This window comes from Caretta caretta, chromosome 4 (assembly GCF_965140235.1).
Source record: "Caretta caretta isolate rCarCar2 chromosome 4, rCarCar1.hap1, whole genome shotgun sequence".
NCBI classification, from domain to species: Eukaryota; Metazoa; Chordata; order Testudines; family Cheloniidae; genus Caretta; species Caretta caretta.
Window position 1 is genome coordinate 93,619,368 of NC_134209.1, and position 72,089 is coordinate 93,691,456.

Consider the following 72,089-nt stretch of genomic DNA (forward strand, 5'->3'; position numbering starts at 1 on the left):
TTTCTAACTTTTATCTCAGTGATTAGAGCACTCACCTGAGATGAGAAACACCCAAGGTCAATTCTTCCCTTGGGTAAGGGGGAATAGGTCTCTCTGCCTCCTGTATGAAGTCTAGTCTCGCTTATGGAGCAAAAACTTCTTTGCTGTGAGACAAAGTTCAGGGTCTATTAAATCTGTGTATTACCTGCATTACTATATGGATCACAAGCCTGGATCCTTTTACAGGTAGACATTTCATGTGTGCTGTCAGCGCCAAATCCAAAGTAGTTTGAATTTGTGCAAAATGTCATAATTTTGCAGAGATCTGGCCTTCCCTCAATAACTCATTATATTCAAAAGCAGTATTGCATGCTCTTTGGCCATGTCACCAAGATGGACAAATCACCCCAGGACACTGGGATCTCAAACTGTCCATCAACATGGGAAGGAGTGCACACCCTGCCCCTACTTGGCGCCACTCACAGAGATGTGTGGATTTGTAGGATTGAGTCAGATCTGGAGCTTCACTACCTGATGCTTGGCCTGATGCCATCCACCCTGACTGACACAATAATCTTCAGTAAACTATATGTGTTTGATGATGATGATGGTTTGATGATGTAGAGGGAGAGAAATGATTTGAATGGGGTTCTTTCACTGCTGAAGAGAGGGCTTTAATGATTGAGCCAAGGGATAATCTGATGAAGGGCTCCCTGAAGCTATTCCACTTTGTATAAATATTTACAGAATCAGTGAGAACGAGTGAAAATAACTCCATAGTCCAGTGGTTGAGGCATCCACCCATGAGATGCAAGACCCAGGTGTCAAGCTGTCTGGAGTAATTCACGAGCATCAGTGACAACCTCAGTGCAGACTATCAAGAAGCAGGGCATGAACCCCAAATTGGTTGTGAATTCTATACTTAGATTTCACCAACCAAGTAACAAGCGTGAACTCCTCAAGAATGATAGCAGCCTAACTATGGAGTCACAGACAGTTCCCCTGAGGTACTCTGGTCTATCTTGCCACCCAGGCAAATTTGCCTTTCTGGTAAATGGCCCCTTACACCAAAAATCACAATAATAGTCAGGTTAATCCCAGTTCCAAAGGACCAGTCAATTACATGAGCTGAATTGCATCTTAGACCTCACACCAAAAACAATGCTTGAAGCCAATCCTATAATATATAATATAGTTGTACCACAGCTCCTCCTGTAACCCTATGTGCCTTAACATGCTCTGCTGGTGTAGATCCCATTCTGGACACTTCAAGACAGCATACAAGCATGCACTGAGTGTCTCTCTGTTAAGCAGCCCTGATACAGCAATTCTGACTCCAGCAGTCTACTTGTTAAACCACAGCCAGACTCTGGTATCCACCAGCCTTGGTTACTCCTAGCCAAGTGCCGCAAACACACCCCCAGTTCCGAATTTCCCCAAACCCATCTTCCCTGAAGTGGAGCACTCAGAGAAATAATGTCCCTTATATTCCCAAAGAATTGTCTTTGTTTTCAAAGTAAGGTAGACCTCCTGGAGAGTCAGTCTCCTATGTTTCGGTGGGATGCAGGAGCCAAGTTAATTATCGGTCTTGCTCAAGTTCTGGCTCAAGAAAACCCAACTGATTTACCTCAGTAGCTTTGCTTATGAGTAATATGTAAACTGAGGTAAACCCATTTTCCTTTGTCTAGGACAGACATGTTTATCTCCTTTACCCAGGTTAGGCTGTCTATGTCTTTAACAAGTTCTGGTAACATTATACAGAGGCAGTTCATAACTTCACATATGAGGTTAACACATGCATTTTACAGTGCTATTGATGACCAGTGTATTATTAGTGTTCAAATGGTAATTTACATAGCATATTTTATATAAACATCAGTAGTTGCAGTAGTGTGTAAATACAGGGGTGCTTAATGTCACAAGCCCCACATCAGAAATTCTTATAGCTCAGTGGATAGGGAATGTTTCTGAGAGCTGGGGAATACTCCTGTTGAAATCCTCTCTCCCCAGCAAGCATATGGGGGAATTGAACCTGGATCTCCTGCATCCCAGGTGAGTGCTCTAACCAGTGGCTAAAAGTTATAAGGTGGGCATCACCTGTTCCTCCTCCCTCCCTGTTCTGTGTGGAGTTAGGTGCCTGCCTAACTCACTCTCACAAGAAACGACTTACGTACCTAAGCTGCCTCAGAATCCTTGCAGCCTTGATTTAGGTGCCTATCTCCTTGAGAGAAACAGGGCTTAGGACACACCTCTTTCATCAGCATCTTCCATTGTCTAGCTTAGGCTGTACCCTGCCTACTGGCTGGCTTTTGTGGATCACGTTATAAATCACTTGTCTCTTCCCTTTCATTTTATGAGGAGCCTCGGTGCCTAACTTAAGCTTTAAGGATCACTGTGCTGTTTCAGTGATTTTTCAGGGTACCTAAAAGTTCAGCATTTCAATGCCTTTGTGGATCCAGGCCTAGTGCATTGACATGAAATGTTGCATAGGTATTTCATAGCAAACTACTTGGGAAAGTCAAAGAACAGTGGCACCACCTTACATGAGATACCTGTTAAAGAAATAGACTTATTTAAAGAATACCTATTTTCCTTCCAAGAAGGCATCCTTTTAACCAGCTGCAGTGGAGTTCCCCTGTTCTGAAACAGTAGCACAGGAATGGGTTGTAGTTAATACCTCAAAGCCAGGATTTGTGCCTGTGTAAAATAACCTGCTACCATTTAATTTATCATTTGAATTACATGAAAACAGGTAACTGTCATTTACTTCATGGCCAGGAATCCAGTTTTTACAGCCCATCGTGTTAGATTCTACTTTTGATATTAAGCAACAAATAGCACTTATGACTTTTAAGATGGGGAAAATTGCTTTGTCCTTCATCTAAAGCCTGCTTTTGAGGCAGCCTAAGGTATTTTGCCTTGTAAATTGCCCCCACTCCCGCTCTCCATTTTTCTGTACGTATGGGGATGGGGGAAGGAGGGTCCGGACAGAACAAACATTTTCTTCTCTAAGTATCTTTGCTAGATGCAAATCCTAACGTGGTTCAGAATTAAGTAAATGTGATCTAAATAAGTGCTGTACTGCAGAATACTTCAAAGACAACCTGGTAAAAGGGGGGAAAAGTTATTGCAATGAGTAGAAGAGGTTCCCTAGCTGTACGTAATAATAGCATATGTAATAATAAGTCCTAATACCAGCAAAGGTCACTTTTTCAGTGATGATGACCCCTTTGGTATCTGGATAAGGGAAATGGCTAACCTCTTCATTTGGTAGCTGGTGTTTTTTTTCTGCATTAACCACTGGATCTATGTGTATAGATAATATGTCACCATTCTTTTCCTGGAACAGCTGAATGTGCAAGTTCTTCTGGGGCTCCTGGAGAAGCACACATGCTGAAACATCCTCACCTAGGACACAAAGTGCATGGCCTCTGCAATGCAGCTAGCGAAGGCAGCCTTTGCCTAGATTGCTGTTATGAAGAGAAAGAAGTTGAAAGCTGTACTACAAATGGATGCAGGAAGGGAACAAATGCTCTGCTGTAGCTCCCCAGCCTACCTAAAGACATGAAAATCTTATCATTTGGAAAATCCCTTTAAAGCATCTTTAGAGGAAGTACTCAACTGGTCATGCTACTGGTTTGTTATTGCAAGTGAAGTTGCAGGTCATAGGAAGAGTCATAGGAAGTTGACTTAAAAAAATCAACAATTATTTAATCATAATTAGCAGTAATGAGGGGGAGGAGGGACAACACAGAGGGCATAGGATGCTATATATAATATTTTTGTTATGTTTGTGTGAGTTTATCCTGTTGGCAGTAACTCTACACCTAAAAAATGATTCAGAAACAGAGACTCAAGCAATGAGTAACTTTTACTGGTAATGTGCACAGTTTCTATAGGAAACTACATCACAGCTAGTGACCAGCATTTCTCAGGTACCTAACTATCTATACATTCAATTAAACAAATTATAAAATCACCATCTAGTGACTTCCTGGATTAATGTAGTTTGGAGCCACTTTGCCCATGCTTCAGTTCAAGAGTGTGAAGCTAAATATCTGGAGTATGAGCAGGAGGACGAGGGTCCAGGGACAAATGGCTTCTTATCCTACCCATTCATTCCCTTTGAAGCTGATTGGCTCATGTCAAAGGACAGGATACTGGGCTAGATGGATATTTGGTCTGACCTAGTATGGCTGTTCTTATATTCGGTGTGCTCTTTCCCTATCCAAACCTCAGGTCAGAGACCTGGCACCAGTGCAGTTAATCACTGCAGATGGACAAAGCTACATGACAACTCCATTTGGGTCAAGCTTACATGTGACTACGAATAAAATGTTACAGTGATTGCAGTGACGGGTAACAAAAAACGCATAGCAAATTAGTCAACGCACTTGGTAAGTATATGAAATATTGTTGCACATGGCAGAGGATGCTGGTCAGCAGTTCCCCACTCCCCCCTGTTTCTTGAAGAGAAGTCTGGAAGGCAGCAAGTCAATTAACACAATGAGGCAGACAAGACTATGAGACTAAGTCCTTGGCTAATTGGAATAAGCACAAACACATCAACACAATTAATTTGTGCGAATGTGAAAAGAGAAAATGTAGAGTTTTATAAGCAGCTTATAAATCTGGCTAGTGTTTTTGTCTCTCACGCAGTCAGTAAGGAACCAATGTATTTTTAAATCTTGCATATTTATACTTAGCCAGGTATAAAAATCTCCTCATTAAATTCCTTATGCCTGCTTATCTCTCTTAAGTGCTTCCATCCTGTCACTGAGAGAATCAAAGCCACATAGTACAACAAGTACCGCTCCTGTTAAACAAAGTTATCCAGTCAGGGAACAGAAACGATGTCATCTGAATTGGATGACCAGTCACACAGCTCTTCTTTATGAGAGCCAGGCACTCCGTTCTCTCATTTATTTAGTCTTTCATCTTTTTTATTTCTTCCTTCACTTCTCTTTTTTGAATGTTTCCAAACTCTTCTTTTTCTTGCTCAAAATTTCTTCTTCTTCATGTATCTCCAACTCGCTTGTTGTTTCACTTTTTTGTATTTAAAGTATATGAGCCTGATTCTCATTTATACTAAGTCATATTTACACTACTCTGGCCTTGAAGAGTATGTCTACATTGTGTTTTAAAACACGTGCAGTGAGTGTCAGAGCCCAGGCAGTGGTGTTGGAACAGGGGAGGGGCAGGGGGTCATGGTCCACCCATTTTTTGAAAGTTGACAGGTGTGGTCCATCCATTTTTTGCATGGTGGATCCTGCCCCCTTCTCTTTCTCCTCCCCGCCCCCCATGTTCCCACCCCCTGAGCTCCCTACCCAAGGCAGATAGAGGAGGAGGGTCCATGTCGGCTCCTCACAGCTGGGCAGATCTTACCCCAAGCCAGGTCCAGCTGAGGGGTGGGCCTTGGAGCTGCAGACAGCTGTGGGGACCTGCAGCAGACTCTCCACCTGCCTGAAGTGCGGGGAGCCCGAGCAACCCCAGCCCATGTCCCCGCCCCTGGGATCCCTACCTAGGGCAGGTGGAGGGTTTGTGCCATGGCTCCCCAGAGCTGCTCGCACTGCTCTTACCATGGCCAGGCTACAGAACTGTGGCCCTGCCCCCTAGCTGGAGCTGGGTCAATGTAAGGGGCGCAAGAGCAGCTGTGGAGAGCCTGGATCCCTCCACCTGCACTGGGTGGGGACATGAGCAGGGGGCTGCTTTTGTGTCCCTCCCTCCCTCCCCACCTCCCCGGCAGGCAGGAAGGAAGGGCTGGGTTCTCCAACCAATGTTCCCTCTAATTTTTGACAGGCCGTGTGCACAAAAAATTTCTTCTGTACAAATTTTTGTGCTTCTGTGCAAATTTTTGTGCACGTGGTGTTTTGCCGTGTGCACAGTGTTTAGGATCTGTGTGCACACGCACACATGCACAGCTTACAGGGAACAGTGTCCCCAACCCTACTCCACTTCTGGCTTGGCTGGGGCTGGGCCTTCAGGGGAGGTGGGGATGTGGTCTCAGGGGAAGAGGAGGGTTGGAGCCCTGTTCCCTCCCCCCTTAGAGGAAGGCTCTGCTGCCCTTGAGTCCAAGTCTACAGACTCAGACTCAGGGGGCTTGTGCTGTGGTGCTGAAAACAGTGGTGTAGACATTCAGGCTCTGACTGGAGATAGGTCTCTGAAGCTTGGGGATAGAGGTGAGTTTCAGAACCCGAGCAGCAGCCCAAGATACAACACCTACACATCTGCAACATCTGCTGTTTTTAGCACTGTAGCATGAAGCCCATGACTCCAAGTCTGTAGATATAGGCTCTGACACTCACAGCCATGAGTTTTAAAACACAGTGTTACTGTAATTTACATCTACTTTATAGCACCTTTATAGTGCCTGAAAGCAACAAAGGGGACTTGATGTAAATAAGAATCAGGGTCTGTTTTTTCCTCTTTTCTTCTTCTGTATTCCTCCCTTCTAAACTTCATTTTGTTTTCTGCTGCCACTTGTAGAGGCAGACGTGACAATGGCATCTCTCAGGGGTCTGGGATGTACTATACATGATCTAGATGTTTTTGAAGAACTTGCCAGCAACATATAAGCAATTAGAGGCCACTTGATTTCCTGGCAGTACTGAGGGTTCCTGCTGCCTGGTTTAGTGCTGGCAGATGCAAATAAGGCTTTGAGAGGATCACTGCAACTCACTCAGACTGATGTAGCCCTTTCATTCCCCCACAATACATTCAAATCCACATGATAATCTGGCTCACAAGATATCAGTAGTCAGCCAAAGCCTGTCCCCTGCTTTCTTCCTTTATGGTAGAAATCACATATTATTCACAGGAGAGAGACAGAGACAGAGACAGAGAGAAGGAAATCCAAAGTACTATTCTCTGAGTACAAATTGTAGGAAAGTTTTGTTAACATTCTGTCAGAGTTTTAATTATTTGAGCTTGCACCTTAAGAAAGCGAGCAGTTTCACAGCTTAATTAAGCAATCCTATTATATGGCACATATAAGGCAGCAGACAATTAACATTTTCACCATAAATAAACAATTAAGTAACATTTTGATTTTTAGTTATACTTTTAGTCATTCACATTGCACTGAAACTTCTATCTGCAAGGGGTTTGCTCTTTAAAATGTGTCCCATCTCACTACAAGATGCCCAGTTGCTTCTCTTACTGTATGTGCAATATGGAAATAGGAAAATATTAAACATTTTTAATTCAGTGATGTCATAAAAGACAACGAACCAAAGCAAAGGCATACTTAATTTTAATCTTGCCACAATCACTTTGAAAGCACAACCAGAATCATCTCTCATTTTATTCTCCAGTTAAATTGGTGCAACTGAGAAAAGAATTTAGTCCACAGATTTGCAGGTAAGCTTGTTCCATCATCTTGTCATTACCTATTGTTTAGCTAACACTCTGAAACTGTGAAGTGCTATATAATTGAGAAGTGTTATTAATATTTCTGTTAAGTCCTTTTGATACAGCAAATGCTTTCATCTGATTAACTATTTATTTGAATGGAAGTTTGTGATCTAGCAGTAGGAGCAGGGAAATAAGATTATGACACCTTTGTTCATTTTTGTGGGTCTGATATTGACTCCTTTTGTGACCAGCTATTTAATTTCTCAGTTTACACATCCATAAAAATACATGCAATACCTATTGCATAGAGATAGATTAAAAATAAACAATCTATCATTTATATTTCAGTTACGCTGAGGTACCTTTCTCATGGGATTGGGGCCTCATTTTTCTATGCACTTTGTAAATCAGTCTCTGCCCTGAAAGATTGACCGTCTAAGGGCCTGGTGTTGCAATGAGGTGCAAGCAGGTAGATTCTCATGCCCAGGCAGAGAACCATCAAAGTCAGTGTGGTTGTGTATGGACACAAGGGTCCACCTGCACATGTCTCATTGCAGGATCAGGCTGTAAATGGAAACTAGGTAGAACAAGTATGTGTGATAAATAAAAGAATGAAGGGAGAGGAGGAGGACAGTGCTTTGAGATCTCAGGGTGTAAGGTGCTATAAATGTAAGTATTATTAGCCACATATTTGATGTTAAAAATACCTGCAATATAATTTGAAAGTACAGTTGTAAAATGATAACAATGACCATGTGCCTACTAATATGCACCAGCTCTTATTAAGGGTTAATAACTAAAGAAAGAGTAACCAAGGTGTACGTCTTATTTCTGTATGTGCAGAAGAGGGACCACATGATCTAACAGATCTTTTATAATCACAGAACCATAAAAATGGAAAAGAGAAAACTTTGCAGGGTCCCTTGTGACATAAACCCACAGGTCCTCATTTCTCCTCAAATATACATGCAAAGAAATCCACAGACCCCAATGACTCTGTGGGTCTTCTCTATTAAATGAAACTTGTATGTTGAGATTCACTATATTTTCAGACAGTAATGCAGATCCAATTATTTTTATTGTTTACATTACAGTAGCACCTAGAGGCCCCAGGAAAGATAACATTGTGCTGGGTATTGTGGGAGCTAAAGCTACTGTGACACTAATCTAGGGGAACAAATATCCATTCAGATGTAGGTCTAGCCGGGTTTGCTATGGCATATATAAAGGGAAAAGCCAAAAACCTCAGCAGCTGGTATATGCTACTCCCTTTAACTTCAGCCTGCAAACACTTCCAGTTTGATGTCAACAAAATATAGACATACTCTGCCAATAAAATTAAATTAGTGAAGCTCTTAGCCTGTTTGTCCCAAGGAGAAAAGCTCATTTTCTTTCCTCTCAAAGTTGTACCATATGTGAATAATCTGAGCAAAAAAGTGGCAAAAAAGCCCAGCGGGCAAATTATACCTTCTTTGAGAAGCCTCCTCTGTAAATCGTAGCAGTTGCAGTATTATGGTGCAGTAGTTTTTACTCTCTCTAAGCCATACACATCGTGGAAATGGTCTGTATATCTGGCATGAAATGTTAAGTTGTCTGAATTTCAATTCAAGTACATTTGAAAACTGTTTTGCAATTGTTAATAATATACATTTTAGGTTAGTAGTTTTCATTTGTTACTAAATACTGTGCCTCCTCCAAAGAAGGTAAACAATATGAATGTTGCCCATATGTTTTTGTATGATTTTTATTTTGAGGCATTTTCAGTTGATTTGCAGGGTCTGGCAACTGAATAGAGTAAATTTGGAGGCATCTGAAATGCCCTGTACATGACAAGTTTCAGGATTTCCTGAAATTTGCAGTCCACCTTCTGACACATTCTGTAAAATATATGCTGGTGGGAAAACAGATGGACACAGGGCTGGGCATGTAGTCAGGGCACCAGTTAGGCAGGTGTTTCACAACAGCTCATTTATGTGAGTAAGAGTTTTGTCTTGGAGATCAGAGAGGAGGAAGTTTACTATAAATGTCGATGATATTTGATCTGGTGGATAACAAGCAATTGGACCTTAGATACCAAAATGATTCATACACAAAATAAACACTGTAACAACATTCCCAGACTGGAAAGTTCAAAGATTGGTATGTCTGAAAATTCTCTTCTGTTCAACATATTTCAGAAACTGGACCAGTTTTGTCTCTGACTCAGCAAGTAAAACAGCTCCTATGCTGTCATTTATAATGTTGATTGTTAAGCTACAGTCAAACAAATACAGCATTCAGTTTCTCCAGTGACAGTATTTTATTCTGGCCCTGTTTTTTTTATTTTTCTTAGGAGGCAGAGGCTATGAAATTACAATATTCCATCTGGTTAAGCTATTTTGTGTCTTCCTTCCCCCTCACTTCATTATCAGTTAAGCACTAGTAGCCTCATTACTCTGAAATCTGGCATCAGTGGCACTGATATTACCATTGTCCAAAGTAACAGAGGGGAGGAATGCAGACACTTACTTCATGCTATTGAAATGTTATTTTCACTCAAAATATGCTGACCCTGTTTTACAAGGCCATCCTAATTACCTGCCGGCAGTTTCCCTATAGCTTCAAACACAAAATACTTTGATATAGAATATCAAGCTTCAGAAACTGAGTACTAAAATGTTAATTGTTTTGGAAACAGAAATAAGAATTCAATCGATTATTCAGGTATAATAAACTGCCCAGTAGCTAGCTTCAACTTTGCAAACTACTTACTGCCACAAATGACTTTGAAAGCCAGTTCAGAACTTAAGCATCTAGCTAGCTTGTAGATTTCTGCACTTAGTGACGGCAGGTCATGCATTCCTATAATGGTAACCCTTGTCTTCCCCCTTCCCCTGGCTGTTGTATGCTACACCAACCAGTTATATCTTATCCATAATTAGGACCTGATCCAAAGCCCACTGAAGTAAATTGAAACACTGGACTTTAATGAGCTTTGAGTAAGGCCTGTAGGATGTGACTCAGGAAGGTAATTAAGCACATGCATATTCCCATTGCAGTCAGTGGGACAACTCACATACTTAAAATTAGGGATGTGCTTGAATACCTATCTAAATTGGGGCCTTGGATTGTAAACATAAACAGTCTTTTTACACACTAAATCTTAATTACAGAAATGCAAATGACAATACATTGCAAAACAGTAAATCCATCATTTTCAAAATGGATTTCCAGTCATACAGGTATTATTTAAAAAAACAACAACTCATAAATCCAAACATAAATCCATAGACTATGATCTTACTTGGCTACCATTTCAAGATTATCTCAAGATCCTGGAACACCTTGGATTTACAGTTGTATAACTGAGAGCAGAATTGGCCCCAGATCTTTTCTCTTGAATCAAGGCACTCAGGATTTACAGTGGTGTGATTTGTAGCATAATTTGTTGTCTGAACAGCAGCCTGCAAGAAACAACCATAGACCGTGAAACAATAGCTTATGGCATATACATGAGAATCTTACTTTTTTCACACTGTCCCTGACGTATAGCTACACTCAAGAGGAAAAAAAAAAAGAACTTACTTATATTATTGGTAAACTATTTCTGTTGTATGAATTCTGACCCCTGAAACTTCTGAGGTCAGTCCTGCTCCCACTGAAGTCAGCTCTATATTTATGGCACTTCTACAGACTTGTACAAGCTTCTTTCGTAAGGAAGTAGCATTTATTTGTAGTGAACTAAAACTTCAGTGATTAGAGAATGTCTTGAACCTAGTAGCTTCATATACATGCAGCCACACTTACTTTAACTGAAATTCATAGTTGGGACTCAGGATGGGGAATCAAATCTAGTAAATTGCATTACAAACAGCACCAGATTTATTTCAAGAGGAACTGCGAGATACAAGTATGGGTGCCAATTTTTTCAGTCAAGCGGTTCCCCTCCCCAACCAAAATTTTATCACCACACAGCCCTTTTGCTCATGAATCCCCCACCTCCCACACTTATTCTTTCCATTTTGTCCCTATTTTGAAAAGAAAATACTAAATACACGTTGCCACTCATGTATCAGGAGTTCAAACAGTCACAGAAAACTGAATGTTCTTCCACTAAGGGTATGTCTACACTGAAAATAAAACCTCCCTGGGGCTTGGGCTAAGTGGCTGTTTAATTGCAGTGTAGACTTCTGGGCTTGGCCTGGAGCCCAACCTCTGGAACCCTCCCACCTTGAAGGGTCCTAGAATTCTATGCCTGAGTCCTGCAAGCCTGAGTCAGCTGGCTTGGGCCAGCCATGGGTGTCTGCAGTGTAGACATATCCTAACAGGCCTTGCTGCTTCCTGCATAAAGTCCATGTCTCGCTTATGAATGCAAAAACATCTTTGTGCTGAGACAAAGTTCAGGATCTATCAAACCTGTGTATTATCTGTATTGGTATACAGGTCAGAAACCTGGACTCTCTTACAAGCAGATTTGGAGTGGCCAGAGGTATTCCATATGTGCCGTCAGTGCCAAAATCCTAAGCATAAAGTGATTTAACTTTTTATGAAACATCACAAAGATCTGGCCTTCCTTCAGCCACTCATTGTATTCAAAAGCAGCTCTAGAGTTGAGGATTGGACTCTGGATTAGTTTGACCTGAGGAAGTTGCTCCACAGATGGATTCCTCCTATCTGCTACCCCCTGGGCTTGTGTGCCCTTTATCCCAGAGAAGTGCACCTGAATTGTCATATCATGAATGAAAAGGCAATTGCTGATGTAGCTAGCCCTGACGCAATGAGAACACTGAAGATCAGGCTCATGGCCATGAACTGGCAAGGGAAGTGCACTGGGATCCATTTGTTGGATCACACAGCCCAAGGCTTGTGGCTCATGATGTCCCAGCCCATTGAGGAGGCATTTTGGATCATTAGAGCTACTTGATTGTAAAGACTACATGAAGAGTTATCAGGACTGGGAGAGATCAAATTCCTTTGACAAAGGGTATGGCAGATGTTGTGCTCTTCATGGAAGAGCAGTGTCCTGGCTAGTACACTGAACTGTTTCCCCTTTCTGGCCTTATCTGGATTAAGTGTCTCTTCATCAAGGAGCTAATTTCCCTTGAGAAATGTGACATCTTTGCAATTCCACTGGTTACATTATTGAAAAATGAAATATTAATTGTTGCTAATGGAGCCCATGGTGTTTTTCCATCTCCCCACCTCATCTCATTTACATACTCAAGTGGAGATAAAACAGGAGACAGTGTTCCACAGGCATTCCTTTGGGGGAAAAGAGCAGTTGCCCATTATCACTCCATGGGTCCTTTTGGAGAGGAATGGTTGGAGACAGTATAATGCATTCTCAACTATTCCAGCCATGTCATGTAAGTGAGTTAGTAGGGCTTAGTGAATGTCTATTTAAAACTGCAGAACAGTTGAATAATATGAGAACTGAAATGTGGCTCCTTCTGTTGACATGATGGCAATCTTTTAGTGCTACAAAAGCTGCCTCTGTGCTGTATCCCAGTCTGGAGCCCAATTTTAAATCCATCCAGATTGTTGGCATATGTCATACACTGGAGCTAGGTTGAAGTCTGATGAAATGAGTTGTAGCTCACGAAAGCTTATGCTCAAATAAATTGGTTAGTCTCTAAGGTGCCACAAGTCCTCCTTTTCTTTTTACAAATACAGACTAACATGGCTGCTACTCTGAAACCTGGAGTTAGGTTGTCACTGCTTTTTCAATGCTTTTGCCTAGGAATTGGAGGTTGGGTAGTTGAACAGGTTTTCTTCATCCACTGCCCTTTTTTTAGGATCAGGTGGAATATTGCATTTTTTCCACATGGATAGGCAACATAAATGCTATTCTATGTCTGAGACATTTATGTTTATAAAAGGATCATTTGTGGGTAAGTAAAAAGAATGGTACAGTATTTAACTGCATGTAATCATCATTAAGCAGATGATGTAAAGTGTATTTAATTTATAAAATTAGAATAAATATCATTTTAATAAAATGTTGCCTCTGAGTAGTAATGCAATAAATTGATTGGTCATGAAATACTGATTCTTTGGTGACATATACGTTTACTGTATTACAGCACTGGCTTGCTTTATATTCCATTGGGCCATCTAAATCCCCCTTGTAGCTTTAATAAGACTTCAGTTTACATAAAGTTTCCACCAGGGAACTGGCTGTAATGAATAGAGAGATTCTGTTCTTCTCCCTTATATATATTTATATATATACAATTTTATATATTTTAATTTGAAATATTCCGACCACTAATGTAATGATCTAATAGCTAGATTTGATTTGCTTTGTTTTAAATATGGTTTTGGGTTCTTTTTTCTACATTGGAAAAGTTTATATCCTCATTTATGCATCTTAAATAAAGTCTTTAATATGCATGTCAGACAGCTAAATAAAGGCACTTTGGATTATTAAGACGAAGGCCAAGTAAAACGAAAGGGATTGTGGAAAAAAAAATGATGCATTAGTAGTATCTAATTGGTTTGTGTTGTTAATAAGACAATGCATTACATATGGTTTAGGAAGATATAAAACATGGTAATATTTACTAATTCATATGAGAACATTAATCCCTAAGGATGAAATTCACCCCAACACACATACTGAAGGATGAAAATCAACCCCATACATTAAAAGTGACACATTGTCTAGAAAATCTGTCTTGTAAATAAACAAATCAACTCTTTGTAGAAAACGAAGTCCTATCATTTCATGTCTTCAAGTAAATTTAACCTAGAAAACACCTAATGTCTAATGTTACCTACAGATGTTACATAGAAAACCAAATTAATCCTTGGTGTAATACTCACTGGATAAATTGAGCCCATGGTGTTTAAAGAAATATATCTTCCAACTGTGATGAACTACCCAATCCGTCAATAATTCTTTAAATTGTAGAAGGTTGTGACAGAATGGTCCACTCACCAGAGGGGAAGCACCACCTCCAGGCTACTCTGGGGATTAGCTCATGAGGTTGAAGCCCCTTCCCATGGTCTATCTAGTCTGCAGTCCCCTCTCTCACTCTAGGAACCACTGTCTCCTCTTTGTGTCTTGGCTCAATCACCAAATGGTTTCTTCTTCGGAGGTTGGAAAGCTTTTCCTCACAGGCAGTCCTAGACAATCTTCCCATTTACTGATGCATAGTGCAACTCCCTCAGTGGCTGGCAGGGAAACCCGGACCCACCCTCTACTCTGAGTTCCAGCTCAGGGACCCTCTAGCCATCATTTAAGATGTGTTCCCTTCTAGACCTTACTGTCTTTCCCTGAATCCTATCCTACTTTCCTGGCTTATCCCCAAAGGTGGATTATACTTTTGTGGGGCCCTGGACTAGAGCACGTGGGGGCCCCTCCCCACTCCTTCCGCTTGCAGTCCCCCCACCTTCCTGGTGCTCCTGCAAGGGAAATGGCGTCAGGCCATGGGGGCTTCTCCAGCTCCCTGGCAGGAGCAGTGGGAGGGCAGAACAGGGCAAGCCCCCGCACACCAACCCTACTCCCCAGCTGGAGCACTGGTAGGGCGGAGTGGGTCATGGTGCAGGAGCGCCCATTTTTTCAGGAACCCCCAATTGGTCAAGGCCCCTGAGCACAGCCCCTGTGTCCCAATGGCTAATCTGCCACTGCTTCTCCCCCTCTCTGGTTTGCCAGCCCAAACACACCTCTCTTCTCCCATGGAGTGACTAGAGACTTTCCCAGTAGCCTCTTCTGTTTCCAATTTCATGTCTTTATAGTCTCAGCCGAGCTCATTCCTCCTCAGTGGGCTTCCTCATTCAATCAAGAGATTGCTTAGCCACCTGATTCCCCTCCGCTCTGGCCTGTTGGGTTAATGAATCCCCTTCTTAGTCTGCATTTACCCTTTCAGGGCAAGTGTGGGGTGAACACCTTGTCACAGATGTACTGATAGCTGAAACAGGAAAAACATACTACTACATTATGACATTCTATACCTTGAAGGAGTGCCCTGTACCCCCACATATTCTTCATTTACATGTAACTGTAATATTACATATAAAGCATGCCATGTGAGGTATCATGGGAAAGGTTATGATCTGCTGTTAGCCATTGTTCCATCTAAATGTGTATCATTAAATTATATGAATTGTGTTGTATGGTTTTCACTAAAATATGCTCTGGGTCTGGGAAGCACCCAGATACTAGCTCTCCAAAGACTATCACAAGGGAAGAGGTAACCAATGCCTGGGTAGGTGCTGAACAGACACCACCAGTAATTGTCTGGCAGAAAAGTTACAATTCAATGACTCACTCTCAGGAGACACCTTCTGACTCAGCAATGCCCACCAGACATGCCTGGACTTGTGTTCTCCAATCACATGGACTAAGGGTATAAAACAGAGCACAATGGCCCCATTCTTGGCCTTTTCTCCTCTCCCCATCTATGCTGCAAGCAACAAGGACACTCAGAAGACCGAAGACTCAAATAGAGGAGATTGGCCCAAGTTTCAAGGGTTAAAGCTGTGTACTATGAACTGCAATATCCAGTGGGCTGAGAAAAACTGCTTAATCTAGATGTTGCCCAGTTTAATAGGGTTGAGAGTTTAGACTGGCTGCTAATACTTTATTTTCTTTTGGTAACCACTCTGACTTTTTGCCTATCTTTTGTAATCAATAAACTTATTTTACTGTTTTTCTTTACCAGTGAGTTTGCCTGAAGTGTTTGGTAAATCTGCTCAGGTTTACAAGGGTGGCATATATCCACTTTCCAGTGATGAAGTGGTGAACCAATTAGTAAACTTGCATTGCTGAATAAAGGGTCTTGAGCTGCAAAAGATGGTAGATTCCTGAGGTACAAGGCTGGGCTCTGGGGAGATTTGGCTGGTGTCTTTCTTAGTGTGATTAATGAGTGGCTCTGGGAGCATTCATGCAGTCTCGCTGTGTGTGGGGCTCCACATGCTGTTGTGCTGAGTGATAACAGCACCTGGAGAGGTTTGCTGCTTGTCAATAGCAAAGCATTGTGAGAGAGAGTGTTATGCTTATAAGAAGCACAGGGAATTTTTTTCAGAGGAAAAGGCAATATAACATGTTTATTAGAGATACAGTTAGCATATGCATTCAATCACACACACACACACACACACAGTGTCCCATCAGTTGATGTTATAGTTACCAGTTGAGAGTCCGGATCAATCTAGTGGTCAGCTAGGTTGATTACAGGTAGAGAGGAGCTGGGTTCTGTTGGTCGCAACATGATGCTCCGGGGAAGTTTTGGCAGAACGAACCCAAAGTTTTATGGCAAGGCACCCTGTTAATACAGTGATCTTTGTTCATTGGGACCAAGAGTTTTGCACTGTTATGCTGTAATCAATTGCCATTTGAAGAGTGCTTGTCTTCTTAGATTTTTTTGTTTGCTTGTTTTTCTTTTTCTTTTTGTTTTATAGGGAGTTACCCCATGCTGGTTTTGATTACAGCTATCTTGTCTCCATTGATGGGTGCCTGCCACATTTTTTAGAGTCATGAATTTGTCCTCCTCTGTCCCCAATATTGTCCTCAATAAGGGCGTATTTCAATCTCCTGGTGCCTTTATGTCCGTCCTTGATTCCTTCCTAGAATATTGGGTCTGGTGATGGCCTTCACATTTATTTTCTAACACACACGTTCCTCATTCACACACAAAACAGGATTGATTTACACAAAGCATTTGAACAGGAACATCAAATTGCAATGCAGGAGAAAACAATCACTGCATTATTTTACTTATTTCAAAAATGCTAAAACCTACAACAAAGTAGGTGCCCCTAAAGGTCTGTTACTGCCTTGAAGTCATCTTTAGACACAAGATTCTGGCTGATGCATTTTTACCAATGGCACACTAGGCAATATCTTTCTGCTTTCAGAAAGGGTGGCTGGCAGGATATGATCAAATCATACACCAATACATTTAATGCATGCTACATTATTATTTTTTTAAATTCTACAAAATACAAACATAAAATCCAACTACTACAACAGCCCAAGCTGGAGAGATAGGGGGGCACAGTGGTCCCACGATCCCAGGTTGCACCCTGGGGATCCTACCACATACATATTAGGAAAAAAGCCACATACAGTGAGGTATTTAAATAAAATCAGAAAATTTAGATTTATAGATAAGAAAAAGCAGTTCCTAGGTTTGATATAGGACAGCATATTCTGTATCATAAAAACGCACAGATGACTTTACAAACCTTCATATCCAACAACAAAAAACAAACCTAGAGAGAGCACTAGACTCCAGATAGGTTACATGCAGCAGGTTCACAAGCAATAACATCTGCTGGAGATACAAGCAGAAATCGAGATCTTAACACTTGTTCTGGGGCTTTACAAAAGATACTGGCCTCTGGAGAGGATCATCACTAACAGAACTTTTCATGAACACTAATCTCACATGACAGCTATGTCTCTTCGTATTCTGACATATTGCCTTAGATCCACACCTTCCCAAAACAAAATAAAAGTGATTATGATGTTTTGTCTAGCTCTAAGATTAAAAAAAAAATGCCTGCAAAAATAAACTTAACAAACATTCCAGACTGAAATGTAAGAGTCAGCCGTAGAGCTGTGCAGGAACCAGAATTTGTGCCCTGTGGAAAATTTCACATTTCCCCAAAAATGTTCCAAAAGGAAAGTATGATATGCAAAATTTTCCATGAGAAGGACATTTTCACAGAATTATGTTTCAGAAGAACTGAAAGGAATGCTTATAAAATGTCCGGTCGCAAGCGAATGAGGGAGCTGGTTGCCTGGAGAGCCGGGGAGCCCAACAATCTGACTGAGTGAGCCAGGGAGTGAGCCAGCCCAGGGAGCTAGCCAGCCAACCTGCCTGCCTGGTTTCCATCAAAAGTTACCTGAAGTGACACATTGCTGTGGAATGTTTCAATTCCGTCAAATCAGCATTTTCCAGTGAAAAACTGGTTTGTCAGAAATTTTTCCACAGACTCTTAACTACATAGAGCAAGAATTGTACATTTCTGATATTCTGATTAGCATCCAATGGAAACTAACATTACAAATAAACACCCTATACAGTATGTTGTCTGAAATGAACTAGAATGTACTCACAGTTGCAGGTATTCAAGTTAGCAGCAATATAAAGATTGGAATGCAGTATTCAGTTGAAGAAAAGAAGTAATTGACTGTATCTAAAGGGTATTATAAGAAGACAAGAAAAACTAATATTAGTGAAAGGTGAATCTCAAAAGGTTCAGATATCGTGTTCAATTTAGTTTAGATAAGTAGCACCGCCAAAATTGGATGCTTTGTCCAAGCTAAACTTTGTCCAAGCTAAACAAACTACTGGGGTCTACAAAAATGGGCTAGAAATCCCACAAGAACATAACAGTTTTTCTTTGGTTATGTCAGTATTCTGCTTCCAGCCCTGGCTATAACTAGCAAATGCAGAGATACACATAATGAAAAATAATGAGAGAAAACTCTTTGAACCTCATCAAGGATTTATATTTCAGATTCAGAAAAAAGCAATGAGTGAAAGCTAGGTGTGGCTCGTATTCCATCTGAATCGGTTTGCATGTCTGTAATAATAAATAATAATGTCTTAGATTCATATAGCATATTTCCTTCTGAAGAATCCTCAAGTTCTCCCACTGGCTTCTGTGGCCTGACTGGATAGCCATATGCAACTTTTACAAGCAGAAAAGTTTGAAGAATTCATCAGGGTGCTGAATCTCTCACAAAGAGATTGGAAAACACTTTATGAAAAAAGTTTAAGGAATAATCAGGTCTTGGAAATTCGAGGGCTTTTAAAATGTTTCTTCTATGCGCTTTTTGCACAAAAGAGCCGCGTTATATTTGGCTCTGTATCTGGAGCCCAGATTTACATTTAACAGCTTGTTTCTGTCCTGAATGGAGACATTAAGAGAAAAAATTAGCCGGATACATAATAGATGCAGTCAGCTTTCTCTTGTCATTCTCAGTCAGTCGTGTGTGTATGTATGTATAGGATGGCAAGACAAGCACTTCCAAATGAATATGGTTGTTCACATATGAATACACTAATTCATGCACAGCTGTTTGCATATGTCTGTGAAAAAAGCTCCTCCCCAAACTTTCTGTGAACAAAAATTTGTTGCACAAGTGTTCATGGCAAAGTCAACAGAAAGAGTGCAAATATGATGGCCATCATCTTGGCCAACATACTGGGGAGTTGAATTGTGAAAATTCATTAAATTTACATTTTCCCACTCTTCACTCAGATCTAGTTAACATTGATTATTGTTCACATGAGCTAGTTTATATGAACTGTCAGATTTGAATTTGGGAAGAAACTTCAAGGCATATTGCTGGGGGTGGGCGGGTTGTTTTTATTCTTTTTAAAAATATTTCCTGTGGTGCATTGAACAAAGACCATATCTTCAGATTAATTGGGTGTAATATACACTGTCAGTTTCCTTTGATTGCATGGAAGACTTGGTGGTCCTTGGTCTAAATTTGTTCCTTTACAAAAACAAAAAGTCTAATATAAACACGGAATTTTTTTTTACTAATCAGTATGGGTCAGATCCTCAGCTGACAGAAATAAGTGTAGCTTCATTGACTTCAGTGCAAATACATTAATATGTACTAGCTGAACCTCTATCCTATGAGTGTAACATACAAGCAAAGATGCAGCAATAAGGAAAGGTGATATATTTGCATTCATAAGACTCAAATGCCAGTTCTTTTATAGAGCTAAAATAGTTGCATATCAACTTTAAATGATGTGTCAGTACAGAAGAGTTCCCTCATACAAGTGACTGCTTTTCATTTAAGATGAACTCAACATGTTCTTAGATGTTTACAATGGTTACAATTAAAAATTAGAACTGTGCAGGAATTGGAAATTTCCGTTTCATGTGAAATTCCATTATTTTGACATTTGTTTTCATTCAAAATCGAAACAAAAACAAAGAACTTCAAAATTTTCCATAAAATAAAAGTTTGAAAACAAAAAATATAATTTCAAGTCAAAACACTGTTACAATAAAATTGAAATATTTTGTTCCAATTTTTGTTCGTTTTGACTTTATTGCACATTACATTAAACTCTGACATATAAAATAAAATACATTTCAAAACTAAAAGTGGTTTTCTAATGAAAAATCAGAATGGTCCATTCCAATAAGGTCGGAATGTTTTAACCTCATTGAAACACTTCATTTAGATTTTTTCCGCAATCTAATATTTCATTGAAATTGACACATTCACACAGAAAGTTTCAGTTTTCACAAAACTGTATTTTCTGATGGAAAAATGTGAAGTTGGAAAATTTTCAACCACCTCTATTAAAGTCAGCACTTACCAGCACTTGCCACTTGAATACTGTAGATGTTTTCCTTATGCATGTTTTATGAGAGAAAAGGCTCCTATTAATCTTTTGAGATATAATTTTTGCCCTGCAGAATCTTCAACTGCAGAGGAGAGAGAGATTGCATAAAGATATTACCGTTAATTATGGGATCAGGTTTGATATTAGCCCAGCCCTAATTCTTTACCTACAGAATTGAAAATGACCTCTTTTTTAAAAAACGGATCATGGACAAAAACGTACATTACTGCTTTAGTGTTTAGTAAAAGCAAATAATGTAATGATACTTAGCAGCTGAAATATTATACAAACTTGGAAAATGCTCAAAATTCTTGAAAATTAATTTTAGATTTTGTGACTTTTCAGTGTTAATCTGCCACTGTTTTATTTCAGATTAAAAGGGGGAAACCAGCAGTGTAAGATTAGATTATTATTTATCTGTTGTATTGTTCTAGCCAAGAAGCCATTACGAACATGTAGTAAAAATATCATTAAAAAACCCACCTCAGGGTCCTATCATCTCTTTCTGGAGGAGGAAAAAATATTACATTAAAAACTGCACAGAATCATATTATACAAATATCTCCTCCTAGATTATGGTTTGGGGTCATATGAGGGGTTATTGAACCACGGACTATGAAGCTGCCAAGATCTGTGAGGAAAATTGAAGATGTCTCGGCATCCATGAGGAGAGCCAGCTCCTCCATACGGCCCTGCCCCATTACAACTCATGCAGTGGCCTTGCTCTCCTTGTGGCCTGATATTAGCTCTGAATTCTGATGATTTATTATTTGTATTGTTGCAGTCCTTAGAGGCCCCAAACACAGATCAGGGCCTCACTGCACACAGAACTGTACATGCATATAACATAAATGATGATTCTTGTGCCCAAAAGCATATAATTCTAGGAGAAGCTGGTTGCGTTCCCATTATAAAAGATTCTTGTGATCTCTTTGTTGAGAAGCTCTGATGCCTCCATTGTTTGCACTAGCCCTTTGATATTCAGCAAGGGAAATCTCCTTAGGCTATAGCAGTGCCATTTCTTTGTCCCATGAAATTCCATTCAGATATGGCTGAGATAGAAACAGTTAAAAATAACCATTTCCCTTCTCTCACTTGTGTTTTACAGGAAGCTTTTGGCAGCTAGTAAAAGTTGCTGAACATTCCAAGACTGGGCTCACATCTGCACCCAAGCAGCAGCAGTCACACACTGCAGTCCAAACACCAGGGAGCTGCACCTGCTACCACAGCTGTGGAGAAGAGAGACAAACCAGATCAGGCTTCTCTTGACAAAACCCTGGACCCAGCACATAGTCCCAGTTGTTCATAGGGCCCATCCCCCTGGGGACACCACATGGGGCAGGCGGTCCTCCCAATTCAAGGAGTGTGAGGGAGAGAAAGAGACAGGTCATGCTGGGCTTCTCTCATAAACTCCAAATCCAGCAATCCATCTCCCCCTCTGGAACAACAGTAGTGCTGTTTGGAAAAAAATCCATCAAAATTATTTTGACAGAAAACTGGATTTTTGGCAAAAAAGAGTTCTCACTGAAAGTGTTTGCTTTCCTCAAATATTTTCAATTTTTTGTCAGAAAACCAGGAAGCCAAAGGTTCAAATCCTGCTCATTATACAGCTGTGTTGATACAGTCCTTAATTAAATGATCACATACACTTTTTTCCACAAAACTTCTGCTCTATTCAGTGAGCACGATGGATGGATAAGGGGGCAAAATTACGGTGGCAAAGGTAACCATAAATCTGGCATTTCCTAACTTTCAAGAGCTCGACTTTGTAACCTAATTTTTTTTTTGTGCTGAGGGATAATAGTGCCTCACAGTGCTCTTCAATCAATAGTGCTCTTCAATCTCCACCTCTGTTCTGGGTTAACAGGCCAGATTTGGCCATCATCTGTGCTGCTTGCATCCCTCTCTGCACCTCACAGCAAGAGGGCATGATATCATAGGCATTGACTCCATGGATGCTTCGGGGCTGAAGCACCCATGTTAAAAAAACTAATGGTTGCTCAGCACCCACCAGCCATCTGCCAATCAGCTGTTCGGCGGGTCCTGCCAATCAACTGTTTGGCAACGGGCAGGAGATGCGGGGAGGAGGGGGTGGAGCGGCGTTGGGAAGAAACAGGGAGAGGGTGATGCGTTGGGGGAAGGGGTTGAGTGGGGGTAAGGCTTTGGGACGGAGCAGGGGTGGAGCACCGACCTGGACAGAAGAAAGTCAGCACCTGTGCATTATATGATCATCTCTCTTTACTGAGCTGTATAACTCCATGTTTGTTTTCTCTCTGCCCCTGCCTCTGCCTTTTCAATTTCTTGTTGTGACTGCAGTTGCCTACAAATTTAGCATTTTCTTATAGTGTGATGATAAACCAGGTGTCATGCTCTCCCTTTGTGTTCCGGGGTCCGAATCACCTGCTTGCACCACTGCCCCATGAGCAGGCCTTTTCATAGTATAATCACCTTTCTTTGTGTCACCTGTGTCTTTGTCAACAAATCATGCCTAGGGCTTTTGCTGTGTTTGTAGCAAAATAGAGCAAAATATCTGGGGATGAAAAGGGAGAGTTCTAAACTATTGAACAAGGTTTAAAAATAAGCAGTGATGACAAAACTGATGAATGTACTCTAGATTGCTTTTCAGGGTCCTGCTAATATGCTGCACTTGAAAAATAATAAAATCTTGTTTTATATTTCAATCAAAAGGAGCATTGGAACTTCCTGAATATTTCTATTCTCAATTCTCATTAGGACAGGTCTGGATACATTTTAATATCTTGCCTCATATATTGTGAATGAATTAAGTTGCTGTGTGTAATTACCATATCTTACCAGCAAACACAAATCTAGGCTCTTAAAGAGTGGCTCCCACTGGAATTAAACACTATGTCGTGGTGCACCACCAGCTTGCAATGCTCTCAGTGTATGCTGGAAATGGTAGAAACTGAATTTAGCCTTTCTTAGTACGCTGTATTTACCCTTTGCATACTTTACAAATAAATGTGTGAGGAGTAAGCTCCCTGAACAGGATCCAAATCCTGTATTATGAATAGTTTTGCTTTCAATTCACCAGCATTATTAGGCCAAAAAAAAAAAAATCTGCCAAAAATTCCAAAACAGCTCATAAAATCAATGGTCATCTTTCCATTAACTTCAATGGCCTTTAAATGAAGCGCCTTGTGATCATAGACTAAGGGCTTGTTTACATTTTATAGCCCTCTAACTTGCTGGCTCAGGAGTGTGAAAAATCACCCCCCTGAGCACAGCAAGTCTGAGCGCTTTAAAGCGCTAGTGTGGAAAGTCTCCGAGTGCTGGGAGCCGTGCTCCCAGTGCTTGGCGCTAATCCCCTCGTGGAGGGGGATTGCCAGGAGCACTGGGAGAGCTGTCTCCCAGTGCTCGTGCTCGACCACACTCGCACTTCAAGGCGCTGGTGCAGGAGTGCTCCCTCGGCAGCACTTTGAAAGTTTCCGGTGTAGCCATGCCCTAAGATTTCCAGTGTCGCTCAATGGATTTAGATGCCATTAAAATATGGTTGATAAATGTAAGAGCATTGATGTATTATACTTAGACTTCTGTAATGCATTTGACTTGGTACCACATGGCATTTTGATTAAAAACTAGACCAATATAAAATTAATATTGCACACAAAATATATTAAAAGCTAGTTAACTGATAGTTCTCAAAACATAATTGTACATGGGCAATTATGCTAGAGCAGCTAAGTTTCTAGTGGGGTCCTGCATTCTTTGCTATATACTATTTAACATTTTTATCAATGCCCTGAAAGAAAACATGAAATCATCACTGATAGACTTTTCAGAGGACATACAAATTGGGGTGGTAAATAATGAAGACGACAGAGCACTACTAATACGCAGTGATCTGATCGGTTGGTAAGCTGGGCACAAACAAATATTATGCATTTTAATATGGCTAAATGTAAATGTATACATGTAGGAACAAAGAACGGAGGCCATACTTAAAAGAAGAGGAAACCTATTCTGGGAAGCAGTGACTGAAAAAGATTTGGTTGTCATGGTGGATAATTGGATGAACATGAGCTCCCAATGCAACACTGTGGCCAAAAGGACTAGGCTAGGGATCTGCAACCTTTGGCACGTGGCCCGCCAAGGTAAGCCCCTTGCTGGGCCGGGCCGGTTTGTTTACCTGTTTTGTCTGCAGGTTCGGCCGATCGCGGCTCCCACTGGCCACAGTTCGCTGCTCCAGGCCAGTGGAGCCTGCGAGAAGTGGCACAGGCCGAGGCACGTCTGGCCACCACTTCTCGCAGCCCCCATTGTCCTGGAGCGGCAAACCGCGGCCAGTGGGACCTGCGATCAGCCAAACCTGTGGACACTGCAGGTAAACAAACTGGCCCGGCCTGCTAGGGGGCTTACCCTGGTGGGTCACATGCCAAAGGTTGCCAATCCCTGGGCTAGGCAGTCCTTGGATGCATAAACGGGTGAATCTTAAAAGGAATAGAGAGGTTATTTAACCTCTGTAATTAGCACTGGTGTGACTGCTCCTGAAATATTGTGTCTAGTTCGAGTATCCACAATTCAAGAAGGATGTTGATAAATTGGAGCGGGTTCAGAGAAAAGCCATAAGACTAATTAAAGGATAAGAAAATATGCTTTATAGTGATAGATTGACTCCTTGACTCGATTTAGCCTCAGTCTATTTAGCTTAACAAAAATAAGGTTAAGGGGTGACTTGATTACAGTCTATAAGTACTTGCATGAGGAACAAATGTATAATAAAGAGCTCTTCAGTGTAATAAAGAAACATACGTCTGGAAGCTGAAGCTAGTCAAATTCAGACTGGATGTAAGGCATACATTTTTAATAGTGAAAATAATAAATCACTAAAACAATTTACCGAGCGTTATGGTGTATTCTCCATCACTGACCATTTTAAAATCAAGATTAGACTTTTTCTTCCAAAAGATCTGCTCTAGGAATTATTTTGGAAAAGTTCTATGGCCTGTTTTATACAGGAGGTTAGACCAGATGATCACAGTTGTCCCTTCTGGCCTCAGAATCAATGAATTTATGAAAATTAACAGTAATTGGGCTTTTAAAGCCTCTAGGACATTTTGGAAATCACAGCCACAGTCTATATAAATGAGTAACCTGTGTGTGAGACATAGATAATTATGTTATTTTATAGTTACCAATATAAGTTGTTCCAGTTTATGACAAAAAATATGCATATTGCTTTACAGAACAGTCTACATTACTTCACAAATTCTATTTTCTGTATTGCACAGTGTAATACAATTTAAAGAGAAAAATCTACACTAGAGATATTATTTACTGACTGTTAAACATTATCATAGAATTGACCAAAACCATTATACTCAATGGCTAAGAGGGTTTAGTGATTATTAAAATGAGTAATGTGACTAAACATTTGGGGTTAATTCATAGTGATAGTTATACTTCTAATCACAGAAGTAAGAAATGCATACTATTGCACAAATAATTCATTATAAATAATTTATCTGATGATTTTTTACCTTTTGCTTTTTGCAAATTTTCAATGAAGAGAATGTGATATTCTCAACTATATTTTTTTGTTTTAAATTCACAAAATTATTAGCAAATAATTCTTGGTCTGCACCATTCTTTGAATTATAAATTTCAAATATTAACAATGGAATGTACAATATCAATGCTGCGTTTTATTAACCCAACTTATATAATGTATGCAGTTTGATTTACAAGCTTTCATTTTATACAATATAAAATACTAAATTAGAATGTTAAAAGTAAAAAAATCACACTGTTTGATTAGTTACATACATCATGCAATCAGAGAGACAGGTCTTGATTCAGCAAGTTACTGAAATACATGCCTAACTTTAATCCCATTACTAGTTTCATTGACTTCAGTGGAGCTATTCACATGTAGAACTGGTTGGGAATTTTTCACATTTTTAATGGGAAAATACTGTACTGGTTTCAACAAAAAGTTTCTTGGAAAGTTTTCCATGCTTTAGGATGGAATGTTTAGAGACAGAGAGGCCAGAATAGCCAAAAGCCCAGTGATTAAGGCACAAGCAGGTTCAGTTCCTGATCCAAATCAAGAACAGCAGGGACTTGGAACCTATGTCTCCTACATCCCAGCTGAGAGACCTAGCCACTAAGTTACAGAATTAGTCTCTCTCCAGCCTATGGAATATTTATACAAAGAGGAATAGCTCTGTGTGAGTAAGTATTTGCAGGATTTGGGGCCATGCTAGAAAATTTGTACTCATTAACTTGAGTTTCATTCAATATTTTGTAGTTTTAGATACAAAACATACTTTGGGCAATCAGCAAAGGTCTCAGTTATACAGCTGTTCAGAACTGTGTAGCGTGTAACAGTAAATGCAGTATGTTCTTAGATTTAATATTAAAATGTAAGTGATATAGCGGTGATATGGATTACATTTAAACTAGTCATGAGATTTCACCTGATTTCCCAAGAAGTTTTGTGAATGGATTATTATAAGTGCAGAAGGTGATCTTTATTCTCATAAAATAAAGTTACCACTTTACCACCAGAAGTATATACAGAACAGTATTGTTGCCTGTAAGGCAACATAATACACACACACTGAATTTACACAAAGTAAAAGGAAAATATAACTTAAAAATGACATATTGGCAAAAATATATAAGCTACAAAATAGTCAGTTGGCACTGCCCAGCTGGCACACGGAGCTACATAACTATTTATTTGTCAGCTTAAAATTTGCCTCCTGTTCATCTAATGTCAGGAGGGTGTGTATATTCCAGAGGTCAATAGTGATATACTGAGCTTCCAAGAAGAAGAGTGGCAATTGCTTTCATTATTAGCACTTCTTCATTCTGGATGTCTCAGAGTGCGACTGGTTTCTGCTTTAAAGGCAGCTGCTTTCCTGCCCACTTCTCTGGACAAATGTTGCTAGGAAGGTTTCACAGATGCAAATATAAGGTAGGAAGGGAAGGAGCCAGTTCCCAGATGAAGAGCCTGGGATGAAGAGCCAGTGAAAGAACTGTCATAAGAAAAGGACAGTCGAAAAAAATGGAATATCTTCAGTAAACTAAGTCTAATTAAATTAGAGTCAATAAACAATACTGATGGGTATTTTGTAAAATGTTGCCACAAAACTTGTATGAATCACTTACACTGAAACATATTTCTATATGTACATACAATTAAATTAATTAAGCTAAACTCTGCTCTTAGTTACATATATGCAACTTTGTTAACTTTAATGGAGTAACAGTATAGAAGTCAATTGTGATGGTTCAGCTCTAAAAGGTTTGAAGATTCAGTGTAGATAAATATCCAGATCTTGTATAAATGTCTTTCGTCAAGAAATCCTTCTGGAAATATGACAAATATAGCCTTCCCCACAGGACTGTAGTTTTTCTATCTCTGCTCCTAAATGAAACCCAGCATTTGAAAAAAACACATTGAAAATTAAATTTAAAAAACAAACAAAAAAAACCCAACAACCATTTTTTGAACCTCAAGAAGATTAATTTTGGGTACTCTTTCTGGGTAATCATTTGGGTTAATACCAATTTACTCAAACCATTTTATCCATCTCTGCCAAATATTCTACTAGAACTGTACTCACAATGTTTTTTAGAAAGGGTTACTGAATTGTCTATTAAAAGATATCACAGATACTTTAATAAAGCAATGCTCATTTCCCATGTTGGAAAAGATACTCTGTGAGACTGTGGATAAACAAATAAATATTAATTGGACGAAAAAGAATGTAAGAATGACTTCATAGTCTGGTAGAGAGGGCACTCACCTTGGAGGTGGGAAACCCAGGATCCCGTCCCCCTGCTCCAATAAATCTTTAATTATTTATCCTCAGTGGAACAGCTTCAACAGGAGAGAGCAAGGATCATCCACAGCAGAATATTTTATAGTACAATGGTTTAGGGAACTCACCTGAGAGGTGGCAGATTCCTGTTCAAATTCCTTTCTTTCATCAGGCAGGTGGCGGGGGAGGGGGACTTGAATCATAGGTCTCCCACATGTCAGGTGAGTATTCTAATGATTGGATTAAAAGTTATGAGGGAAATCCTTCCCCTCCTCTTAGGCTCCTTGCAAGAGGCAATGCCTTAGGTGCCTAACTCCAGGAGAGGGTTCACAACTAAGAATCACAACCAGAGATGCACTCCCCTTAGAGACTGGTGGGGTTTAGGACATACCTCTGTCATCAACATCTCACCAAAGGCAGCTCCCCACCCAGTGTGCTGGGTTTTGTGACTAGCAGTCTAAAGCACATATTTCCCCCCAGGCATTGTAAAAATTGCTTAGGCACCTAACATAGGCTTTGTGAATTGCATGGTTGTTTCTATGATTTTCTAGGTGCCTAAAAGTTAGTCCTTTGTGAATGTAGCCCCTAGATACTACAAAGAAGAGTATAAGAACAGCTCAAAGCTACAGTCGCAGGAAAAGTCCTGCTTAGCCCTGGCCTGGAATATGCTCCTGTGGACAGAATCTTCAGGGAATTTGACTGCTACACTCTGTCTCTACCGAGCATGTGCAAACTGTGATTTTTCTCTTTACAAGGCTTATAGTATGGCTAAATGTAAGTGGATTTTTATGGAGACAGCAAAAGGCACATCCCTAACAGAAATGACAGCCCCCTGCAAAACTTCAAGATTTTGCTCTAAATTAGGGTGCTATAGCTTTCTAAAAAGGTAGCCAGAATATTTTTTTAACTTGGGACAAACAATGCATTTTCCCCTGGCCTGCCTCTTCAAAATGGCTTAACTGTTTTGGATGAAATATTGGAATAAAAAAAAAAATTAGCCTGAGGCAGACACCCAGCATGGCAAATTTCAGCCTCCATGGCTACATATTGGCTAAGTTATGAGTAACTGAAAACAGGGTCTTATAACGGGAAGTGTCAGGCAAATTTAGGGCTTGTCTACACTACCCGCCGGATTGGCGGGCAGTGATCAATCCAGCGGGGGTTGATTTATCATGTCTACTGTAGACGTGATAAATCGACCGCTGAGCACTCTCCCATCGACCCCGGTAATCCACCAGAACGAGGAGCACAAGCGGAGTTGACAGGAGAGTGTCAGCTGTCGACTTACCACAGTGAAGACACCGCGGTAAGTAGATCTAAGTATGTCAACTTCAGCTATTCACGTTAAAGGTTTCTAATACCTCTAATTACCTAAGGCTTGTTAAATATTCAGTTCATTATAACAAACACTTGCATTACTTTGTGCATATTTTTTTCTTGCATCACCACTTCTAATTTTTTTTGTTTATAATTTTGCTCTCTGTTTAATATTCTTGTGTCAGCAACACAAACATATTTTTGTCATGCTTGTACTTTGTTTCAGTTTCAAACCTCCTTTATGAATGTTACAGAAGTTTTTTTCATAGAGCTCACCTGGCATAATCAGCCCTCCCAGGACCCAATCAATTCCTACATCAGTTAGGTAATTTAACAGCAGGTTGAACACATTTGCCAATTAGGGCTGCAGACACTTTGTAAGGTCAACTTCCAAACCTTATTCAAATTCTTCCCTCAAGTTTGTTGAATAGAAAAATAAGAATGTATATGCAAATCTATGTGATGCTGTGTACATGACACTATTTTTCTTGCATTATTATAAAATGTTTGAAAGGGGAAACACCCTTATTCTATGAAAAAGGTAAAAAATTGGGGGTGGGTGGGTGGAGGGAAGGTTTCTGTATTAAACTCTGCAAGAGAAGAAGAGTTAACACCCTTGACAAGGGCTTCCCTGTCTATACGATACAACTGTAATCCAGCCAAAATTCTCTTGATGAAGGAACTGAATGGTGAGGAGAAAGGGTGTGAAAAGATCTTTTATGCAATCTTAATCCCTCCACCCATCATAGATTTGGCCAGGGGCTGATTTGGGCCTGACATAATTTATAGTAGTCTCAAGTTTGCTCTGATTTGTGCCTGGCTACTATGCCCCCAAAAGGGGCTGGTCCATGCACATGAGGATTGTCAACTGCACTTGTAGTACACTGGCCATGCCCTTCACACCAGGAGCTGCCAGGGTGCATGACATAATATCAGTTATGCTGTCACTGAAATATTTCCTTATGCAAGAGGTATCCTTTCCCCTAAATATTCAATATATATATTACTGCAATCAAACATTCCAATGCCTCTAAATAAGCATCAGAAACAATGAGAATTGCTTTTGCATGCATAAGATGTCTCAAGGCTTTTTATAAAGTAATGCTAGTGACTGTGTAAGGAAATATATGAAGGGGGGAAAAAGGGTCACAACATCTCTTCTAACAGCCACCAGGATTGGGAAGAAATAGCCTTAATTAAATATGTGATCTGAAGAATGAAGATGATACTGCCTCTTTGCAGGTTAGAGACATTAGCTGATATATTGATACAATAATGTACTCAAAACTTAGGCAATATAGACACTAAGATTATATGTGTCCCCATTGCTTTACAGCATACAGAAATGGGGGTCAGTCAATGGATATTCAGCCTAAACAGGGCAGCTGGAGTGTTTATAGAGCCCTCTCAGATTCACCACCACATTATTCTGTACCCTGGAATTCCTCTTGTCATACGCTGCCGCTCATCTCCATCCATAAAACAGGCTCTCTTCAGAATGAATGCCTGTTGCCTAGCAGAGAAATTGATGATGACTGCTTTGGGTAGTTCTGACCAGCAGGGTGCTTCTGCCGAATCCTGTGTCATCATTTTTCCTTGGCTACTCAGCAGCTGCTCCATTCATTCTGTGAGAAACCTTCTTTCCAGATGGCATTTGGGAGGTGAGATCAGGGTCTTCATCATGGGTAGTATTCTATTACAATTAAATGGAATAATTTTATGTGAAATGAGGTTGTTGGATGTGGGCTAGATCGTTCACAGACCCTTCAGGCGGACCTGTAAATATATGCATTTTTAGGAGAGGAAGGTTGGGAATAAAATGAGCTGCTGCCTTTGGCACAATGACAGAAAGTACGTATTAGTAGAGGAGACCCCTCCCACCCCATCTCCATCAATTCATAAAAAAGATACATTGTGCTCTCACGTTACATCAGCAGATGCATTTTGGTTTAACTGGGGTATTAATCAGTAGGGTAAAATATCTAGAAAGCACTTCTCTCTCTTCCTCAGATGCAAGTGCCCTGCCATCATTTACTGAAAGTGGCTCTTGTGCAACAAGCAGACTTTAAAGTTTTCATCAGTCCAAGCTTCTGTTCGTTTTTGGCCAGTATTGACGAGGAGGGCATATACCAGAAAGACCATGTCAGTAGTCTGAGGAATCTTCATATCCTCTAATGCTCACAGAGACCATGACAAAATGATGCCTGGGAAATTTGGTACAGACTATGAACAAAAGAGCTGCAAAGTTACTGCAAACAGTGTAATTGTGGTTGTATTTAGCATGAATCAGATGATTTGCCAGTGTTCTCCCTTGCTTTTCTAGATGTAGGTAGTTTAGATTGTGTTATATTATAATTTTACAGCTAAAATCAAATTCAACCCTGGTATAAACCAGTCACAATTCCAATAACTTCAGTGGATTTTGCTCCCAGACTCTAACCTCCCAGTGTGCTGTCAGGAACTGTGATGGGGATGACCAGGTTTAGTGGTCAGAGTCTTGTGTCCAGAGTCAGCGCTGGAATCAGGAGTCCAGAGCAGGACTGGAATGAGGCTAGGATGAGAGCAAAGCTGGAGCAAGAGCAGGCTAAGGGTTGGAGGGTCTGTTGCCACTATGAGACAGGAGAGAGTTCTAAGCCCTCGAGCAAGCATATAGATCTGCTGTTCCTCCTGTGCGGATTATATATCTGCCCTGAAAATAACCAGACTGATTCCTGGCTTATGGATTGGCTGGTGCCTAGCATATGAGTGACTCATCACCTGGCATGCTGTGGCTTACCTGCATGAGTTACAAGTATTTGCAATCTACTTTGGGTAATCATGGATTGATTTTAAGATATTTGTTTTAACATAGAAAGTCCTAAATGGCTCTAGACCTACCTGTTTCCCTCCCCCATGACACACTGCCATACCTGTGGTCCTGGATGTTCCTGAGCTGGAGCACTGTTAGTACAAGAAAAATGGTGTGTGTGGCCGGGTGCTCTCCATTAGGGCTCTGGGCCTTTGGAATTTGCTTTTCACCCCAGGGTCCATAAATGCTAGCGTTTATTTGCCTTCAGGGCTCTCTGCAGGGCCCTCATTTTCTCCATTGCTTGTGAGAATATGGTTGATAATGGTGAAGTATTGTGGTGAGAATAGTTTGGGGAGGTTGGTTAGTTTTTGTTTTATTTATGTTCCTGCTGGGTTATTTTGAATTCACCCTTTGACCTGGGATAGTTGGCAGGTTTGTTTATGATTAGTATATTTGTACTAACGACTCTCCAGGGCACCCAGAGCACTAGATGGGCACTCTTTTCTTGCAATCCAATAAAGGTGTTTGTTTGTTTTTTCGATTTGTGTATGTATGTGATGATATTACAGTGGCTACTGTGCTCAGCTCTGGAATCTCTTAGGTGTGTGGCTCAATCATTCTGAATATACCGCTTTCCTTTGGCACTCCTTTTTAAAGGCCAAATGCTGAGCTACTTAGGGCAGAACGGTGCCAAGCAAAGTACAGGTGTGGCAGAAGAGGAGCATCCCATCTGGCACCCCACTTAATTTATCACATCCCTGTATGGGGTGCCAGATGGGATGCCCCTTGAGCGGGTTGAGCGGGGGTGGGGTAGCTCCCTTTTATGGACACCCAGCAGCCAGTTAGCTACAAAATCCCTGTTAGTAGCTGTTCTCTACTTGCTTTACCTGTAAAAGGTTAAAAAAACCCATAGGTATAAGGAAGGGAGTGGGCACCTGACCATAAAAGCCAATGGGAGGGCTAGACCTATTTAAAATTGGGAAAAAACTTTCCCTTTGTCTGTCTGTTGTTGTTCTCTCCGGAGAGGAGAGACAGAGCAGCAGTGCTGTAAGAAGCTTGCGCCAGGTTTGAAAAATCATCAAATCATACCTAGAAACTACTTATTTGAAACCCCAGATATGTAAACAGATCATAAACCTAATCACATCTTCCTAGACATTTTATCTCTTATTTCTCTAAGGATTGTGGACCCCTCTGTGCTAACCCCAGGTGCTTTTATTTGCTTGTAACCTTTAAGCTGGACCTCAATAAAGTTATTTTAATGATTGATCCTTATAAGTGGTTCTTTTTAAAATCTAGCAACAGTCTGAGTTTTTAGATGTATTTTCTTTCTTTTTGTTTTTAATAAAATTTACCTTTTTTAAGAACAGGATTGGGTTTTTGTCTCCTAAGAGGTTTGTGCATATGTTATTTAATTAGCTGGTGGCAACAGCTGAATTCCTTTGTTTTCTTTCTCAGCTCTTCTCCGGGATTGTCGGGGAGGTAAAAGGGTTTGAGGGTACTCCACAGAGAGGAATTCCCAAATGCGCCTTCCTGGGTCAAAAGGGGTTTTTTGCACTTGGGTGGTAGCAGCATCTACCCATCCGAGGTCAGAAGGAAGCTGTAACCTTGGAAGTTTAATACCAGCCTGGAGTGGCCAGTATTAATTTTTAGAATCCTTGTGGGCGCCCACCTTCTGCACTTGAAGTGCCAGAGTGGGGAATCAGCCTTGAGAAGGGACAAGGGGATAGTTCTATTGTGGAGCACTGGTATGGCTCCTTGACAGCACCACTGCTGTCCAAAGGAGAGTCTGTATGAAAGATCTGAAGCAGATAATAGGATACAGCCTTGTATGAGTAAACTGCAGAAAGTCCTAAACTGACATTCATGTTCCTTCTCAGCCAAAGCCCACCCAAGTGTCCTTGTGATTTTGTGTTTTGGAGGTTTGATTTCATAAGTGCCAGGCACTTGTTTTTCTAAGTATGTGATCTTATTAGGGAAAACTCGCTAATGATACATGCAGCTAGGTATTTACAAAATATTCAGCACAGTGTAGAAGATGGCCATAATCATACAATACCTAAGCATTAAGCTGATAGTGTTTCATTTTCATTTGTCAGCATATTATAGACAAAGAAAAGGTGGAATATATTAAAAAAGCCAACAATTACAAACAGTTCTTAAATGAAGAGAGAATGGTACGGCTTGATATAAAATTCATTAACTTTAAAGGCAACTGGGATAAAAGAATATAAAATGTTCATGTTTAATTGATTTGTTCATTTGCTATGTATGAAATTTATTCAGGGAATATAATTAAATTTTCACTATCTCAGATGGACAGCACACCCTATCTCAAGAATTAATGAAATTACCTATAGCTTCAGCAATGTGCTTGCAGTTTATAGCCCAATATTTTGGTTGCCTAGTGACCTGATTTCTTTTTAACTTTGAAAAGCATGGAAAAAAAGAAAACAAACCCTGTACTGTGTGTGATGTAGTGGTGAAATGTGTACATAAAATATTACCTTTGCTGACTGGTATGTGCAGTTCAGCCAAATTCTTCATTAATTACCCTTGTAGTGAACAGGAAACCAACTTCATTTCTATAACAACTAAAGAGATTGTGGGATTTTTTTCCACTAGGTCTCACAGTGATGAATACTGTCTACTGCGTTGTTTAAAATGTTTAGATTGACTTCATGATTCAGATGTAAGGATAGAATGTTAAACAGTTACAAGCACAGTCATTGTGATTTTTTTTAAAGCTACTGAAACGCCATACATTACATCAGTTTATTTCCATGAAAACAGTAAAAAAAATATTTAAAATTATGAGCTTTCCACTCAGACATTTACAGTGTTTTAAAAGGATAGTAAGTTGCCATATTATGATAAGGAATTTATCTCGTTGCGGACCTTTTCTGGCTTTCTTGACAAATCTTGCACAGTCCGAAACACATGTGCTAATATTTACTGCTGTAGAATTGGTGTCAGCATACTAATTTTCTTTCTATTCCCTAATCGAAAATCCTCAGACATGTAGTGAGTTAAACTTTTCTCCCCCACAATTATAAACTAAAAATGAGACTAAAGCAGTCAGTTTTTCAAGCACGTCTGTAATCTTACCTTTAATTCTGATTTTCTTTCTAAACTGAACATTAATAAAATAAATTTGTTGCTGTGCCACATCAGTGCTCTTACCAGAGCTGTGTAAAATGTTAGTAATTAAACCAGAACCTCTGGCCAAGTTCACTAATACTTGTGATCCTTTTGGGTGAGCATATTTCAATTTATGATTTGGGATGAGAAGCACATGAAACCAGGTGGATTTTGCCCCTCCCCCACAACCAAGCAAAACTCGGCAGTTTGGGCTGTCTGTTGTTTTGGGGTTTTGCATTTGGGGCTGGAGAAGTAGTTAAGCCAGGCAAATCTGGTATTTGTCTGTTCCCAGTAAAGTTCTTTTAGCTGAAATTCATCCTTGACTTACAGAGTTTGCGGTTCTTCTGAGGACACAGTCAGCACTATCTTTGAGGCATAATGTGCTATGTTTGCACCATACCCAACTGAGCTCAGAAATACTTGTTTTCTATTCTGAACACTCAGACATTGCTGGCTTGGGCAAGTTTCAGATTTCAGCCCAAATCATTCCCCCAGTCAGTCCTATAAAAATACACTAAATATTAGGCTAATTCAAGTCATTGCAAGGTAAGCATTCCATTCCATTTAAAAATAGTTGCTTTTTCTGTCACTTCGTGTTAGTGTACAGTAACTATCCAAGCATGAACGAATCCTCCAATCCATTTTACTAACTTCAGACAAGAATAGGGGTACTCAGGGAAACATCTAACCCATTACAAGATGCCATAACTGGTTGTGGGAATAGTTCAATGTATATTTTTAAAAATCGTTGTAAAAATAATGGAACACAGATGTAGAAATGAGTGCTGTGCTTATCAAGACGAGATCTTATGTTGGAACTAAATTTAACTTCATCAGCTGCTTTGTAGTTTTTATATTTGTCATTGATTTGAAAATTGATTTTAAACTTTGACATAGAATTAGGTTTGAAATATGTTTTCAGCGTCACCTATTTATTAATTCTATTAACAATGTATATGATAAGACATCTTAAAGTTGCAATTAATCAAAAGATCAAAGCCTATCTTCTTTCTTTTATTTCATCCAGGGATACAGCACAGTGAGGGCTGGTCACCCAAAGATGTACTGTATGTTCTGAACTGTAAACAATATTTTTTTCAATAAGTCACAGATTAATGTTTGGTTCAGAGTGTTTTATCTGAGCAAGTTTATTTTCCATGAACATTCAAATGGACAAAACTTACCGTCTTTTCTGCTCAGAAAAAAAAAAAAACAACCTTCTCTCTGTTTCATGTTTACTTAGCATAAAGAAGTGCCTGTTTTCCTATAGATACTTATTGACAAGTACAGGGAAGGAGTCCAATTATTAGTGAAATCTGTAGAACCTGAGAGAGGCAGTGTGGCCCCATAGCAAGTGCACTGGACTTGGACTCAGGAGACTCAGGTTCTAGTCCTGGCTTTGATAGTGCTTTTCTGTGCCGCAGTTTCCTCATCTGTAAAATGGGGATAATTATACTGATCTCCTTTTAACAGATCATCAATATCTCCTGATGAAAGTGATATATAAAGGCTAGGTATTTATTGTTATTATGAGTCCATTATTAGTATCTGATTAAAAATCCACTAAAGTCAATATGATTACTCCTGTTGATTGAGCTTTGGCTAAGGCGCCCAAAGAGGATCAAATATGGTTGAAATAACATTAAATTTAGAAATTGCCAACATGTTTAAAATAAAGTTTTACAGTTTGTTCACCTCTAGTCCCATCTTATATCAATTGTACCATGTTTGGCACAAATGCTTCGGTTTGCAAGATTAAAGTTCAGTTTTCACAGACCTCCATGTGAGTAAGGGCTTTGTCTACATGGCAAGCCAGGGTGTCAATCTATAGCACACCAGCTTGCTGTGCACTAACTGCCATGAGGACTTTGCTATGGTGCACTAAAAGTTCCATAGTATGATACATCAACATCCACCATGGAACTTTTAGTATTGCGGAATACTAAGTACAGGGTAGCAGGGTCCACTCAGCAATTTAGAGCATGAACAGACACACTCTAGCTTGCTGTGCACTAAGTCTCTGTGGGGAAAAGCCCTAAAACTCAGTTGCTTAGATATTTATCTTCAGTGCAAAGGTAACTCGATTCTCAACCACACAGCATACCTGTCCCAAAATGAATTTCTTTTGAAATTTGAACAAATGTTTTCTTCCCCAAAATGTTTTTGTCGAACTTGCCATCTCTTTAGAATATATAAAAGCTAGAAAAATTACAGTAAAGGCATCCAATTCACATCTGCTTGTCTAGTTATTGTAGAGAGACTATGGTTTTACTATTTGGCAATAAACAGGCAGTGGTGTGAGTTAAGAACAAAATTTGAAGTTGTAACTTTACTGTGGCTTATTTGATTAAATGAGGCTCACATAATATTTTTAACTGGTCTGGGATTGGGTGGTGTGTGGGTGGATGGCATACTGGTACCTCTACTAACATGTCATCTTGTGTTCCATGAGCTCAGCTTTATATATATATATATATATATATATATATATATATATATATATATATATATATATGTCTCTAGGTGTCAAGGTAGTGAAGAAAACCTTAAAAATGTGAACCAAATGCAACTGAACTAGTGAAGTCTACCAGACTCTGGAATGATAGGTCTGAGAAACATGAACTGCCTCATACATCTCACTGAGGCATTAACTCTGAAGCCCAGTGACAACGTTTTAAACATCAGCAATAGCAACTATTTTATTTATGCTCATGAAAGCATGCAAGGAAGGAGATGAGAGAGTCACAGATAGGCACAAACTATTGTGAGTGATGCCCCTTTTTGGCACCAGGGTTGGGTGATATTTGGAAGAATACCAACTCCTTATTTTCTGCCAATTATGGAGGAGAAAGGCAAATGACATTGGTTAAAATGCATTTGTCAAAAGATGAATACAATTTTCTTTCTGAATGACTGTCATTTAGTATTCTTGCCATACAAATTCAGGCACTTCAATTCCTGGCTCTTGCGAATTTTAATTTCTCTGTTCCTCAGTTCCCCATCTGTAAGCTGGGGTAATATTTTCCTACTTTACAGTAGTGTTATGAGTATAAATTCAGTAATGTTTGTAAAATCCTCAGATACTAGTGATGAGGATGGTATAAGTACATATATAGATTGGGAAATTTAGATTGAATGTTCAGACTGATACACATGCTTAGTTCCATGGTTCAAGGATTCCAAATGACTTGACATAAGATATACTGTAACAGGACAATTTGGGAACTTTGAGCATGCAAGAAGAACAGAGGATAGGCACAGTATGATTTCTTCTGCTGCTGAGCACAGCATGCTCTTACAGTTTAAATGGCCTTGTTCTACTTCTCATTTTCCAGTAGTGTGTGAATCACAACTTAAGAAATTTGGAGACTTATGTCAAAAATTGCTTCTATGACAATCCAGTTATAGGTTTAGCAATCCATTTATGCTGAACAATCTTAAAAACTGTTCATTTACATGTTCAATGGGACATGTTCTTAGCCTGTTCTTATCAACTTAGCTTTTGAATTGCTAAATTGCCCAATAGCAAGTGTATGTTCAAAATGGATGTAAAGCACGGCAATGACTTCTGGCCCAGATCCTCAGAGATAATTAGGTTCCTAACCCCCAATGAAATCAATGGAAGCTAGGTGCCTTTAGGGGCTAAAGCAGCAAAAATTAAAGCTGGTAGACAAAAATACAAAGCATCTTGCATTTTTGAAAGTGAACCTCTGGTATTAAGATTTGATTTTAAATATTAGTACTCTTTATGTATGTATTAATGCATGTCTGCTGGAAACTGCCTGTAAAGAGGATGCCTGTGTGTGGCCTAACTTGCCACAATGGAAGAACAATTTGATGTGAGCTGAGGGTGGAGGGACAATCTGGTCCACTCTGATTTTATATTCTCTCATGGTTAGACCAAGCTGCACAAAAAACCTGGCTTGCAGAACTATGATTGATTGATGTTTTTAGTATCTCAGTTTAGTGTTGTTACCTTATCTTTTATGTTTTTCAGAGCCAGGGGTTAATTGCTCACGTCCAGCCACACTTCTCCTTAAGTCAGTGGGGGAGATGGGGATAGTCTAATCTGGCTCTGTATCCCCTTGCCATTAGAACAGGGTGTACCCAAAGTTTGCATAATGAACTAGGATTGATTGATATGAGTTATCTCAAAATAGATGAACCGTCCTAATTTTCAGAATTTAGAAAAAATGCAACAAAACAACCAACCACACCTAATTATAGAACTCTTCCATGTAAAGCTACAAAGATGTCCTATGGCTTCAGAAAAATGCATTGCCTTAGGATAACAATAACATCATAAATTAGCAAGGCCATAACAATGGCTAGAAATATCACTGTTGCTAATTTTTTTAATTGACTGGGCTCTGAATATTTTTAAGTGCAATTTTTTCCACAATAAATTCTACTTGAGGGCTTATCAATTTTCCCCGTGATTCAACAGCTACTCTGTCTCCACAGTAACTAGTGACCATTCTGGGATTATTAGTGTTTCAGAAATGAAAAACAGTGTACAATGTTTTCTTTTTGGTATTCTTCATTGTTTGCATAGCATATGCTTCTCTGGATAGACAAACATGTTTTATAATTCAGTCTCCCTTGTACACAACAAGGATGTTATTTATGGAAAAAAGATTAATTAAACTTGAACTTATTCTGTGAGTTTGCAAAACACTCTTTAAAGTTTGACATTTGCAGAACCATGGTGTTACAGGTTTCAATGCAGTCCTTTCCCAAAACTGTTATGTCTTGCTGATCTAAACTGGGATCCTGGGATATTAAATAATTCTCTGGTGAATGTAACGTAAGGCCTGAGGTCAGACTAGATGATCATAATGATTCTTTCTGGTCTTAACATCTGTGAATAAAACTTATGAATCTGATAGATTCCATCCTATATATTTCATTCTGGAACTGAAGTAAATCTGGAGTCACTCCATTGAAGTTACCCTACACCATTGTAACAGATCAGAATCTGGTCCTGAACTGGAAATAGGAAAATAGATCTGCATGTCAAAATTACAGGTTTCAGAGTAGCAGCAGTGTTAGTCTGTATTCGCAAAAAGAAAAGGAGTACTTGTGGCACCTTAGAGACTAACAAATTTATTTAAGCATAAGCTTTCGTGAGCTACAGCTCACTTAATCGGATGCATTCCATGAAGTGAGCAGTAGCTCACGAAAGCTTATGCTCAAATAAATTTGTTAGTCTCTAAGATGCCACAAGTACTCCTTTTCTCATTTCAAAATGGTTTATTTACTATTAGCTTTGGGCCAGATTCTGTCACCCCGACTCATGTTAAGTTCTGTGAGTAGCCCCATTGAAATCAAGGGGATTACCTGGGGAGAATGGTGCTGTCCACATAAATAAGGGTGGTAGAATCTGCCCCTTTACTGTTAGTAATAATTACCTGATTATTTTTTAGAATTGTCTTGCAATTAGCATCAAGCTTATTTTGGTGAGTGAAAGAGGAAGTTAAGCTGGCAACTCTTGATTTTGTTTCTGAGTCATACAGCAAGACTGACGATGAGCTGACTCTGATGCGTTATATCCTCAGATGCTATTTTCTTTGTTTCCTCATTGATAAAGAGAAGTTTCCATACTTTTATCCATTTGAGAATAAGAGTTGTGCAAATCCACAGGAGATTTACATTAGATGCATGCCAAATTCTTAATGAACGAGAACTCACCATTCTGCCCTTTAAGCCTTCCACATTTCCTCTCCTGTATCAAAGTTGTTTTGTCCCTTGAGGTAGATTACACAGTTTCTGTACCATTAAATAAAACTGCACTATTTGAGAGAGTATTCTTGGCACAGGGGGATTTAAGGTGGTATGTTCATTTACACAGTTATTTCTGTCTGGTATTTGTATAGCATAAAAATGATTGCTTTTCTCTAGATACTTATTGTTGACTACAAGGTAAAAATCTGATTATTTTTTAAATCTAGAGCAAATGCCTGAGATACCTTATTTGAGTCCGTACTCAGGATTCCCTTTGACTTCAAAGGACCCCTTGTGAAGTTGGTGAATATCCTAAAACCTGTATCCTCTGGGAAAAGCCATTCTGTACACTGTTTGACTGCAGAATTCAGAGAACACAGTATGCTGACAGAAGGTTAGCAGCTGTGTTTTGAAAAAGTAGCTAAAGAATTTTACCTCCCTAACTTTGCCTTAAAATACTGATAAAATTCAATTATTCTATTTGGACACAGTTATAAATGATAAAAGTAGCATAATATGGACAGCATACGAAGGAATAAGGAGAGGTGGCAAGAGGGACAGCTCAGTGGTTTGAGCATTGGCCTGCTAAACCCAGGATTGTGAGCTCAATCCTTGAGGGAGCCTTTTAGGGATCTGGGGCAAAAATTGGACTGGTCCTGCTTTGAGCAGGGGGTTACACTAGATGATCTCCTGAGGTCCCTTCCAACCCTGATATTCTATTCTATTCTATTCTATTCTATTCTAAGTTCACCAAGCTGCCACATGTGTCTAGAGGCATGGTTTGTTTTTTTTGATTCTGTTAGTAGAATAAATTCCAAATATCCCCATGTGAATCTGAAAGATGAACCAGCTTAGTTGTGAAACTATGTAACTAACTGTATTGTTTATTAACATTAACACTCTAGCTCTAAGATGGGAGAACAATAAAGATTGGTAGAAATCCTACCTTCCCCATCCCCAATATCTCTTTGCAAAGTCCTTGTAAAAGAACGTGTAGTTTCCTAATGTTTCAGAGCTGTTAAAAACCAGTGCCACTAAGTCAGTACTCATAAGCAATCATAAAAATTCAGGTACAGAACATGTCTGACAGAAGGAAAGCTTTTAATAGTTTTTAAAGTTGAGAAAAATAGCATTTTTTAAAATTTCAGATACTATGGTAATAGGCACTTTGGAAATGTTAATGGTGAGAGACAAATAGATGGATACATAGATAGATACAAGTGTAATGTCTGTATCAGCCAGGCTCTGAATCCTCATTTTTGTTCCAGAAAGTGGTTTGTTGAATAAAGGGAAAATAGGCCCTTGTATTAAACAAAGTTTTAATATACACAATGGATGTATAACTTTAATAGTTGCAGCTGCTGATCCATGGCTGCAACAGTGCATAACTTGCATCCAAGAGAAATTTGGAAGCCTAAAATATTAATGATTAATTTAAGATGGCTATACCTGCTTAAACAATGCCCAATCTGCGACTGCTTTGTTGAGTCATTTGTATTTCCTATATAATTGTGTTCTAAATTAAAATGAATGTCTTTTATTTAATATGCATGAAAAACTTACATAATGGTCTACAAATTTACTCCAGATGCATACTAACTGCTAGAATAAGCATTTCAGAATACGGTTTTACATAATACACTTATCTGCTTCATTTAGCTATCCCCATAAACTCAGTACACTCCAAGCATAAACAGGTTGTTAAGTACATTTAAGGATTTTAGAATGAACACCAGAGCTGCAGTTATCATTAAAATGAAGTGCTGATATTGGAGTCAGGCCACACAGAAGTGTTTACCCAGTGCTATACTAGAATTACAATTCTTCCCTTCATTTAGACTTTGGAGTATGGATGGATCTGATGTGTGTCTCATTAGAACCTGACATTTGAAGTCCAAATGTTAAAATGCACGTACATACTAGTCTAAACATGTAGTCTGCTTGAGCAGGATGGGAAGATACTATATCATTGGGCTGGCAGGTTATAAATTCTCTCTCTCTCTCTCTCTCTCTCTTTTTTTAAACTGTGGATTGTGAATGCTGGACATCCAGTGCAGCATTACACAGAATGCTGTGAGCTGACAAGTAATGTTCAATTAACTGATTGCAAAGCCCTAATGCCTTGTGAGAGAAATGATCATCATCACACAGTTCCACTGATTGTTCCAGATCCAGCTGATGAGACGGTCTTTTCATTCTTCAATGACATAGGAGAATAGAACAGATGAAATAACACCAGTCATAAAGAATAAGAAATAGTACAAACTGACAGACTATTAGAAAAGTCTATTTTTCCCTCTAAAAAAGATGGTTCTACTCACTATCAGAGTTATTTTTAAAGCTAGTTTGCTAATTGGTTCTTGAATATATTCTACTTTTTAAACCTCCATGAAATACTGCATACAAATGGAATGTTTAAGTGAAGGAACACACATGCAAAGTCGGACACTTGCCCAGCTCTATATCGGAGCATAATGCATACACACACACACATATATATCATTTTGGTTTAGTCTTCAGAGCATGCACCATGAGAGAGATCAGACTTTCGTATTTTACAAATAATGGAAAATATTTCAGTTAGCCATAAGAGCCAGTTTGTCATATCACCATAAACCATCCACAACAGCAACTCTGTAAAAATAGCAGCTGTTCCCACCCTTTCAGGTCATGGAAACTCCCCTGTATCTTAACATATTTGTGTTTTGAGTGGAGCAAGACACTGCTCCTCCCCTAGATGCCCTTTCCAGGTCTTTAGGGGAGTGTCTTGTGTCAGCCCCACTACAGCAAATTCCTTGTGAAGTAGTTACTTTGTATGGTCCACTGCCCTATCCAATCCACACAAGGTCTCTAAGAGGCAGGATGTCCCTACTCTCATTCTAGCTGCAGAAGCTAGGGGAAAACATCTATTCACACTTCCAGCGGGGTCTGTTCTGTGACTGCAGCATGTACACCCCATAATCTCTTTCTCAGTGGCTATAGAGCTTTCCAGGGTTCCTTATCAACTGCAAACTAAGAAAGGAAAGGCCCATGATCCAAACTAAGAAAGGAAAGGCCATGCCCATGGAGCTCTGACTGCTGCAGATGAAATGAGAGGAGGAACTGGCTCCACTGCAGAGCCTTGGTTGCATAGCACCAGGCCCATCTCCACTTCCTGCTGCAGCTCTCCTCTGATTGGGGGATAGGATTGTCATTTGAGAAGGAACTATGATGACTGCAGGAGAGGCATGAGCTGCCAGGGCACAGACACTGCAGGCTGAGGATCTGAGGTCAGGGCTAGGGGATCAGGCCCAAAAAGCAGCAAAAGTGTGTTGTCCATTTGAGCCTGCACCAAATGTAAAAACTGGTCAGAGCTCAAAGAAAAGGAGGAGTCTTACTCTAGGACTACGGAGTCGAGGCTGGAGAGGTCACTGGAACTGTGATTGATGAAAATAGAGTTCCTTGTGGCCATAATCTGGGATTTATGCCATATTCCCATCCACTGTTCTATGCAATGATAGTGGGATGTTTTAAACGTTATTAAAGGCACTGTGCATTGGTGTAATCTCTGGATGAATTCCTGCCTTCCCAAAGGCTGACAGAGTTTGGATCCTCCTCCCACAACACTATGGAACCCTCAGGAACTCTAGATACTGACTGAGGCATTATGTGTGTCTTTGGCCTAGTATGGCTGCAGTATTTCCCTCTACAATAGAGTGCATCCCCATCACCTGCTAGAGACTGGAAGAGAAAAAACAATTGGTGACATGCTTCACACTTGTGGGGTGACTGATAGATTGCATGCTGGCCAGAGTGGGGGAGGTAGGAGATGCGCCTACACCTTATAAACAGACTGAGGGAGCTCAGTAGGGAAAGATTGCAGAGAAGGCAGGACTCTAAGAAGGAACCCACATGTGTAGGTTAGGGTCTTGACAGGGGAGCCCTGAGCCAGGGCCTGGAAGGATCAGGGACATCCCTAGGGGAAGCTTCTGCAGTCCCTGGGTAAGGGAGGCAGTGAGGGGAAATGTGCTACACAAGAAGCAATAGAGAAGGAATTTTGCAGGAGCAGGTTAGGCTCCTGGGAGTGGAGGGAGAGGGCGTGAAATAGTGCCAGTAAAAACACTTCACTACAGCCTGAGAGGGGTGGAAGACTTACTTACATGGACTTTCAGTTGGACCTTTCTTTTGTCCTGGAAGAGGTTTTGAACTTTGTGAGACTTGGCCAGAGGGCCAAACCTCAGAAGAGGTGGCAAGACACACATGGGCTGCACATGGTGCTGGAGCTGAGGATACTGGTGACATGTGCACCCTGACACAAGGGGGTGCACTTGTGATGAGTATGCTACATAACACACCCTTTTTTCTACTGCTGTCCTATTAGGGGACAGCGTGCACAGCCCTGTATGGAGCGGCAGAGATGGAATGCAGCAGCTCCAGTAAGGCTATCCTCAAGAGTTCAAGAATCATGAGTCAGTCCCACCCCCCTTAAAAAAACAAAAAAACCAACAACACATGCAGGTTTTTCTGTTATCCTGAACCTTTTTGTTAATGAAAGCTGAGATTCTCCTGCGATGTCTTGATTCCAACAGTGTGATAAAATCACAAGAATTGGCAACATTGCAGCTCAAGACAGGCAGCTCTTCTAAAAATCCTTCTTGGGGGGAAGCGTGACCAACCAGTATCCCCTGAAGATCTAGCAAGAAGCACTGGGGGCACATATCCCAGGAAAGAAGTGTAAGGTGAGGAAACAGACATGCCATGTCTGTTGAAGATTTACTATATAATGGAGAGTTAGAGCTCTCTAGGGAGGAAAAATGAGTGGAGGAACCATCTGGGTGTCGAGGGATGTATCCTTGGAGCTTTGAGTTTGTGTAGAATCCAATCAGACCTGCAACCCCAGGAGAACTGAAACCAGCCACAGGAAACAGGAGAACTGAAACCAGCCACAGGAAACAGATCCAGGAGGGTCTAGTCCACATGGCTCATACCAAGTGGCCCTAGCTCTTCCACAGCCCAAACTGGCCTTGCTTCATCCATCTGTGAAATGGAGGATAACAATCCATTCCTACCTCATGGGGTGGGGATGTAATCTCTTTCTACCCATGTAAAGCACTTTGAGATTCTGGGATGGAGCATTCTGTAAGTATAAAGTGTTGTTATTTCTATGTAACAAATAGCTCATTCGGCCTTTGCAATAAATCTGTGTTTATCAGATTTCCCATCATCTCAAATCGGTTTTCCCTGGAAGGTATGAAAACCTGCTCTTTTGAGAGTTATTACAGATAATAGCATAACCCCATTCTTTGCATTTTCACTTAAATGATGAGCTTTTAACCACCATTACATACCTCAGTAACATTTATTCAAATGCACATATTCAAGTGTATTCCATTTATTTAGTATCTTTTGCAGTTGCTTACAGTACGTTTGACTCTCTGATCTTCAGGCAGCTCTCATCCCCTGGAGACAAAAGTACTTTTCAAGAAATTAAGTACAAATGAAATAATCAACAAATAGGAGAATCAGAATGGTCTTCGCTTGGGTTGACATACTAGGTTAAAGAAAAAACAACACATAATGGAACGGTAATTTAAAGGGTAATTGCCTTAAAAGAACCTCTGGCCCTATCATAGCATCCAGAGATCTGTTTCAAATACTGAAACAAATAGATTTTAAAGTGGATGAACACAGTATATATATACTTTGTTGAAATATGAAGTGTGTAAAAACTCTTTTTCCATTATCCTTTTGATGAAACTGCTTCATTGTCTGCCCAATAAAAAGTTTTCTAACTGTACTCTGAGTTTTCTCAATCCCCCCCTCATTAAACTCACCTTCAACAAAGAAACTTGACTAGGTCATATGGCAGAAGATCATCCTAAACTTGCTACTCACGTATAAATCTTATGCAGTGCTTCAGTTGGACATGGCCATATTTGGGGGGAAATTACCACAAAAGGAAGAGAGGGACTAAAAGGAAATATAGTGACAGATGTCCATATTTACCACTGATACTAATACAATAATAAGAATTGGTGAACTTTGAATGGCTTGGAGATTTGGCTAATTTTCTATAAACACCCATCTTTCATAAGGTGTGGCAATCAAAACTGGACACAATACTCCAGCTTAGGCTCCATCAGCGCTGAGTAGAATGGAACAATTACCTCCCCTGTCTTACATATGACCTTCATGTTAATACACCCCAGAATGGTATTAGCCTTTTTTGCAACTGCATCACATTGTTGGCTAATTCAATTTGTAATCCACTATAATCCCCAGATCCTTTTTGGAAGTACTACTGTCTAGCCAGTTATTCCTCATCTCGTAGTCATGTATTTGATTTTTCCTTCCTAAGTGCAGTATTTTACACTTGGTCTTTATTGAATTTCATCTTGTTGATTTCAGACCAATTTTCAAATTCAGCAATGTCCTTTTGAACTTATTTTACATAGGTCACTGAGCAACTATCATACACTCAGAAATTCCAAAGACATTACTAACCCAAGAAGATTCAAAGTGGTATCTTAGAGGTGAAAGACTTCATATACCATTTCCATTTTACTAAGCCATCCAGTTCCCTGCATTGCTCTTTTTCATTATATTTGACATTTTTTAGATTTAATCATGGTTACAGACTAGTAGCTTGTAGCTGTGGGCTGGTAAGATAAGACTTTACTGAGCTACAAAACATATTATTTAAAAGGGAAAATGTGAAAGATACATGAAAAAATCAAATGGCATGGTGGCTGAGACAGTTTGTTTTTGAGATATAGTCGCTTTGAATACAGAGTCTAGTGCACGGTCTTGGGCCTGATATTCAAAGTCCATGCATTGGTCTTAATACCCAAGAGCCCTTCCCGCAACATCCATGACCTTCCACAACAGCTACCTTCTTGCATTGTTGAAGGAGACAGTTACTGAGGCCATATCTACATGAGGACGCTCAGGAAACTTAAGGTGAATCAACTATAAGTGTGAAGTCAATGCATATAAAGTACGCTTTAAACTATGAAAAACTAAGACCACTTGACTCCTGAATGAGAGCATCCACACAGGCGTTTAACAGACTTTTCCTTGTTGCCAAGCACTGGGAGGAGACAGATCTTTCACAGTACCTGGATCTAGACTATGGAACTCATTTCTATAAGAGGTAAGAATGGCCATGGTCTTCACCACTTTCAGAACTAATTTAATGTCTTCAATTTAGCTTTCACTTATTCATTTCTTCATATACAACCACACTCCCATCCACCCACGGCAAATATATAATAGCTACAGAATGAAAGATATCTGTAAACAAATCAAGCTATTTCTCTACAGATGGGAAAAGAAGGCAGAGTGGGAAACTTAGTATTAAATATATTTTTAAAATACATGTGAGGTGTCAAATACTAGGAGAGATATAAAGCTAGATAGATAGAAATGACATCTGTGCCACACTGGATTAAGCCTAATATAGTAGCCAGTGCTAGGACACCATACAACACAGCAGAGGAAAAGCCCTTAGAAGAAATCATTCAGCAAGCCCAGCTGATGGTTTAATATACCAAATGCCCAAACAGTAGGTCTGGTTTGAAATGTTTATATAGTGTTAGTGAGCAGAATGCAGATTAAGCAGCCAACGTTTCATGAGAAATGTAGTTAGTCACATGTCTTTGTAATGTGTCATATGGATCTGACCACTAAATATAGGGTAAGTATAAGCATTTAGAAAGATTGTAAAACAAACTTGAAAGTTGTGAAGTCGAGCGCTCAAAAGTTAGGACATGCTAGTAGTAAGGTGTCTGTGTATCTTTAATTTGGCCCCCTCTTGTGTATGCATTATGTTAAAGTCTTTAATTATATGATCATATACTACTTAGCTCTTATTGGGACTTTGCTTTTTCTATACAAACTGTACTTAGGGATAAACTGTGCATCACCTTAAATCTCATGTAACTGCACTGATTTCATTTGGGTTGAAAAGGAGGGAATTTGACCTATGATTTTCTTCCTGATATTCTAAAGTTATGGTTTCAAAGTATAAAGAAAAGGAGTACTTGTGGCAGCTTAGAGACTAACCAATTTATTTGAGCATGAGCTTTCGTGAGCTACAGCTCACTTCATCGGATGCATACTATGGAAAGTGTAGAAGATCTTTTTATATACACACAAAGCACGAAAAAATACCTCCTCCCACCCCACTCTCCTGCTGGTAATAGCTTATCTAAAGTGATCACTCTCCTTACAATGTGTATGATAATCAAGTTGGGACATTTCCAGCACAAATCCAGGGTTTAACAAGAACATCGGGGGGGGGGGGGGTAGGAAAAAACAAGGGGAAATAGGTTATTATTTGAGCATAAGCTTTCGTAAGCTACAGCTCACTTGGGAGATCACTTTTAGCCCTGAAAATATAAATACCTTTATTTTAAGTAAGTTGGTGGCAATGAAACCCTAATATATTTTACCTCCTTTGGAAACATCCCCCCAACTGCAGTGTGTGGTTGGTGACTGGTTAAGGATTAAAGGCTGTTCCACTGAGGAATATGTGTGTGTGTGTATGTGCGCGTGCACGAGAGAGAGCAGGTATTATACATTTAGACCAATTGATTAATCTTTTTACACCTTCTTTATTTTTCTGCATAGTAGAATTTTTGTTGTGTGCATTTTGTGTAACCAGTTGAATAAAATTACGGTTTTTGCATTTTTTTTTCCCCACTGGACACCAGAAATGTAGTTTTGTCTATTTCTCTGCCAGAGGCCATGAACTGTGTGCAGTCACAGAAGCAAAGCTGTAATTCTGAAGCAAGTTGAAGCTTTTACTTACATTCAATTTTTTCAGGGTCAGTCCCAGGGACAGCCACAGAAGCAAAGTAAATTGCCACTTGGGGCTCTGCTTCTTTGCGGGCTCCACATGCAATGCCAGTAACGCAACTTTAAGGTTAGTTGTATCTCATTGTCAAGCAGTTTGCCATTAGACCCTTTCCTCCTCCTCCTCTGACAGCAGGATCAGAGAGGGAGAGAACTCATGGCTTGAACTTGATCTCCAAGAGCTTATGGGTTTCAATTGGCTGAGAGCCATACAAATCATAAAGCTGACCCTGATCAGTACATTTAATCTAAACTATCTAACCCCTTAGGTAATTGTACTTTCTGTAGCTGCCATCAGAGGAACTTAAATCCCACTCTTTAAAGAAAACATTTAAAATAAAAACAAGAGTAAAAATATTTGGTTTTCATTCTGAGGACCTGATTTATTTTAAAAGTTTCTCCAGTTGACATTATACCAGAGAGTATAATCAGAATGTGAATGTTAAAAGATGCATATTTTCCGTGGACCCAAAGGAGTATTTAAAAACAAAATCAATTATGCTCCAGCTGTACATAAGATTTTTTGTTAGATTTTCTGCATTCTTCTGGCAGTGTTATGAAAGGAAAAGTACGAACCCTGTAGTGCAACCTAGTGCAGGACTTATGTAATCTCAGATTTCCATTAGGAAAAGAGCTTGCAAACCACATCTCTTTAGGAAGATCCCTCACTAAAAGCATAAAATATCATGTGTATTACAACAGAAAACATTTGTAATATTTATTTTAATCAAAGGAGTAAATACAATTTTGTGGATTACATTTTTAATCATTTGAAGGGTTTTTTAAGGCTAGGAAAACAAAAACGCAGAAGAACTTTCTATCATTCAGGTTGTCTAAGGATACAAAATGTCAGGCAGTGGGAACTAAAATTCAAATTGTTATTCCTTAAATTAGTTGTGAAAGCAACTTAACTGTAAAGCTGATTAGGGCATCAAGCTTAGTTGCTAACACATTCCATCCCTTTTAGGTATTGCACCTTACTTTCTGTTAAAGGAAAACAAACAAAAAACTCCAAAACAATTAACACAAGTACTACCTGCTAATTGTGAGAAGAGTTGTATGAAATTCACAACTTTTGTTCAGCAGAAATTCAAATGAAAGATTTTAATCATTTCATTTGGCACAATATCCTCCATTCACTCGATCCGTATCTCATAAGCTTCATTGCTCACTTGCTAGCCATCTGTATACAAACAGGACCTGAGAGGATGACTCATGAGGAAAGGATTCTTAGGAGCTACCATGATCAAAGGTTGAATAAAAGATGTAAGTGTGTTAAGACACTGACAGAGTGGGCTATCAGATATGCAATCTTCTTCCTTACAAAAATCTGAACCTCGATCGGCCCCACCAACTAATGTGTAGACCAGTGAGAACAAGTCCTCTGTTCTGCTGAGCCCTAAAATAAGTGATAATTTGGATGAGTATTTTCTCACCAAAAATGTAATTTTACTAATGTATCTTATGACAGCCTTCTTTGCTTTGTAAAATGGGCCCATTTTCACCTGATACTGGACTCTTGTTCATTAGAAAATGTCTGTTTTTCTCTGAAAAAAAATTGGATTCCTATCAGTAGTGAAATTGTCCCCCTGAAAATGGCTGGATTTTAGTTAACAACAATTATGAAAACAAAAGAACAATAACATGGTATTCAAATACGTATCTACTTTGTTGCCAGTATTTTCCACCCCACATATATGAATTATCCCTTTCTTGTGTGATAGACCAAAAGTGTTACTCTCCTTCCTTTCCTTTCATGCCAAATACCCCACCCCTTAGGCCTGTTTCATCTAAGAGTAGGCAGTAAAATAAACTGCTCTATTCTTTCAGCAGGGTAGGATGCTGTTGCTGAGTTTGGTAAATAGACAGAACTTTTAGTTTATCTGGACTTATTCTCAGAATGAATAAAGAGCCAACCGGCTGAACACAGAGAAAAGCATGACTGAATCAAATCGAAATCAAAATAATTTACAGAACATAACCTGTGTATTCCTTTTCTTTCCCTTTTTTGACCACTCAGTGTTGTGTACCATTTAGGACCAAACCCAAACCCAGTACTCAGCCCATATAGCTGGGCTTGGTGCTTGGCATATGTATGTGCAGGAGAATATAGTGGGACAACACAATGGCAGGAACAACATCCACAATGCATTTGGTGTCCTAGGCATGGAGAAGATGGGAAGATCCACATACAGTGGATCCTCCAGCCCCATCTATACCCCAGATCATCCATGTGTTGACCTCACCTGACCTTTATGAACTTTTGTGCAGGGAGCTTCTGGGGCTCTGAACTCAATATTACAGATTTTCACAGTCTCTAAAAATTCTAGCCCCCACCCCTCCTGTCCCAAAAAACGTTCTGCCAGTAAATCTTTTCTGGCTGCTGAGTTAGGCACAGAATTTGCTCCAGACAGTGATCTACACATAGTCCAGGTGGCCCAAAAGTTCATAGGTCACAGAATTCTAAGGAGCCAAGTGGAATGTTAAAAATACAGTAATTGCTTCTAAAAATATAATAGATATCTTGGGTGAAATCCTTTCCCCATTGAAATCAATGGTGGCAAGATTTCACTGAGGTTTGAATTAAGGTACCCTAGTGAGAGACAGAAGTGACTTACATTGTCCCTTTATTTTTAAAGGGTTGCAAACTTTAGTTGCTGCACAACTCTGATTAGTGTCAATGAGAGCTCAGTGGTTAAAGCCCAGTCAACTCTTTCTGAAAATGCATATGCAACTGACTTTATGTAAATACTGTAGAAAGCTTTGCGGCAATACAAAACATTTTGATGATACTTTGTTCCCCTAAGGTCTACCCTAGAATTCCAATGAAAATTTACAAGTTACCTTGGAAAAAATGCATTTTGTGAAAGTAGAGCTTGTCACGTTAGAGTCAATTTTCCAGGAGATGGAACTTAACATCACTGGTCATAAATAACACAGCACATAATCTGGCAAAGTTTAGAATAATTTGCATATATTACTGTAGTTTCTCACAAGCAATTTAAAATGCATAGACCTCACAGATAAGAGAGTGCAGAGGATGCAGAGTCTATCATCAGAGAGAATATACCAGCAATTAGATGTGTGCTCTAACATTTAATCTGTAGGGCAAGAGCTCCACAAAGCCCTGGGAACTGGAACTGAAGACCTTCCAGCTCCTAGGCAACATTACTGGGGAGATTCTTTCAATAGTGGTTCACATGGAATCTTGAGTCCTACGTTGACTCCTAGGCAAGAACAGTTAGGGGCATGGGAGTAGGTAGCACATTGCTAGTAAGCAAATATAGAATCCAATATATTTTTATTAAAACAGTCAGGCAGAAAGATTGATTTATGGGTGAAACAGTTGGAAACATTAATGTGGTTTGTGATTCATAGATTCCAAGGCCAGAAGGGGGGAATTGTGCTCACCTACTCTGAGCTCCTGTATAACACACATCTTTTAAGGGAAAAAATAATCAAACCTTGATTTAAAAACGGTCAGTGATGGCGAATCCACCACAACCCTTGCTATATTTTCAAGTGGTTAATTACCTTCACTGTTAAACATTCATGCCTTATTTCCACAGTCTGTTTGTCTAGTGTCAGGTTTCAGAGGAACAGCCGTGTTAGTCTGTATTCGCAAAAAGAAAAGGAGTACTTGTGGCACCTTAGAGACTAACCAATTTATTTGAGCATAAGCTTTCGTGAGCTACAGCTCACTTCATCAGATGTTTACCGTGGAAACTGCAGCAGACTTTATATACACACAGAGAATATGAAACAATACCTCCTCCCACCCCACTGTCCTGCTGGCTCACTTCATCAGATGTTTACCGTGGAAACTGCAGCAGACTTTATATACACACAGAGAATATGAAACAATACCTCCTCCCACCCCACTGTCCTGCTGGTAAGCTATTCTCTGTGTGTATATAAAGTCTGCTGCAGTTTCCATGGTATGCATCTGATGAAGTGAGCTGTAGCTCACGAAAGCTCATGCTCAAATAAATTGGTTAGTCTCTAAGGTGCCACAAGTCCTCCTTTTCTTTTTGTCTAGTGTCAGTGATGCATTGAGGGTGCCCTCTGCTGTTGCTTCTCTGCCCTAGGAAAAGCTGGGGCTTTTCAAAGGGCACTCCCAGCAAGAAAGGTAGATAGAGGGCCCTGGCTCACCTAGTCAGCAGTAGGGTGGGGATGGGGGGGTCTCACCTCCTCCTTCTGGGGCTTGGGATGTAGTGTGGCTCCACTGGCCAGGTCCTCAGTGCCATCTGCTTCTCAGGCCACCTTTCTTTAAAATGGAAAAAGATTAATCAAATTTGGAGCCTATTAGCTTCATTTTCCTTCTTCTGCATTTCAAACAAAATTGATTTTTCTATATATCTACAGATGACACGGGCTCCATAGTATATGGAGTGATATATATTAAATTCCTACCCAGAATACTCATCTCAGGTTTATATAGCTCAAAGGCAGAAAGGCCATATTATAATATTGTCCTTGTTGCCACTCTAACACTACTCCAACCCTTGTTTTAACTGAGCCTAACTGAAGAAAACAATCAACCAGTCAGGATCTGTTTGATTTTTGTTTTTTTTACTCAGATTCCACAGTGGTTGTTGAATAGCTCAGAATGCTGTGAGTCTCCATGTGGGCAAACTCTCAACCATCTATCAAGGACTGGAGTTCCATGTTCATTCCTGGCCAGTAAATGCCCATCTAAGACAATGCCAATGTGCGAGGCCTGGGTTTTTTTGCATGACATCCTTATGTGATGGGGGAGGGACAACAGCTGTCTGTCTTCAAAATATGATTCCATCCTGAACACTTAGCTCATTTTCAATTTGAAACTATAGTTCTGTTCCTACTGGTACTTGGCTTTTATCTTCTGGACACCCTGCTAATAACAATGTCTCGACAGCCTGTGGTTGGATGTCCTTTTCTGTAGCCTCTTTGATTTCCATCAGCTCTGTTGCTGAAACGGGAAGATAGTGCAGGATGTTAATGGAGTCAAGATCCCTATCCCCTTCCCCTAAATCACTGATGCTGGTTATGTATGCTGTGCTCAGGGTGTCAGCTAGCACCAGTAATCGTCCTGGACAATAACTGATCTCTACCTGATAGCACTGGCAGTGCATCCCTATGCACTGCAGTCTCTTTGGGGCACTAAGAAAGGGCTTTGTCATGATTGCCTCTAGGGGTATTCGGTCTGATTGCACTATTACTGGGTGGCCACAGATGGACTGATGGAATCACTTTATCCAAATACCAGAGCCAGAGGCTCTTTTATTATTTGGGCATACATCTATTCAGTCCCTGACAGGGCTCTGCTGGCATAAGCAACGAGCTGCTTCTGCAAAAGAGCTACAGCCTATCCTTTCTCAGGTGCATTACACTGGAGTGTCAGTGGCTCTCCTGGCTGGTAGTACTTCAGGACCAGGGCATCTCTTATCATTTGTTTCAGCATGTCAAATGCTCGCTTTTGGGGATCAGCCCAGTCCCATGCAATATTTTGCTTTTTGAGCTGACGTATGGGTTCCGCTACTGCAGCCAGGTGTGGACAGAATTTGGACATAAAGTGTATTGTTCTTATGAAGTGCTGCACTCCTTTCACATCCAGTGGAGCTGGCATGTGTCTGACTGTCTTGATCTTATTGGGATCTACTTTCAGTCACACTGCTCTGCAGTGTATGTCACCTCATGCTGGAGTCATTTTTTTTCTGGGCTGAATAGATTTTTCTGTCATAATCTCACTTAGCTTTTGTATCATTGCTTTCTTCACCAACAATGAGTATATCATCAGCAATTATTTTCACTCCCAGGCCGTCCTTCCAGCACTTGGATGAGGTTCACTGGAACACCTCTGGTGTTGGTCTTACGCCATGGGCATGCACAGCTATCTATAGCATACAAATGGAGTTGCAAATAGGGTGACCATATTTCTCAAAGTAAAACAGGACACCAGAAGGCAGGGTCACCCAAGCCCTACCTCCCCCATGTGGGGCTGACATCACTGCTCGCCCAAGCCCCTCTGCCATGGGTCTGGCTTTGCTGAGCCCCTCCCCGAACTACCTGCATAGGGCTGGCCCAAGCTGCTCACCCCAGGCCCCCTACCTTGCATGGGGCTTGAGGAGATGTTCGCCTGAATCCACTCGCTCCCCCCATGCCCCCTTGCAAGGGGCTGGCCTGAGCTGACTGGCATTGCCACTTGCCCAAGCCCCACCGTGCAGGGCTGAGATCACTGCTCGCTCCCCTAAATGTTCCTCTGCACCCTGCTAGGGGGATGCATCCCACATTTTTGGCAAAACTGGGCATTTGTCCCATTTGATTTTGTCAATTTATCATCATTTGGCAAGAGCAAATGGGACAAATGCCCAGTTTTGCCAAAAAAGTTGGCACATCCGGGACAGGACTTAAAAAGGGGACTGTCCTGGTCAAAACAGGACATATGGTCACCCTAGTTGCAAAGGTTGCCAGCATTCTGGACTCTTTATCCAGACTATGTACCAAAACCTGTTCTTTACATCAGATACCCTAAAGATTCTGGCTTTGCAAAGTTCTGGCAAGACGTCATCAATTGTGGGCAGTGGATAGTGGCATCTTTTCAATGACTGGTTCAGTGGCTTTTGATCCAAACAGGTGCGTAATTTGCCTGATGGCTTCTTCAAAACCACCATGCTGTGTACCCAGGCTGTAGCAGCCTCTACAAATGGTACAATACCTCTGCTCTGCAGACTCTTGAGCTCCATACTGGATTACATAGTGCCATTGGAATTTTCCTTCATGGTAAGCACACTGATTCCATTGTGGGGTCTACTTGCAGTCATATCTGTCACCTTTGAAAATATCCTCATTTGTTTTTACAATTGTCTCAATTGTTCATGAGACTTCCCTCTTTTGTTTCTTGCTCTGCGGTTATAAAATTCAGGTGCTGCATCCTGATCAGATCCATGGCTTGTATGGGTATATTCCCGAAGTGTGGGGGTATGAAACAAACTTTCATTGCTAGCATCTGTTATTTTTCAGGTTAGTTACTGTGAAGTCACATTTTCCTATAGGCTGCCTTACGCTCTCATTGTACATTGTGAAATTGCGTCTGCTGGTTGTAATGAGGAGGTTTGAGTCCAATTCACCCTGAGGAATCACAGGGCGCTTCCCTATTAATATTGTTGCATGCACTGGGGGTATGTACTGTCCCTTGTTTTCCTGCTTCAAGAGCTTGAACAGAATATGTTCTCGGTCTCAATAAAAAAAGCCATGATGTCATCTGATGTGCAATCCCTCTCTTGTACAAGTCTGACTGAGTCTTTCTGAGACCTTCCTCTGTGCTTGCACACTCTGTTAAGATGGTTCAATTTGCCACATTCTCTCCAATGTCATCCACTGTGGGGCACTTCTTCTTTACCCACTCATGATGTCTCCAACAATAAATGCATCTCACTATGAGTATTGAGTCCTGGGCACCTGCCATCCTTTGATGTTGTCTTACAGCATGTACTTCTCAGGGGCTGTTGTGCCTCCTAGGGCTTTCATCCTTTCTCTTGAGGCTTCCAATGCATGCCCCATGTTTAAGCATCTGTCTAATGTGAAAGTGGCAAAGAGTCCTATGGCGCCTTATAGACTAATGTGAGAATACCTTCTTGGAGCAGCCGTTCCTGCAGATGGTGATCCCAAGTGCCACAGAGTATCCTGTGCTGAATTAGGGAATGTGGCAGTCCCTAAAATTATGTAAGCAGAGTCAGGATGAGCTCCACCCTGACATCTGGTGGTGAGGTGTGGCAAGTTATGGAAAAGAACTTCAGGGGCCGATCTCATTTGCATAGGCACACCCACTCCACCTAGAATGAGGCCATAGCTGTCCAAATGATCACTTTGGCTGCTGTGGGATCCCCAGTGTCTCTGTTATTGGGGCAGGAAGAATAAATTGTTATTACCCTGATTATGGGAACTGTGCTTGGAACTGTACTTGGCCTTTTGTTATGATGGAGGGACTCACCATCAACTAAGTAGCACTCGCTAGGCAAGGGTCATGGGTTCCAAAACTCTGCTAATTGAGAGAGATTGTGGAGCAAGTATTAATACTTGGTGGTATGGGCCCCTTGGTGAGGGCCTTACATGCTAATTGCACTTCCTCTTCTCTCCACTGTGGAATATCAGAGCTAATTTTGATTCTATTAGGAGTCTAGTTACAGACTGCTAAGCTCACTTTGGGCTAATGGTGTACCAGCACTGAGGCTCCCCTACTACAAGCTGAATTCACCAAAGAGCTGAACTGACTAAGAGCTGAAATCATTGAGTGTTGTGTTAAGTAGTGGGGGAGCCTGAAGATATATTGTAGAGCAGGCTGCAGGATGGCTGGAGTGCCTTGTGGACAGGCTGGTGGAGCAGTTCATAGGACGGCGGGAGCTGCTTGTGGGATGCGGAGTGGAGCAGTTCGTGGACCGGCTGGTGGAGCAGTTTGTGGGACGGTGAGAGCTGCTTGTGGGACGCGGAGCTGGTGGAGCGGAGCAGAGCGGAGCCCTATGGAGCTTTGGGGCAGTCAGCTTCAGATCATGTAAGATGCCCCTTACCTCTGTTCCCCACCCCCACACCCCGGATCTCCATCCAGGTTGGGAGGCAAAGCTCTGCAGATAAACTTTCGAACTCTGGGGCTGCCCTGATCAGGGACAGAGACTTTTGGGTCATTGGACTTTTGGGACTTTGGGTGATTTCGGGTTGCTGGACTCAAGAACCAAAGGGAAAGGACACGACCCAATTTGCTTGGGGTGGGTTTTTGCTCATGGGTTGTGTTATGAATCCTGTTGGTGGTGTTTCCCCAACATAATGCCACATTGTTTCTCTCTGTTATTAAAAGGCTTTTTGCCACACTCAGACTCTGTGCTTGCGAGAGGGGAAGTATTGCCTCTTGGAGGCGCCCAGCGGGGGTGGTATATATTTGTCCCAGGTCACTGGGTGGGGGCTCGAGCCGGTTTTGCATTGTGTTATTGGAATGGATCCCCTAGATATTGAACCCGGCCCTTGTTGCTGCCAACTCTGATGGGCAGAAGGGTTACAATTGTATTTAGCAGCTACTGTGTGGAAGGCTATAACATAGGGGTCTGTCCCTTCTCCTTCGGATAGTCTCCAGTGAAGAACCTCTGTCAGTCCACAGTTTCATTCTGCTTTTGGGAACAATATTACCCGAGGGCTCCTAGGGCTGCTGTGAGACTTGAGGCAGTGGTGAGCTTCAGAGTGTTGCAGATCTATCTGCCTTGTTCCCCCGTAAGGTAAAATAACTGTTTTACTCTCCTGCCATTGTCATCCTCCTCCATGGCCAGGTCTGAATACAACTGAAACTCCTCCTTCCGCTGGGTCCATTAATGGGCTATGTTTGTACCTGGAAAATCCAGGACTCCAGGGGGCTTCAGACCAAGTTCCATGGCTCACATGGCCAGCTGTTGCACTTAAGAGAACCCACAGTTCAGATGCTGCCACCATGTTTCAGTTGCAAAGAGAGAGGCTGAATGCATGTTAAGCTGAGCAAGTGGAACTAGACTATTATGTGCCATAGGCAGAGAATAGGAGGGGCAGAAGTCTGTCAGTTCTTGTGGCCCCCACAGTGGCAGGAATATTATTGAGATATACCCACATAATCCTGGCAGGTGACCCACACTCACACACTACAGAGGAAGGTGAAAAACCCCAAAGGTCATTGCCAATCTAACCTGGGTGAAAATTCCTTCCCAACACCAAATATGATGATCAGTTAGATCCTGAGCATGAGAGCAAGGACCCGCCACCCAAACACCAGAGAGAGCGAATGCTGGGTACCACCTCAGGCTACATCCACACTGTACACCACTTGCAGTGGTGTGTAGGGCATGTGTAACTACACATTGAGGTTAAAATGAAGCTTCATCCACACTTTCGTGTGGAGCTATGCATGTCAGTGAAAGGGTCTGATGGAGGGAGGCAGCGGGAAAGGCTCCTCCTGCCGTAGCCATTCCCCACTGCTGGCAGTTCCCTGCTATTGGAGTCTTTCTGCACTGCTGGATTGGTGGAGGAAAGACTCTGGCAGCTCAATACTATATTACTAAAAATAGCAGCATACATAGGGGAGGCACTCCTTGGGCACATAGAGAGTTGTATAGGGTACATATCCATAGAGTTCAGGCACATCTTTACTCACCTAAGCAGTGCCTCACCTTCTACACTGCTATTTATACCCAGGCTGGGGGATATGCAGTGTATGTATTCTACATGCCCCTGTAAGGAGTGTGTAGTGTAGAGATACCCTCAGAGCCCTGCACCTCCCTGTCCAAAGTCCCATCTCCAGCTATGACCATCCTTGATTCTTCAAAGGAAGAAGAAAAAGAAACAGAAGACACTGGGGAGGGGGAATCCTTCCTGATCCCTGCAGGATCAGCTGAAATCCTGAAGCATGAGATTTTAGGAACATAAGAAAAACCTTGAATTAGACTGTGTCCAATAGGGACCTGATGCATGGAACTGCGTATTGTAGGGATGTGTTCCCGTGACCTGTATTTCTGAGCAGCTATGCTACTTCATTCTGACCAAGCTAGGCCTTTCTCAGGCCATGAAGATTCCTTCCTAGGTATAGTCAGTAATAACAATCTGGTCTAACTGTTACAAGTAGAGATGGCGGGAAGTTTTTGATGAAATAGGGTTTTTTTGGCAGAACCAAAACTTTTTGTTGTAAGGTATCAGTTTTAACAAAACTTTCAAGAAGATTTTTCAGGTCCAGGATGGAATTTCTGGTCAAAACTAGAGAACGAGAAACCCATAATAGCCAATAGAGCCCAGTGGTTCGGGTACTCACCTGGGATTTGCAAGACCTAGATTCAAACCCCTGCTCCAAATTGGGTAGCACAGATGTTACCCCAGATTTGAGGGGAAGGGGTGTACTCCATATTTTGATCAAGCTAACTGCAACCATATTGTGTGCATCCAGCCACCATGAATTAATAAAATAGAACACCACATAGTTAAGGGTTAACTGGAATAAGCAGGGCTTCTGGAGGCAAGGCTATAGGCTTGCAGTTTCTGCGAATCAGAGTGGAAGGCAGGAAGAAAAAAGAGTCAACAATTTGCGATTGAAAGAAAATAAGTGGATAAAATCCTTGATTTGGGGCGCCTTTGACACAGAAGTTTATTATGACTAAGATTGTTAGGAATGTTTGTTGATAAGTAGTTTATTGAAGTTAGAAGAGGTGATGACCCAGTAGGGTCATTATGAGTTGTGTGTTTTGTAAAAGTTAGTTATAAAAGACTAGATAATGGAGTGTACTATGGAGCAGTTCCCTGAAGTTTTTCCTGACACCTTACTCCCAGTGGGGAAGCGACCTGCTGTAAATTATTCAATACCATCCCAGATTCCAAGTAATTATTTGGGATGTTCTCAACCTATTGCTTATGTCTGTGTGCTTAAATCTAATACATTGTAGTTTTAGATCAGAGCACGCTAACTTGTATTAATCTTTCATCAGGCAGAATTGCTGTGTTCCAATTGATTTATTCCTGACATCACCTGCAGTGAAACAGTCAAGTTACCAATTTTTTGGGTTCGGAAAACCCTGGGTACCACAGAGGGGCAGCCCAGGTTCAAATAAAAGCTCCAAGCTAGGCAGAGCAGGGACTTGAAACTGGCTCTCCCACATCTCATGTGAATGCCCTAACTACTGGGCCATAAAATAAATCAATTGTTCTTGTAGCACTTTATATAAATAGTGATTGGGCCAGAGGGAGAGACTGTCTCTATTACCCAGTGGTTAGGAATCTCACATGAAATTGGGAGAGCCAGTTTCAAGTCCCTGCTCTGCCTAGCTTGGAGCTTTTATTTGAACCTGGGCTGCCCCTGTAGAACCGCTGGACTATTAGCTATCATGTGGTCTCTTGCTTTCTCTTCAGGCTTGAAAAGATCTGGGTTCCATCTCAAAGCGGGAGAGTAAATATTTTTGAAATCTCAAAAATTGACTCAGATGGGAAAACTGTTCTCATCCAGCTCTAGTTGTGACTGCATGGAGGGCTGTGCCAGCTCTGCTTTAGATAGGAACAGGCATAATCTTCCAGCCAGCCACAGATGGTGAGCATTTTTTTCACTGTTGTAGCTATTTAGGTGTCCAAATAGAGTGTGGAGTCTACATCAGGGGAAAATTTGGCTCATTGGTGAAATTTTAACAAAACATTTGGAACATTACCTTGTCCAATTCTGTCACAATAAAAGCCTTTACAGATGGGGGTTCTGTAAATTATTATAATTTGCTTCATTTCCCAAAGGATCCAAACCTCATACCTTGTCCCAGGAAATAAGAAAATGCCCAGTTTTTTTTATATGATAATCAGGGTGCAGAAGTTAGTCCTGTCAAAAAAATCAAAAGGTCTCAGCTTGTACAAGTTTTGGAACTGTAAGACAGGTAAAAGCTCAGGCTATCTCCACAATATATAAGCTTTTCATCCAAAGCTCCACAGAAGTTTCTTAAATTAGAAATCAGATTTAAAAGGGAATCTCTTAGGGTTAAGGAGGCTTATGTTGTTTGTTTGAAGGTGAAGGAGGGGTCATTTGTGAAACGCCTGAAGCCTTCAAAGTCACAATAGGGCTTGATTTTTAGTGCCTGTTTTCTGCTTCACGCTCACAGCAGAAAATTTGCTGAGATTAATTAAAGTGAAGGTAGAATTCTGAGTTCCTGCAGTTCTCATTTTGGTTCAAACAAAAGAGAAATTGACAACGATAAGCACACACCCCACTGGGTACTGTAGGTCAAGCTTTGTTATGTGAACTCAGTTTATTATAAGAGCTAAAAACTCTGCTTCCACCACCCTGTTCAGTGTTATGATGTGTGTATAATTTAACAGTGCTATTGAAGCTTTGAGAATAATTTAACATACCATACAAAATAACTGATGAATAAAAAGGTGGAAAAGTGCAATGCAAGGTGATCAAATCTGTTCAATATATTGCTGTTTATGTATACTCTATAGATGGAATATTTGTGTTTGTGTGAAATGCAACTCTAATGATGATTGGGAGTGTATTTGCCATACTGAGTGTATTGTAACATGTGTGTTACTGAGCTAGGCATTGCTTATTATCCTCAAAACTCATTAGCATCAATTATGTCCATTTGCATAGTCTAGCTGATTGAGGTCTATTTGACTCACATCTCTCTGCTGTTTTAAAATTGTGCCAGGGATGTAAGTGACTATTAGTGATTCAGCAGGAGGGTCTATATATAGATTAATGATCAGTGAACTTCAAAATGTTCTGTTTGTTTCTTGCTAAGGCTTGGGCAGGTGATGCAAAACCTAGTTCTGTAACATTAATTGAAAAGAAAGTGAAAGAATTTAGCAGGCATTAAAAAAATGTTGTTGCAATGCCCATGCTGTTAGGCTGCATTGTACTTCCATGGGTACCATATCATACTTAATTGACTACACTGCTTGAGTACCCACCAGGTGTTGTCAGCGGCAACAAGGGCTAAGTTTGAATAGCATGGGGTCCCTTTTAAAACTAACAAACACCACCAGCTTGAGTCCCCACACAGAATTTCTTGGATCATTAAATACCTTCCTTAGGTACCCTTAACAGATAATACCTCCCCACTCACAAGTACAGAGTCTATGTATGAAATAAGAAAAATATTTATTAGGGATAAAAGGGGGACACAGCATCAACTTGGAAAAGACAGCAACAATCTAGCAAAATGCATGATTTTTAAAAAACCTTCCCCCACAATAATTTTGGCAGTAGTCCATTAATTTGGTTTCCCACCTTCTGGTGTGAACATCCAGTAGGCATATGTTCCATGTCACTTCCCCTTTCCTCATATGCGAAAAGCACTGGCAGTTTTGGGCATGTGGATAGAATAGTCCAAGAGCCCTGAGGTGTATTTGGGCAAGCCTCCAGTTGCTTGGAAAGCGATGCCTGGTCCCAAGCTACCTAACTCAGCTATAGTGATTTCAGCTTTATTTAAAGGTTGGGAAGAAGGGACCTTCCCAGATTTCACTCAGTTCTGCTACTATCCTCTGTGGCTTCAGCAAAGAGCTCTCTCTTCATACCCTGTTGAAGAGGTCACCTCTCAACTTTTGCATTATCTCCCCTCAAAGAGTCCTCCCACCAGTGCAGGATCTTGAATGTGAGGAAGTCAATGACACATGTAATTCTTAAGTAGCGTTCCTCCTGCAAAACAGAAGAAACCCTTCCTCTTTCTCATTTCAGTCCCCCCCCCCTCAAAAAACAAAACAAAACAATTCCACGTTTATGTGCAGTCATGGTTACTCCCAAAGCATCACTAATGGAATTCTGTGTAGAAAGCTTATGCAAATGAAGCCCACTCTGTGGCCATTTTCCCCCATGTGCACCAATAAATGGGGGCAGAGCTCCTTCTCCTCCAGCTTCGGTCCATCTGGAGTTCTGGGTAAAATAGCTTAGGCAGATGAAGCAGCTCTGTGGCCATTATTCCCCAAAAGATGGAAGCAGAGAGCTCTTTACCTTCAAGAGCTTCCAGCAGTCACTAGTATTGTAGTTTTGGGTCAATTTGTTTCTTCAGTTCTACTCAACATCAGTTCTTCTGCCCCTCTCTACCTTGCTAAAACAGTTAATTTCTTGGCTGGAATTATGTCCTTTTAGTCAACAAAGGTACTTTTGTAAAAAGTGGTGAGAGGAAAATTGCATTTGTTCCTATTTCTGATTTCCACTTAAAGAATTCTGTCCCTTTCCCACTCAGACCAAGAGCTGTGTGAAACTCAGTATTCTTCTCCATTCTGTGTACTGTTCTAGGGTTATTGGATTTAACCATCTGACCAGCAGGGGAGGCTAGACCCAACACAGAAATCAAGCCTCCTATCATCTTTCCCAAGATCCGTTTTGATTCTTTCAGTAGCTGAAGAACAGAGATGGGTGACATTGATTTAAAAAAATTGGTATGCAAATGGTAGTGAATTTATGCTAGTTCATTTTGCATTATTTAGCGCCCTTTACATTTCAATTTTTCATGAAATTTCAGGAGACTAAAATGTTTTCATGCTGAGTCATGCAAAATTTCAGAAACTACCGATTTGTATGATAGTTCAGCTCAAAGGAGCAGTGCTTCTTCCAAAAAGGAATGTTACAAACAAAACAACCCCGCCCCCCGCTAACAGTGAGCAGCATATAAAAGTGTGCAAATACTACTTGGAAGTGATTGTAGTACTTCAGTATCTCCTAAGGTGGCCAGTGAGAAATTTTATATTAACTATTATAATCCAAGAGGTAGTAGCAGTAGTATATGTAATGAAGAAAGGAGAACCAAGGGGCAAGAAAATGGCAAAAGAAGCTGTATGCCTGTTTGCATGGGCGTAGTTACACGTAGAAAATGTGAAGGTGATTAATATGATGGTTTCAGAACATCAGGACAGATTGACTAAATCATTACCAAATGGACCAGTGCAAGGGGACTGAATTCCAAGGAGCTTTAGCTGTTCAGCCAGTGTTGGGGTGGATGCCATTGTGTAGGTTATTTGCAAGATACACAACCAAAAGATGGAGTTTGATGAGACAATAAAAGGTGATTTAGACTCAGATGGATAAATATGCCCAGAACTGGGATTGGTACATAATGTGTATTTCCTTTCTAGGCCACTAGTATAAGGATGTTATAGAAGCTTGACCTGAATCTAGGATGCTGGGGATAGTTTATAGGTGGCCATGGAGCAGTTGGTTCAGGGAGGACTTGATCCATCAGGGACCCATCTTTCATCTCAATGTAATTAACTAGTTAATATTTGTAAAGGGTTTTGAAAACAAAAAGTGCTCTACAAATAACATTTATTTCTACTCTTAAACAGCAGCAGTGTCCTAGCTGCTAAACATGGAATATTGACAAAAACAGGAAACTCTTAAAAAGTGACTTCTTGTTAGGGTTTAGGAATCAGTTCTCTCTACAGAAAATCCTTCTATTTATAGTTCTGTATTCAGATATCTGTTTTGTTTTTCAGAACTTGAAAAGAAGCTTGAAGAGCTTTCAAAGAGAGAGAGATGGAAAGTCTTAAGAGCTGGGATTCTTACCAGAAGACTTAGATAAGAATTTGGGAGATGACCCCTTAAGAATTTACATTTTCACCATAAGGGGAAAGATTAAGAGAGTCTTTCTGGATTTCTCTTAGAATCATAGAATATTAGGGTTGGAAGAGACCTCAAGAGGTCATCTAGTCCCTTCTCCTGCTCAAAGCAGGACCAACACCAACAAAATCATCCCAGCCAAGGCTTTATCAAGCTGGGCTTTAAAAACCTCTAGCGATGAAGATTCCACCACCACCCAAGGTAACCCATTCCAGTGCTTCATCACCCTCCTAGTGAAATAGTGTTTCCTAATGTCCAAGCTAGATCTCCCCCACTGCAACTTGAGACCACTGCTTCTTGTTCTGTCATCTGCCACCACTGAGAACAGCCAAGCTCCATCCTCTTTGGAACTCCCCTTCAGGTAGTTGAAGGCTGCTCTCAAATCCTCCCTCACTCTTCTCTTCTGCAGACTAAATAACCCGAGTTCCCTTAGCTTCTCCTCATAAGTCATGTGCCCCAGCCCCCTAATAATTTTCATTGCCCTCCACTGGACTCTCTCCAATTTGTCTACATTCCTTCTGCAGTGGGGGAACCAAAACTGGATGCAATACTCCAGGTGTGGCTTCACCAGTGCCGAATAGAGGGGAATAATCCCTTCCCTCGATCTGCTGCAATGCTCCTACTAATACTAATAGGAATGAGAAGAAAATAAATTTGTATTCCTTAAATCTCATGAGGGCTGGAAAGTTGCATACAGTTATGACTAGTTCATCCAGGAAGTCAAGTAAAACTTCTTTGTACTGTCTGGAACAGTGTACAGGGATAGATAGCTTTTAAGTCATCTCAGATGCTTAAGAGCAAACCAGAAATATGTCATCTTCAGTTAAACCTCATTTTACAGGATTTGTCTCCGAGTTCTGGACACCAAGAGGGAACATCTTAAATTCATAATACACAGGCCAGATCCTCAGAAGGATTAAATGGACACAGTTCTATTGACTTCATTTACACCAGCTTACAAAAAGGCCCTATATTTCCAAACTGCATGCTGCAGTTCCATATCTCCTTGTTAAACATCAGTAGATATATTTTCTGCTCTATCTTCTTTTGGGAGGAGAACACTGCAAGTAATTGTCATGTAACAATTGCACCCTGTATTTTATTAACTGGAAAAATAGTCTCAGATAGAGATACAGGGAAATAATTTTTCATATATATAATATGGTTTAATTCAGTTCTTTGTACAAGTCCAAGGACATTCCCATTGATTTTTGCATTAAGCAGACTTTTCTTTACATAAGAAGTTTGGTTAGTTAGTTAGTTATAAGGGGGAGGATTTTTCTTTTAATATTGTCATTAGTGTTTCAGAAATGGAGTTTCTCTTACTTTGGAATTCATGAAACTAGGCTTAAGCAAAGGAGTGTGTGAGATGGGTTCAGTTTTGACCGTGTCTTCACTCTGCTGGTCAGAATATAAACCCCAGCAAGCCTTGACTCCTACAGAGGAAATAAATACAATGGGAAAACCATGAACTAGGAGGAAAAAAAATCCATATTTCTATTAACAAATTAAGCTCCAGGTATAAGTTGGTGTAACTTTACTGAAGTCAATGTATTTACATCCATATACACCAGGCTGAATTGGACCACATATGTTGGTTCAAATACATCCAAACTCTGACAGTAAAACTCAGTCAAACTGGCCAGGTTTTAACTGTGTTTTTTTTTTGGGGGGGGGGGGGGGGGAGGGGGCAGAATCTAGGTAAACACATTTAAATTCATATTGTTTCCACCTCAGTCTATATACTTCTTTTAAGAACCTTTAATTCTATTCAGGTTTAGAAACAGTGATATAAGAATTACTATACAAGATTAAACCAATGGTCCACCTAGTCTGATATTCTGTAGATTGTATCAGATTTGTCTGAGGAAAACCCAAGAAATGTCACTGTGTATAGGTATAGAATAACATTGTAGATGAGAAGTTTCTGCAAAAAAACAACCACAACCTAACCCAGATCTCTGAATGACTCTGGAATTGTGATGAATATTTCAGCAAACTTAATCACAGTTTTGGATTTGTTATGTAATCCAAAAGTGATTTTTTTTTCATGTTTTAGGCCTCTTCTGTACATAACTAAAATCCATTTATTCATGTGTGAATGATGGTGACATTATAACAGAATTTTTGGAAGCCTCTCAATCTGTTGCTATCTTTGAGCACTCAGCCACTAGGCTCCCAGTGATCTCCCATACACGGTGTATCCATCTCCTCACCGGTTGTCTCCTGCTGCAATGACCCACCACCATGATAACTTGCTCAAGGTTATTTCCATCTCTACACCTTATGCAGTCAAAGTACGTAAGTTTGCTCTTATTGATTTCTGACAGAAGGGTCTGTTTCTCTCCAATAATATTTCTAACATAAGCATTTGTCTTCTCTTCTATCCAGGAGATACACAAGAGTCTTTCCCACACAAGAGTCTTTGCGAGCACCACAGTTCAAAGGATTCCTTTTTCTTCTTGTCAGCAGTAGTAACTCCCCATGATTCACAGCCATAGGTAGCTATGCAACAAATACGCTTTGTAACAATTGAACTCTCATGCATTTTTAGATCCCACAGTTATTTTTGTAAGGGAGGCACAACTGAGTGGGCCATTCCTAGTCTTTCAATTTCTTTGGAACATCCTCTTGGCTATTTCTGATCCCAGAAAATTGAAACATACTACTTTTCGTTTGACGTGACCATTCCTTCAGCATCCAAGGGAAACTCTGTATTGCAATCTTAAATTTGTGATTAGAAAGTGTTATGTTTTTAATATCTATTCTTCTCCTTATTACAAGCATTATCACAAGGACTGATTAATTTTCTGTCATTCTCTGTCCTTGTTATAATCCTTGTTCTGAGAATAAGACATTAAACTTTCCATGTACAATACATTATGCACTTCTGTACTGCATTAACCTTTCAAATCTTCAGTATTTTAGTTGGCTGACAATTTTATTCCTTTTTAAAGTCTACCAGGGTGATAGAAGGAAAGGGTACGAATAGCCAGATAATCAAGTTATAGAAAACTGACAAGGTCAAAGTAGTACACTTCTGTCTTTCGCAAAATGCTTGAGAACTTAAAGCTTTGTTCCTCATGAAAATGTTTTGATGAGGACAGGGAAAGATACAACAGGGTGAGAAGAAGATTGGTACAAAGTAATTTGTGATTCTTTATTCCTAAGACTATAATTTTTACCATGAATTGGGACTTTGGGCTTTACTATACCTTGGTCTGTCACCAACAGCAAAGTTTCCTCATCTGGAATATTTTCATTCTAATGTGAAGCTAGAATTGGACATATATTGCAAAAACAATTCTGTGAACCTTTGTCTATATTCTTCTTCTGCATATGGCTTCTATAAACATTTGAACCACAGGAGATTTTCTAGCACAAATTTTCACAGAAAGTCAATTTTAAATTAGGGCTTGCATGCTCAAATATGGGCAGAGCTTAAAAATTGCTTTCCATGCATATTGTTATCAGCAGCTTGTTATATTCATTCAGTCAAGGAATAGAAATGATACCATGTCCATTACTTGATTACTACCATATCCAGTGCTCAAATTTTACTTTTAAAATATCAAATGAGCAATAGAGGAAACAAAATTTGTTTAAAAAAAAACGGGACTGATGATTTTGATTAATATGTATATCTGAAAAAATTGAAAATCTTCTACAAAACAAAGAAACATTTTTGCAAAGGAATTAATTAATAATAATTATTTGCTCAGCTTTGGCTAAAGTCCTTGAACTAATTTACGTATCAGGATTTTACATTACCTTCTTCTAGCTAAAAAATATCTAGTTCTTATTTAGGAAGAATTTCTAGGTGGTTAAATTTAGAATAACAGCTTGATCAGTCTTCTGGTTTAGAGGTCTTACTTTGCTAAGCTTAGTTTACAACAAAAAGCCTAATAGTAAAAAACAAATAATTAATGCCTTCTAGATAATAAAGTTCATTGTTGGTTAATGCTTTGGTCCCATCAAGATTAAAAATTAGCACTGGTCAAAAAAATGGCAATTATATTTTCCATTAAACTTTGAAAAAAAATCTGTTTCTAAAAATATCCTGTGTTTGCTGAAAAATATCATCTGTTTTTTTAAAAAATATTTTAGTAAATGTTGGTTGGTTTTTGAAACCCAGAACATTTCAAATAAAAACGTTTGGGTTTGTAATTCCAAAAACCAACCCCCCCAAATTGTAACTTAAGAACTAAAAAACCTAACTGAAAAATGATTTTTTTAATTTAAAAAACTGGAACATGTTACCAAAATACAAACATTTTACTCCTATTTTTTTTTATTTCTAATGTTTTTTAAAAAAAAATGAAAATTTTTCAACAAAATAAATATTTTTCACAATAAACTTTTTTTAAGCAAAAGTTTAAAAATGTGTCAGTGAAAAACTTTGACCACCTGTATTTAGAATACAAAATAAGTTTCAGTCTTATTTTAATCCCTAATATTTACTTCCTTGTGAACATATTTTTATATCTGAAAAACACACAGTTGCACTATATTGAGTTTTATATTACCACTCCTCCCTGTAGCATCAGAGCATCTACCATGTAAAATCAATAGTGAAATGCCTAGTGGATTTCATGGAGTCTCTGGCACTTTTACCTTTATGAGAAAAATTTCTGCTTGGGGTAAGGTATATAACTAGCTGTATCTACTCAAGACAGTCCCAGGATTGATGGTAGTAAGTGGTGTTGCACATTGGGGTTGAGGTGAAGAACAAAGGTGAGTAACAAGGATAATACAGGACCTTGTCTGCTGTTCCCCAGGTACACCAAGTCTGCTACTAACAAAGTGCTCTCCAAAGCGCTTTAAAAAAAAAGGAAATTTAATTTTGAATTCATGTGTCTGTGCAAACAGTAAACTCATTTTTCTTTTTCCTTTTTTTTTGTTACCAGTTTCTCAGATTTTTCTTATACATTGAAACAATTAGTATAAACACTTCTGCTTTACTTTGATATTCAACACCAGACCTGAAAGAATAAGGTAAGAGCTTTACAAATTCTGGGGACCAACTGGCTAAGTGGCAGTTCTGCAGGAAAGAACCTGGGGATTACAGTGGACAAGAAACTGGATATGAGTCAACATTGTGCCCTTGTTGCCAAGAAGGCTCATGGCAAATTGGGCTGCATTAGCAGGAAGATTGCCAGCAGATCGACGGAAGTGATTATTCCCCTCTATTCGGCACTGGTGAGGCCACATCTGGAGTATTACATTCAGTTTTGCATTCCCCTCCCCCCCCCCGCCAGCTTCACAAAGGATGTGGACAAAATGGAGAGAGTCCAGTGGAGGGCAATGAAAATGATTAGGGGGCTGGGGCATATGACTTATGAGGAGAGGCTGAGGAAACTGGGCTTATTTAATCTGCAGAAGAGAGTAGACAGGGAACTGACCACATGATTACTAAAATTTCTGAAAGTGGGACAGTATTATTATTTAAATCAGAACTACCTGCAAGTCATCTGTGTTTTTTTGAGATGGGGACTTCATTTTCAGATTTCTGAAAAATCTGTAGGCCTTATGAGTCATCTTTGACTTTCTACCTTTATCAAGCAATGATTACTTAAAGAGGTGAGATAAATTTTAGATTTCCTGTGGAAAAAGTCAGAAAGGTGGTGTTTGATCATGCCTGCCAGTTGCTGCTTAAAAGAACATTCTTTTTACAAACCTTCCCAAATCTTCATTAATATTCACTGCTGTTCTGTCATGGTTCAATATCTTAAATCCATTTAGTATCACATTTTAATTATTCTAACACCTGTGCCTTTCAT